Genomic DNA, 72,089 nt, shown 5'->3' on the forward strand with positions numbered 1-72,089 from the left:
ACCATTTATTGAAGAGACTGTCCTTTCCTCATTATATATTAATGCTTCCTTTGTCAAAAATTGACCATATATGTGTGGGTTTATTTCTGGGCTTACAATACTATTCTATTAATTTACATGTCTGTTTTTACATCAATACCCACACGATTTTGATTACCATAGCTTTGTAGTATAGTTTGAAATCTGGTAGTGTGATACCTCCAGCTTTGTTCTTTCCCAAGATTGTTTTGGCTATTCAGGTTCTTGTGTAGTTCCATACAAATTTTAGAATTATTTGTTCTAGTTCTGTGAAAAATGTCATTGGAATTTTGATAGGCATTGCATTGAATCTATAGATTGCTTTGGTAGTATGAACATCTTAACAAAAATAATGAATTCATGAGCACAGAGTATCTTTCCATTTATTTGTGTCTTCTTCAATTTCTTTCATCAGTATCCTATAGTTTTCAAAGGGTAGGTCTTTCACCTGCTTAGTTAAATTTACTTCTGAGTATTTTACTTATTTTTGATGCAATTGTAAATGTAATGGTTTTCTTAATTTTTTTCTAATGGTTTGTTATTAGTGTATAGAAATGCAACAGACTTTTGTACATTGTATCCTGCAACTTTAATGAATTCACTTAGTTCTAAAAGTTTTTTGGTGGAGGCTTTAGGATTTTCTACATATAGATAGCATCATGTCATCTGCAAATAGTGATATTTTCACTTCTTCCATTCCAATTTGGATGACTTCTATTTCTTTTTCTTGCCTAATTGTTCTGGCAAGGACTTCTAATACTATGTGGAATAAAAGTTGGGATGATGGAAATCCTTGTCTTATTCCTGATCTTACCAGAAAAGCTTTGAGCTTTTCACCACTGAACCATACCGTATTTGCTGTGACTTGTCATGTATGGCTTTTATTAATTTGAGGACCCCTATGTTCATTACAGCATTATTTACAATAGCTCAGATATGGAAACAACATAAACATCCATCAATAGTTGATACCCAACTCTGTTGAGACTTTTTATAAACTGTGAAATTCTTTTCCTGCATCTATTGAGATGATATGATTTTTATTTTTCATTTTGTTAATGTGGTATATCATGTTGATTGATATGTGGATTTTGACCATCCTTGCATCCCTGGAATAAATCCCACTTGATCATGGTGTATGATGATCTTTTTAATGCGTTGTTGAATTTGGTTTTCTAAGACTTCGTTCAGAATTTTTTCATCTATGTTCATATGAGATATTGCCCTGTAATTTCCTTTTTTGTGTTTGTGGTATCCTTGTGTGTTTTTGATATCAGGGTTATGCTAGCCTCATAAAATAAGTTTGGAGGCTTTCTTTCCTCTCCAATTTTTTTAAAGTGTTTGAGAAAGAGAGTTATTAAACCTTCTTTGAATGTTTGGTAGAATCCACCAGCGAAGCCATCTGATCCTAGACCTTGTTTGTTGGAAGTATTTGATTTCTATGAATTCATCCATTTCTACAACATTGTCCAGTTTGTTGGCATGTAATTATTCATAGTAGTCTTTTTCATAATTCTGTTCTATCAGTTGTAACATCTTTTTCATTTATGATTCTATTTGAGCCTTTTTCTTGGTTTGTCTAGCTAAAGGTTTATCAATTTTATCTTTTTAAAGAACTCTAAATTTCATTTTTGTTGTCTATTTCCATTGTCTATTTCAATGGTTTCTTTTCTATTGTCTTTTTAGTCTCTATTACATTTCTACTCTGATCTTTATTATTTCCTCCCTTCTACCAAATTTGGGCTTCATTTGTTCTTTCCTTAGTTCCCTGAGGTGTAAAGTTAAATTGTTTATTTGAAATTTCTCTTGTTTTTTGGGGGGTAAACCTGTATTGCTGTGAACTTTCCTCTTAGAACCACTTTTGCTGCATCCCCTAGAATTTGGTATGCTGTATTTCTGTCTTCATTTGTCTCTAGGTATTTTTTTTTTATTTCTCCTTTGATTTCTTCTATGACCCAGTAGTTTTCAGTAATATGTTTAATCTCTATGTACTTGTAGTTTTAATTTTCTTCTTGTAGTTGATTTCTAGTTTATACCATTGTGGTTGGAAAAGGTGTTTGATATGATTCCAATCTCCTTGAATTTATTGAGACTTGTTAGATCACTAGCATGTGATCTATCCTAGAGAATGTTTCACATGCACTTGAGATGAATTTGTATTCAGTTGCTTTTGAATAGAATTTTCTGTATATATCTATTAAGTCCATCTGGTCTTATGTGTCACTTAATGTCAGTGTTACTTACTGATTTCCTGTCTGATACATTCATTGATGTAAGTGGGGTGTTAAAATCCCCTACTATTATTGTACTGCTGTTAATTTCTCCTTTTCAATCTGTTGATATTTGCTTTATTTATTTTGGTACTATGTTCGGTGCACATATATTTGTATGTTATATCTTCCTTCTAGATTGAACTCTTTATCATTATGTAATTCCCCCTTTGTCTTTTATTATAGTCCTTGTTTTAAAATCTGATATGAGTATCGCTACACCAGCTTTCTTTAAATTTTAATTTGTGTGTGTCTTTACATTTCAGTCTGTGTCCTTACTCCTGAAGTGAGTCTTTTGTAAGGCAGTATATAGATGTGTCTTATTTTTTTTCTTCTTATCCATTCCATCACTCTGTCTTTTTATTGGAGAATTTTGTCTATTTATACTTAAAATAATTATTGATAGGTATGGACTTACTGCCACTTTGTTTTCTGGCTGATTTTGTAGTCCCTCTGACTCTATCTTTTTATCTCTTTATTTTCCCTTGTGTTTTGATGACTTTCTTTAGTGTTATGTTTAGATTCCTTTATCTTTTTCTTTTGTGTATTTACTATAAGTCTTTGCTTTCTGGTTACTGTGAGGTTCCAATGTATATAACAGTCTATTCTAACTTGATAGCAACTTAAATTTGAATATTTTCCAAAACTTTACATGTTTACTTTACCCCACTATGTTTATATGTCACATTTTACATATTTTTATGTATCTCTTAACTAATTATTAAAGTTTCAATTTTACTACTTTTGTCTTTTAACCTTCTTAGCAGCATTATGTGATTAATACACTACCTTTACTGAACATTTACCTTTTCCTGTGAGATTTTTACTGTCATGTTTTCTTGTTATTAACTAATAAATACCACTTATTTTCAGCTTAAAGAAATTCCTGTAATATTTCTTATAAGACCAGTTTAGTAGTGATGAACTCCTTTAACTTTTGCTTGTCTGGAAAATTCTTTATCTCTCCTTCAAATATGAATAATGAACTTGCAGGGTAGATTACTCTTGGTTAGAAGTTGTTTTTTTTTTTTTTCCCCTTCAGCTCTTTGACTATGTCCTATCACTCCCTTTTGGCTTGCAAAGTTTCTGCTGAGAAATCTGCTGGTAGCCTTGTGGGGTTTCCCTTCTATGTAACAATTTTTTTCTTGCTGCTTTTAAGACTCTATTACTTTTGACATTTTAATGTATGTGTCTTGGTGTGTTTCTATTTGTGTTCATTTTATTTGTCACTCTCTGGGTTTCCTGGGCCAGACTTATATTTCCTTCCCTACCTTAAGGAAGTTTTCAGCCATTATTTGTTCAAGTAAGTTTTCTGCCCCTTTCTCTCTTTCTTTTTCTGGGATCCCTATATTGTGAATGTTAGTCTGTTTAATATTGTCCCAGACTTCTTTTAAACTATCTTTTTTTTTTTAATTCTTTTTTCTTTCCTGTTCTGTCTGGGTGAGTTCCATTGCTTTTAACTCCCAGTTTACTGATCCATAACTCAAGTTCATCTACCCTGCTGCTGAATATTTTTAATGTATTTTTAGTTGTTTTTTTATTCTTTAGCTCTGTGACTCCACTGTTCTGTGTTCATCCATTCTTGTCCCTAGTTCAGTGAGATTTAGGACCATTATTTTGAATTCTTTACCAGGTAGGTTAGTTATTTCCATATCATTAAGGTGTTTTTCTGAGGTTTTGTCATGCTCTTTTGTCTGGAATATCTTTCTCTATTTCCTCATTTTGCTTGACTCTCTGGGTTTATTTCTATGTATTAGGTGAAACAGCTACTTCTCTCACAGTCTTCAAGCAGTGGCCCGTGGAAGTACTGAATTTAACCTTGCCCTAACTCTTGGACTTTTGTGATTGCCTAAACCACCTGACTTACTCTTGATACACACCTGTTTTTGAGGGTGTGCCAAGACCTGTCAGTAATCCAAGAGGAGGAATCTCAGCACCTAGTTTCAGGCTGACTGGAAATTAGACTGTCAAGCAGTAGCTTTTAGAGTGGAAATATATACATTTTTGTGGGGTCACAATTGTAATCCCTATTGGCTTCCAGACCAGAGGAGCTGCAGGTGTCCCCTGGATAACAGTTATAAAAATCAGGGCTCTGGATGAGTGTATAAGTTCCTTTCTGGGAAGTCTTGTCAAGCTGTAGTGAGGCCAAAGGAGTGAACATGGATGGTGTCTCCCTGCTTACATTCTCTGAGAGTGCCTCCTTAGCCTCCAGATGTGTGGGAAACCTGAAGCCTGTCCCTCAGACTGTAGCTCCAGGCTAAATAAATAGGCCTTTTCCACAAGAAGACTGGTGGTGTGTTTCAGTCCACTGTCTGTGCAGAGCCCTGGGGATGGTAGCCTGCCAAGAACTATTTTTCCAATTGTTACAGTCCTGTGCAGCTCTGGAACACCAGCCCTCTTGGCCAGTAGGACCAGGCCATCAAGGGATGTCCCCTGTGTAGATTTTGCACAACTGCTGGCTTTAGGCAGCTAGAGAGTATAGTGGGTGAAGCATGCTCTCCAGCTTCAGAAAAAACAGGAAAATATCTTAACTAGGTGTTCCTGTGGGCTTTACCAATGCAGCAAGAGAGTTTGTTTGCACATGCCGGCTTTAGGCTAGGAATGGGAGTATGCTGTGACTACACATGCTTACCAGCCCCCAGCCACTGAGCAGGTAAGTGCCATGACCACCTATGTTCACAGACTTTAGCTAGGGAAGGGAAGAACCCTGTGACCATTCGTGTTCATCCACCCCAGCCAGGGAACAGGGACTGGTGCAACCGCCCATGTCCTCTGGTCTCAGCAAGTGGCACAATTCTCATTCTTGCTTTGTCAGCAAGGCAGTGAGAGGCTGCCACATCTGAAGTCACCTGCTTGTGCTAACAGACTATGTGGAGAGTGCAACAGTGGTGTCTGCCAGCACCTCCGTTTTGAGGGAGTGTCTCAGTTGTCTCCCATCACTCCAGCCAATGCTCCCAAATCAGCAAAAGAGTCTCCCTTACATATCTCTAGATGTTTTTCAAACTCTCTTTTTCACTGAGTTTGGGGTGAGCAAGACCACATGCAAGCCCTCTAAGAGGAGAATCTCAGTTTCCTCTAGTACTTTGCCCCCCACCCCCCCGAGACATCGGCCTTGCCCACAGGCTTTCTGAGCCAGATGTTCTGGGAGCTTATCTTTCCAGTGCAGATCTGAGGGACCAGGGTGCCCAATGTGAGGCATCATTCCTCACTCTTCTCAGAGAAATGCCTGTCTGGTGAGATCCCTCCCTATTCTGTTTCCATGCTGGGGAGGGGGAGAGTGGTGCAAGACCATGTGTCTGCCTCTCCTACCCATCTCAATGTACACCCTTTATCCTTTGTTGTAAAGAGTAATTCATCTAGTTTTCACATTTAAAAAAATGATCCATATGTAGCTATAGATTTGGTGCGTCGATGCGAGGAGGTAAGCTTATGACCTTCCTATGTCACCAACTTGGACACACTCTCCCCCACCACCCTGCCCTATCATGACTGACTTTTCTTATTTGGTTTCTGGGTAGAGTTTCAAAGGAAGGAAGGAAAGAAGAAGGGTGGGAGGGAGGAAGAGAAAAATAACTTTAAAATAACTTGTGAAATTACGGGGCAGCTGGGTAGCTCAGTCGTTAGGCGTCTGCCTTCGGCTCAGGTCGTGGTCCCCAGGTCCTGGGATGGAGCCCCACATCGGGCTCCCTGCCCAGCGGGAAGCCTGCTTCTCCCTCTCCCACTCCCTCTCTTTGGCTATCTCTCTCTGTCAAATAAATAAATAAAATCTTTTTAAAGATAAATAAAATAATTTATGAAATTATTAAGTTTTTTCAAAGATATCAATTCATTTGAGCTTCAAAACATCCCTTAGAAGAATGAATATTATACACATACACACCATATATGTGTATATATATATTTGGGGGAGTGTCTCAACTGTCTCCTATCACTTAAGCCAATGCCCCCAAATCAGCATTGAATATAGATATAGAAGATATAGATATAGATAGATATAGATCTCTCTCCATATTACCAGTGAAGAAATGAAAACTTAGAAGGATACATAAAACAAATTTAGGGCAAAAAGCAGAAATAACTCTTACTCAGGGGTGGTTTCCACTGATTCAGTGTAAATATAAACCCAAAGACAAGACCTTCAGAAACCAAAAGACAAGGCCATGTTTTAACCCATGCCTAGTCTCTTCTGAATGTCAGATATCACTTGCTTTTTATCTTAATGATTATTTCCAGTTTTGACATCTCTATTAGTTTCCCCTAAGCAAATACTTTGAAGTCCCTGATCTTTTCATCTGCCCCCAACTTATCAGAACTAAACCTGGGAACTCAAAGTGTGCTTGTCCTTATTTTGGATCATAGACACATTTTGAAGAGTTCTCGCAAAGGTTCTCCTCTAACCCACAATACCAATTCATGCTGTATGGGTGACCAACTTGTGCTGCCTAACTGACCCACAAATAGAGTTCCAGTTCAAACCAGTTCACTCCAGTAGCTTATTTTGCACCATGAGCCACACCTTAGAGGTTATAGGTAGGCATGAGAAAAAGGAGTGGAAATGTTCTCTGAGATCTGTGAATTCTTAGGCACAATGCTGAATGCTACCTTCAGCTGAGAAATTAAATCCAGACTTCCAAATAGAGAGGTTAAGTCTCCTATTTGCCAAACCAATTAGAAGAAAAATGTAAATGCCAGCAGCCCAGGCTGCCAGAAGGACTAATGGAAGGTATGGGACTTATAGACTGAGGCAGTAGTGTAGCTATCTGCTAAGGATAGGGCCAAGGCCAGCTAAGAACTATGCAAGAGGAAGAGAAGGAGCAGGAAAGAGTCTCCAACAGCATGTTTGGGAACAAGTAATTATTTTCCCCAGAGCCATCTGTAAGACTTTTAACTTGTGCCTGAGAAAGAAAAGGGCAAAACAGAGAAAAGTGAATTACTGGAAAAAGCAGGTATCTCTTTGGGAGTTGCAAGGGCAGAAAAAAGACTGTCTACCAGTCTGTTAGTCTTGGCAGATGCAGATCTATGATTCTGGACACAGTCGGGGTTTCTAAGGCCCTGCTTCTGGAAAACATGGCAAGAGTTTAACCTGAAATGTGGACTATGGATGGCTCTGGTGTGATCTAAGTCAGAGGGAACTGTGAGTTCCCAACCTAGGTCCCTGAGCAAATGGGGTCAATCACATGACATCATGACGAGTTTGGCCCTTACTTACAGACTGCCTTTAGTTCATGGAAGACTCTAGGGGAACATATCTCAGATTGGACTGGAATCTCCCAGGAGGCAGGTCCATCCAAGTTTTTTATCTCTTTTGATTGTAGCCCTGAGTGATGTTCTGAAGTGTCTGCGATAGATGAGAATGTCCTCATTGACAGAAAGAGGCATTTTGCCAAGCACTCTTCCCATGCAATACAGGGCCGATTTTCTGCCTGGAGCCACAGTGCTTCTTCCTCTTAGCTACTTAGTATTCTGCAAGAAATATCATCTCCTTTCTTCACACAAGGAATAAATTCCTTGCTTTATTTAGGAATGTCTTTGGTTGCAAGTAGCAGAAAACCTGCCTTATAGCAGCTCAAACAAACAGAGATATGTACTTTTCTCACATAAAATTTTGGATCTAGGAGATAGTTAGAATCAGTTCAGGAGCTCAGTGACATCAGGACTCGTAATCACTGTAATTTTCTTACCATTTCCCTCATGCTTGTCTCTTTCATGGTTACAAAACAACCACTGATGGATGAGTGAATAGATAAAAAAAAAAATGTGCTACACACACACACACACACACAACTAGAATATTATTCAGCCTTAACAAGGAAGAAAATTCTGCAATTTGCAACAATATAGATGAACTTGGAGGACATTATGTTAAGTGAAGTAAATCAGACACGGAAAGAACACTTCCACATGACCTCATCTATTTGTGGAATCCACACAGAAGCAGAGAGTAGAATGGTGGTTACTAGGGGCTTTGGGGAGAGGATGCAAAATGGAAAGATGTTGGTCAGAGGGACAAAATTGCAGTTATGTAGGATGAACAGGCCTACAGATCTAATATCCAACATGATGACGACAGTTAATAATATTGCATTGTATACTAGAAATTTGCTATAAGAGTAGATTTCTGGTGTTCTAGCAATAAAAAGCTACAGTAACTATGTGAGGAGATAAATATATTAATTATCTTGACTGTAGTAATCACTATATATATGTATATCAAAACATCATGCTGTATACCTTAAATGTATATAATTTTATTTTTCAAAAAACAAATGGCTGCTGAATCACGGGGCATTATGTTCATGTTCAAAGCAGGAAAAAGGAAGAAGGGCAATATCCCCTGTGATAATCCCCATTTATCAGGACAGCAACTCCATCTGAATCCCAATCAAACCTCTGGTGTGTCTTCCTCATCAGGTCTCCATCACACAGCCACACCTATCATAAAAGGACCCTAGGGGCCTGGAATTTAGCTGGAGACCCTGTCAGTTTGAACAAAATCAGAGTTCTGTCAACTATGAAGAGGGAATGGTTACTAGGGAGGCAGCTAACAGTGTCTGCCACACCCTGTACATAGCACTGATTAAATTGCATTGAAATGTTCTCTTTCAGTCTCTCTCTCTCCTCCCACAAGAATTAATGGCACTTGGCAGACAGAGGCACCCAGTCATCCTTGTATTCCCAACACATGGCACATTGCCTGGCACAAAATAGACTTAATAAACATAACTCAAGCTAAAAAAATATTGGCTGAACCAAATTCCAAATAGTCAAAAAACTGCATTCAGATCCATTTTTGCATACACTCTTCTCTCTAAAGATAACAGGAGATACTAATGTAAGAGAAACATCAGTAATTCAAAAGATAGGCATTCAAAGGAATGAGAATATGATGATACTTGGGATGCACACAGTTTCTAACACAAATACAGTAGGTAAGTAATAATATTAGCCACCACTATGAAAAATTTGATGCTCTGTGTATGCTACCTCTAATCCTATTATCTTTACAAGGTAAGTGTTACTTGCCTCACCTCAGAGATTCTGGGAAAGTGGCACAAGGTCAAAGAGCAGCAAATGGGGGAACAAGAGTATGAACCCAAGTGGACCTATCTTTCTCCACTGTCTATCCTGCCTCCTGCATGATGGTGTTCAACAGCCTCATTTCACTTAAGGGAAACTCCAGTGCCAGAAGATCACATAAGAACTCCAACCAGATATCAGGCTCCCTGTCTCCAAGAGCACCCTTCTGTCTTTACTCTCTGCCTCCCTCAACATTTGACTAAGCAGAGAGAGCAGTGGTCTATGCTATTGAAGATCTTGTGGTGTTGCTGAGGATGAGAAAGGCTTAATGACAGCTGGCTTTCTTTCCAGGACCCATGATAAATCTATAGAGAGGGAGAGGAAGTCAGAACAGGGCAGGCCCCTCTGAAGTCCATCCCATAGAGAATGTCCCAAATTTAGACCTACTTGTAAGAACAGAAATTCCTCTATTGATTCTTCTTTCAATGAGTATTCTGATGACATGAGGCTGAACAGAATAGTTGAAGCATGCATATGTGGCTTTGGACCACTGGATGAAATATGAATTTCCATAAATTCAGATGAGAAATTGCAAACAAGGATGAATTGGCTGCATTTGGCTTATGGCTTCAGGTTGCCCACAATGGTCCACAAGTGACTGTAGTCCTCTGACCATCACCTCTCTCTCTAACTGATTAATCAAGCTCTGTGCTAAGAGCTTGGAGCCAAGTACGGCTCAGTGGAGAAATATGATATTTCAATTCTGACTTACCTAAAAGGCAGTATCACACAGACTACAGTCTATGGATGTGTCCAAAGGGTATCAGTTGCATTGCTTATGGCAAATACAATACAGATGAGGTTCTTCATCAAGAAATCAGAACCTAATTCAATAAAATCTACTCATGCAATTCAAAAACAGTCTTCTCTGAGGATTTCAGGATGCCCAGCGGCTGCAAGACAAGCCCATCCAAGTAGTGTTCATGATACTATGGTTTCTCTTCAGATCATATAAATCTTTTGCCTTTTACCAAATAGTGTTCATGGCATGTGCGCTCTCCTAAAACATTCACTTCTGAGAATATGTACAAAATAAGGGTGGAGTTGGATGCAGTGAAAAACCTCAGATAAGTCACAGCAAACCAAAACTGGCCTTTAAGGATCTCAAGCTCGGCAGCAAGATACACACGGAGGTCTTATAATCCCTTGGATGGACCAGGGGAATTCTCCTTTATACTGAAAACACTATTGTGAGCTATTCAAGCACAGAGACTGTACATTTTGGCAGGGAACACTGATCTGGGATTTAAAGCCAGAATTATAAGCTCAAAATGAGAGAAAAGATGAACAAGGGCTGTCAGAAATAGAATTGTTTTACTCTTCATATTTTCACCAAAATAATAATTATACATTTCAACAGTGATTTTTTTTTTGATACAAATGGATTACTCAGGAACTTTTCACTTTGGTTTGCTGAGAATAAGTATAACAATTGTTCAAATAAGAGTACAGAGTTTACAATTGAATAAACACTGGGAAAGAATCAAAGAAAAGCCTATTGCACTGGGCTGGGAGTCCCTTAAGTGCTAAGTGTCACTTGTAGTCCCAGGGCCTTCAGGCAAAGTCCACGTGGCCAGACACTCCTGGGGCTATGCCTGAGACCTCCAGAATAATGGCATCTTGTCTCAGTTCCCCAGCTTTGTCGTGGTCTGCAAATCTCTCTCAACCAACTCTAAACCAGAGGTAAATCCTGAAGTGAACCATCTGATTAAAGAAGTGCTTACCTAGAATTCACTCATCATGGCCAAGGATTCAGGGGAATGGAGGGGACAGGGAACATAAATCCAAGGCACTGCTGGCTGTTTGCATAGATAGGACTCCAGAAAAGAGTTTTGTTTTGTTTTTTTATGTTATGTTAATGACCATACATTACATCATTAGTTTTTTATTGTTATGTTAATCACCATATATTACATCATTAGTTTTTGATGTAATGTTCCATGATTCATTGTTTGCGTATAACACCCAGTGCTCCATTCAATATGTGCCCTCTTTAATACCCATCACCAGGCTAACCCATCCCCCCACCCCCTCCCCTCTAGAACCCTCAGTTTGTTTCTCAGAGTCCATAGTCTCTCATGGTTCGTCTCCCCCTCCGATTTCCCCCCCTTCATTTTTCCCTTCCTGCTATCTTCTTCTTTTTTTTTTTTAACATATAATGTATTATTTGTTTCAGAGGTACAGGTCTGTGAAGAGAGTTTCAAGTGAGGAATATTAGAAGAAAACCCAACACACAGAAGAGGGAAGCTCATAGACATAAACAGTAAAAGGAATTTCAGAGGATCTGGGCTGAGTCACAATGCAATCAACTGTAGGTTTAACTCTATGGACAATAGACTTTGAAAAACAGAATATTAAAATCCCAGGGTTCTGGTAAGATCAGCCCTAAATTAATTCTATTACTGACTAGCCATGAGACTCTGGGACTCTGGACTAGTCATTTCACATTGCTGAGGCACAAACTATTTTTGTAATGGAGGGATAAGATATAAGGTTAAAATAATAATTTACATTTATTGGTACTTTTATACTGTGCCAGGTGCTAAGGGATTCACTTGCATGATCTCACTGTGTATTGAGTGTTATTTTCCCCATTTCATAGATCACATAGTTAGTGTTTGAGCTATGGTTCAACACCAAATATGTCTGCCTCAAAGCTGTCCCACTACTGATTCTCAGAGCAAGTCCATGCCATTTATTACTCTAGAATTCTATTTAACCTCATGGTCTATGAGTTCACAACATATGAATTCACAATGCATGACTCCTGGGGGCACTGGTTACCATCTGCATTCCCGATCCAGAATTTTGCATAACTGATATACTCCATAGAGCCCTGATGAAAAAAGTTAAGATGAATCCTCTTGTGTCAATTCTTCATGATGTACTTGATTATAATGTTTAATACCAACTACTGTTGGTACCTTAGTTACAGGGATGAGCTTAAAAGAAGATGAATGAGATGTCAGGGCCTAATGACTGCAGTAAGAGCTAGCCTTTTGCTAAAAAATAAATAAATAAAAATAAAAAATTTAAAGGCCTTTCTTTCCTACTGCATGTTACTCAGAAGTTGCTGGCTGGCTAAGTAATTCTTAGTATCTTTCAAATCCATAGCTTCCCCTAAGTTAGTGTGTTACTTCTGTCCAAAAACAAAAGACTTAAGACTAACTAAATATACACCTCACCTTAAAAGTTTGTGTCATTTATGATACAGGAGAGTTGCTTTTTCACCTCAAACACCACATCTATGTTTTAAGCACTACCTATGACTTTGACTTTGATTAAGGGCCTGAAGAATAGCACAAAATTAGAGTTCTATAGAAATTCTTATCAGATAGAATTTACTTTATCAGAGTAGCTCAAAACACCTCAACATGAAGATCCACTCCCACTATGGATGGTACTTATCTCCATTATAAAGATGACAAGACATACAAATGTCCATCAGACACATGAAAAAATGCTCAACATCACTTGGCATCAGGGAAAGATAAATGAAAACCACAATGAGACACCACCTCACACCAATCAGAATGGCTAAAATTAACAAGTCAGGAAACAAATGTTGGCAAGGATGAGAAAGCGGACCCCTCCTACACTATTGGTGGGAATGCAAGCTGGTCCAGCCACTCTGGAAAAGAGTATGGAGGTCCTTCAAGAAGTTAAAAATAGAGCTACCCTACGACCAAGCAATTGCACCACTGGGTATTTAACCCAAAGATACAAATGTGGTGACTCAAAGGGGCACCCGCACCCCAATGTTTATAGCAGCAATGTCCACAATAGCCAAACTATGGAAAGAGCTGAGATGTCCATCGACACATGAATGGATAAAGATGATGTGGCATATATGTGTGTGTATATATATATATACATATATATATATATAAGAAAATAAATTCTAGATGTCTGGCACCGTTTGTTTAAAAAAAATAACAAAATCCTTCGATTTGTGTTAATGGTGTTGTAACTAATTAAGGGGGAAATCAGCTGCCAGGTTACATGAAAAGACAAGGCCTGATTTCACTGACATCTTTGCATCCACGAGAAGCAAGCTGATGGTCTGCTGCCTGTGTGGTGTTCAGCTTAGTCTCTGCCGACTGGGACTCATTAGCCAGGGTAACAAATATGTAACCGATGCTTTTTCCAGATATTCCACCACAAACCAAGTACCACAGTGTCCATCCCTTGCTTCGAAGGCCTGGGTCTGAGCCACTCAAGATGCTCCCTCCAGCTCAGCCTAAAGCATGGGATTTCCATTAGATGGAGTTCCTTGGATCCAAGCAAGCACTGCTGCAGTATAAGTGTTGCTTCTTTCTTTGTGAAAAGATGGAAAGGGAGATGAACATGCTAATAAACTGCCACTTTAACTTCTTAATTTTAATGTTTAATAAACTACTTCTTGTTCAACTTTAATTTCCTAGGGCCAAGTCTACAAATATTCCAAGTGGTTTTGAGAATTAAGTAAGTATTACAAAAGCTTGTTCTCTGGAATGGAGTTTGTCCTGTTGTGTGATTTGAGAAGCTGATTCATAAGCAACATTAACCAGAAGAGCCTCAAAACTGCTTTTGCCTTGTGGGGCCCAGGATAATGGGATGCCCATGCAGACATTAGAGGCCTGAATGAACACACAAAGCCACATACAGCCCAAGAGCATGATCTAAGTTTTACTGCTCTGGAAAAAAGCTACCAGCAGGCATAGGACTAAGTTGGGCAAGGGAGCCTCCCACCATGTGGGATGACCTCCCCTGCTTTCCCTACTTTGCGCTGTGATTGTCCTTTAAGTCAGAGACCAATAGCAGCTCTACTCTCTCTAGATGGCTACTGTTAAAATCTATCAGTGTTTCCTACCTCACATTTACTTATCAGATGAGACCACAAACCTTGAAAGAACTGAGAAAATGAGACCCTGTCTAAGGAACAGGATTATGGGGAGTCAGATGGGACCTTGACAGGATGTAGGTGACAGAATGACAGAATCTATACCCAAGGGCTACCTGCAGGACATTCACATTCCAGGAGACCTGACCAACCAGAGCTGGAGGGAAGGAGTTAAGAGAAGTATGTCAGGAAAGAATCCCAAAAGGGAGCTCAGAGGAGAAATATAGCAAGCCAATTTCACTAATTGCGAATAAGAGCACCCCGGTATGCCCTCCCAGCAAGCCTGGCCCAGGCCCCCAACATGTTCTACTGGGAGTTTTTCTAGTCAAACAAGAAGTTATCCACACTCTCAAAATAAGAAGCAAAACAAAGAAAACACTAAAAAGAATGAACCTAAATCACTTTAACAGTTCAGCACTTCCATTTACCCTGGAGCAAGAATTGATGAGATTTTTAAAGAGACAAACACAACATCATGTGTTTTCTTTTTGTTGTTGTTGTTGTTGTTTTCCTTAGCATCTAGAGGTCTACACACCAGAGCTTCAGCCAGTCCAATTCAAGGAGAAATTCATTCACCAGGGATAATGACTTAGTTGGGCCCTAAAAAAGAAAAGAAGGGTAATATAAACAAGACTACCCTGCTACATTTGGCTGAGAGGTGAAAATTAAAAGTAACAATTCAAGTTTAGGAGATGTCATTGCAAGAAATTAGTCAAAAGGGCCAGAACACTAAGGACCCGGAAACTTCCAGTAAACTCGTTGAGAGGAAGGGAAATAAACAAGTGAGCTGAGTGGCCTTGTTTTCCTCGTACTGAGACTACCTTCTCAAATATCACCTACTCATCTTCAGTGGCGAGAACTCCAAACCTTGGCAGTTCTGTAGTTTTGCCACAAACTTTATTCTTGAGAAGCCAAGAGCAGCAGAAAACCTAACTGCATGTTTTCCTTTTTTTTTTTTTTTCTGAGAGACCCTTGAATTTCCCTTCATGGAAATTTTCTAAGGATAAACAAGGTAAAGTAGGCTTAAAGATAGGTGTTAAAAAAAAATCAGACTTCCCCACATCCACGATATTCAGCTTGGAACTCCAGTTAAATTTCAATACATACATACATATATACAATATATCAAGAGTCTTTACTACTGGATTGACAGAAACCTAAAAGGAATCCAAATGCATAAGCTTAGAGAAAAACCCAAGGCTACTTAAATAAACCTCATTTTAATGAACCACAGCATAGCTGATTGCTGATGCACCCTCAGAACTACATATTTATACTCCTGTCTGCTAGAATAGGTGGCTGGGCTTTTGCTTTGTTTTATCCAAGTGGAATGCATTTCTCTAGCATCACAGTGTATCTCAGACCTGGGTCTGGATGGAACCCAAGGAATGTAAGATCAGAGAATGTCTGAAGTTACCAGAGAATGGCCAACAGGCAATGAAGCTTTTGATTCTGTAAAATAAAGAATTGGACTAGATGAACTCTAAGAGTCTTCCAGCTCGAACATTCTGTGATTCTATGATTCCATCCCACAACCATATTCATCGACAAACAAGGAAAATCTGATCTGGACTGGTGGTTTCTGAAACCTCACGATTCCATGAAGCACCAGGAAAATATGGTCATTCCAGACATATTTAATTTGTATGTATTTCATCACTGCTGAGCCCTCCCCAAACATTAAATGGGGCTAGGGTTCAAGGGCATTTGAAAAAAAAAATCACAGAGAGGTTCTGGCTACTGGGTTTGTGTTATATTAACCTATGGAAAAAAACAGTGAAGTTTCTGAGACATTCTTTTAACAGGTGATTATAATCCTAAGGCTACAATCAGCTCTCTACTGGTAAACTCTTGAGGAGAAAAAAGTTTTTGAGGAAAAAGACTAGAAAGAGAGCTCAGATGGTCAGTCAGTCTGAAAGTTTGGTCCAGCTATTATTAGTGATATTTTTGGTTGAGACTCACCATATGCTAGGAAAAATAAAATGTCTTTGTTTATTAAAAATAAAATACACTTGGATAATAAGTTACCCACACATTTTTTAAAATTCAGCTTTCATTTACATCCAGTAAAATTCATTCTTTTTAGTATATGGCTCTGTGAGTTGACAGACAGATGGTCATGTGGAACTATGATGACAAGTTACAGAACAGTTCTATCATCCAAAAGCCCTCTCCCATGCCTCTGTAATCAATCCCTCCCTCCTTGCCCAACCATTGGCAACTGTTCTCTGTCCTTACAGATTTGCCTTTGAAAGAATGAAAGTAGTCTGCCTTTTTAACCTGGCTTCGTTCACTGGCACGGGTACATCTGAGATCGATCCATGCTGTTGCATGTATCAACACTTGATTCTTCTCTACTGCTGTGTAGAATTCCATTGTATGGTTATACCACAGCTGACAGCCATTGTTCAGTTGTTGGCAATTACAAATAAAGCCACTGTAAACATCCCCATACAGATTTTTGTATGGATGTGACTTTTCATTTCTGTTGAGTAAGTACTTAGGGAGTAAGATTGCCAGATTTGTGTCCGAAGTCTATGTTTAACTTTATCAGAAACTACCACACTGCTTTCCAAACTGGCTGAACCACTTGGCATTCCCACCAGCACAGTACTGGAGTTCAAGTTTACTCTACATCCTTCCCATACCTGGTATCACCAATATTTTCTTTAAGCATCCCAAATAAATGTGCAGTGATAACACACATGGTTTTAATCTGTTTTTCCCTAATGATGAAAATGATTATCATTTCATATACTTATTTGCCATTCATATATTTCTTTGGTGAGCTGTCTTTTCAGATCTTTTGTTCACTTTTTACTAGGCTATTTTCTAACTATTGCCTTTTCAGTGTTCTTTCATATTCTGGCTAAAAGCCCATTGTCAGATATGTGATTTGAAAACACATTCTCCCAGGTTGTCTTTTTATTTTCCTGACAGTGAATTTTGACGAGCTACAGGCCTACTTTGGAAGCCCAGGGTTTAGAGTTAAGAGGTAATGAAGAGACAGAGAAAGCCCACATTTCATATTTGATCTCCCTCGTCTCTGTTGTGAATGTTCCCCAGAATGAAACTGTGCTATCAACACCAGCAGGAGGGAACTGAAACCTCCCATATTTGAATAAATTTTAATAGAATATCTTGTTCTCTAAACAAGAACACATAATTCCATTAGGAGGAATCTCTTCTCCTGTGGCTAAGAGAAATGCAAATGTGAGGTGAGCCAGTGAGGAAATCGCAAGACTAGTAGTGGAACTGGAGAACTGCAAACCCACCAAATGCTTTAGATTCAAAACAGAGGAGATAGATATAGCACACACCAAAGGAGAGAGAAATACACATCAATGCCAGCAGACTCCAGAAAAGGGAATATTGTGAGGACATGGACAGCTAATAGTTTCTATTAGGAGTTAGCATGGCTTCATTAATAGGTCAAAACTAATTAACCTACCTTTCCTGCTCTGGCAGGCCAAGAAAATGTGGTAGATACAGAACATATAATTTCTGCACTTTACAGGGAGTCTCTAAAAAACCGAGTTGGTAATACGAAAAAATGTGAGTGAAATGATCAGGTCATTGCATTTGTAATTTTTAAAGAAATACATGCAATGGGTATCTATCAGTGGGTCAGTGGCAACCTAGACAGAGGTTGCCTTGATTCTCTCATACCAAATAATTTTATCTATAACTTATATAAAATATAGGAGACAGGGATATTAAATTTGTATAAAGCTGGAAATGATTATAAATTCAGAAATGATTATGAGTGATTGAGAACCTAATAAAAACTAAAAACATCTTTCCAAGTCAAAGTGACTACAATAAGATGACTTTTTAATCTGCTATTTGAATATATTATTAAATGATCACAGGAAGTCTAGTTAACCTACATAGTCCATCACCATATATATAGTTACAGAATTTGGCAGGGGGGGGAGATGAGAACTTTTAAGATTTAGCAACTTTCAAATATGCAATACAGCATTATTAACTATAGTTACCATACTGTGCATTACATCCCAATGACTTATTTCATAACTGCAAGTTTGTATCTTTTGACTCCTTTCACATATTTTGCCCACTACTCATTTCCACCTCTGACAATCAATAATCTAGTCTCTGGATCTATGATACTGTTTTTTTAAGATTCCATATAAAAATGTAATCATATGGTATTTGTTTTCTCTGACTTATTTCACTTAGTATAATGCCCTCAAGGTCCATGCATGTTGCTGCAAATGGAAAGATTTCATTCTTTACGGCTAATATTTCACTGTGTATATATAAAAAACCATATTTTCTTTATCCATTCATTTGTTGTTGGACATGTAGTAATTGTTTCTATATCTTGGCTATTGTAAATAATGCTGCAATAAACACAGGGTGTTTATTAGGTGTATATAACTTTTCAAGTTACTGTTTTTATTTTCTTCAGATAAACACCTAGTACTGGAAAGGCTGGGACATATAGTAGTTCTATTTTCAAATTTTGAGGAACCTCTGTATTGTATTCCATACTGGCTGCACCAATTCACAACCCCACCAACTGCATGTGAGTTTTTCTTCACATCTTCAGAAGACTTATTTCTTGTCTTTTTGGTTTTAGCCATTCTGACAGGAATGAGGTAATATCTCATTGTAGGTTTGCATCTCCCTCATAATCACTGATGTTAAGCATCTTTTCATGTTCCTGTTGGCTACTGGCATATCTTTTTGAGAAAAAATGTTTATTCAGAACTTCTGCCCATTTTTTTAACAAGGTATATATATATATATTTTTTTTTGCTATTGAGTTGTATGAGTTCTCTATATATTTCGGATATTAACCACTTATCAGATATATAATTTGCAAATACTTTCTCCCATTCAGTAGGTTGTCTTTTCATTTTGTTGATGGTTTCCTTTGCTGTAAGGAAACTTTTTAATTTAATGTTGTCCTACTTGTTTATCTTTGGTTTTGTGACCTTTGCTTTTGGTGTCAATCCAAAAAAATCATCACCAAAATGGATGTCAAAGAGCTTACAGCCTATGATTTCTTCTAGAAGTTTTATGTTTTCTGGTCTTACATTCAGGTCTTTAATCCATTTGAGTTTTTTATATAGTGTAAGATAGTGGTCCAGTTTCATTTTTTTTGCATGTTTTTGCCAACACTATTTACTGAAGATATTATCCTTCCCTTCCCCTCCATTCCATAATCTGGGCTTTATTATAAATAATTGGCTATATATGAATGGGTTTATTTCTGGGCTTTCTATTCTGTTTCATTGACTTACATGTCTGTTTATATGGCAATACTAGACTATTCTGATTGCTATAGCTTTGTAATAGAGTTTGTAATTAGAAAGCATGATGCCTCCAGCTTTGTTCTTTCTCAAGATTGCTTTGGCTATTCAGAGACTTTTGTGGTTCCATACAAACATGCTTTCATCTTCTCACCAATGAATATGTTAGCTGTTGGTTTGTCATATATGGCCTTTATTATGTTGAGGTATATTCCCTTTCTACCCACTTTGTTGAGAGTTTTCACCATAAATGAATGTTGAATTTTGTGAAATGCTTTTTCTGCATCTACTGAGAATGATCATATGATTTTTATCTTTCATTTTGTTCATGTGATGTATCATGTTGACTGATTTGCAGATGTTGAACCATTCTTACATCCCTAGAATAAATTCGACTTGGTCATGTTGCGTGATCCTTTTAATATATGGAATTTGATTTGCTAATCATTTGTTGAAAATGTTTATATCTATGTGCATCAGGGAGACTGGCCTGTAATTTTATTTTCTTGTGGTATCCTTGCATAGTTTTGGTATCAGGGTACTGTTGGCATCATGAAATGACTTTGGAAATGTCCCCTCTTCTTCTTTTTTTGGAAGAATTGGAGAAGGATTGGTATTAATTCTTCTTTGAAGTTTGGTAGAATTCACCAATGAAGCTTTCTGGTCCTGACTTTCATTTATAGGATTTTTTAAAATTAAATTTGATTCAATCTTCTTACTAGTAAGCAATATATTCAGATTTTCTATTTCTTTATGATTCAGTCTTGGAAGGTTATATGTTTCTAGGAATTTGTCCATTTTTTTCTACGTTGCCCAATTTGTTGTCATGTAATTGTTCATAATATTCATAAAATACAAAGAAATGCTTTTGTATTTCTGCATTATCAGTTTGTCTACTGTCTCATTTCTGATTTTTGTTTGAGGCCTGTGTTTTTTGTCCTTGATGAGTCTAGCTAAAGATTTATCAATTTTATCTTTTCAAAGAACCAGGTCTTAGTTTCATGGAGCTTTTCTATTATTCTCTATTTTATTTATTTCTGTTTTATTCTTTGTTATTAACTTTTTCTACTAACTTCAGGCCTTGTTTGTTCATATTTTCTAGTTCTTTGAGGTGTAAGTTTGGTTGTTTATTTGAGACTTTTCTTGTTTCTTGAGGAAAGCTTTTTTTCCTCTAAACTTCCCTCTTAAGAACTGCTTTTGCTGCATCCCATATCTTTTGGTATGTTGTATATCCATTTTTGTCTCGAGATTTTTATTTCACTTCTGATTTTTCATTGACCCATTAGTTGTTCAATAGCATGTTAGTCTACACATATTTGTGAATTTTTAGTTTTCGTCTTGTAATTGATTTCTAGTTTCATGGCACTTTAGTCAGAAAACATGCTTGATATTATTTCAATCTTCTTAAATTGGTTAAGAACTATTTTGTGGCCTAACATGTGATCTATCCTGGAGAATGTTCCATGCACACTTGAGAAGGATGTGTATTCTCTTGTTTTTGGATGGAATGTTCTGTATATATCTGTTTTGTCTCTCAGATATAACATGTCATTCATTTAAAGCTGATGTTCCTTCTTTATTTCTGTCTGAACGATCTACCCATTGATGTAAGTCGGGTGTTAAAATCCCTAATTATTTTATTACTATCAATTTCTCCCTTTAGGTCTGTTTTTATTTGCACTATATTTTTAGGTGCTCCTATATTGGGTGCATAAATATATACAAATGTTCTATCTTCAATATGTAATGCCCTTGTTTCATATTACAGTCTGTTTTGAAGCAATTTGTCTAATATAAGAATAACTACCTCAGCTTTCTTTTTGTTTCTATTTGCATGGGATATGTTTTCACATCCTTTCACTTTCAGTCAGTGTATGTCCTTAAGTCTGAAGCCTCTTGTAGGTAGCCTATAGATGGTTCCTGTGGGTTTTGTTTTGTTTTGTTTTTTATCCACTCATACACTCTATGTCATTTGATTGAGGACTGTAGTACATTGACATTGAAATTAGTTATTAATAGGTATGTATTTATTGCCATTTTGTTGTTTTGTCGCTATTTTGTAGCTTCTTTGTTCTTTTCTTCATCTCTTACCCCCTTCCTTTGTGGTTTGATGACTTCTTTAGTGGTATGCTTTCTCATTATCTTTCGTATATCTACTACAGATTGTTGCTTATTGGTTACATGAGGGTTACAGATAACAATTTATATCTATAGCATTATATTTTAAGTTGATAGTAACTTAAATTTGAACATATTCTAAAGATCTATACTTTTATCTCCCCTGTGTTTATGTTTTTGATGTCACATTTTATTTCTTTTTATCTTGTTTTACAAGATTTTATTTTTAAGTAATCTCTACACCCAACATGGGGCTCAAACTTACAACCCCAATATCAAATTGCATGCTCTACAAACTGAAATAGCCAGGCACCTGTCTTTTTATGTCTTTATCTCTTAACTAATTATTGTACTCAGGTATTTTTATGACTTTTGTCTTTTAATCTTCATACTAGCTCTATAGGTAATTAAGCCACTACTTTTACTATACATTTACTTTTCCAATGAGATTCATACTTTCATATGTTTTCTTGTTACTAATTAGTGCCCTCCCTTTTCAGCTTAAAGAAATTCCTTTCTTAAGTCTTGCTGTGGGTGTCTTTGGGCTTACCTTATTTGGAACTGTCTAGGCTTCTTGGACCTAGATGTCTGTTTCTTACCTCAGATCAGGGAAATTTTCAGCCACTATTTCTTCAAATAATGTTTCTGGCCCTTTTTCTCTCTCTTCTCCTTCTGGAACCCCTATAATGTGAATGCTAGTCTGCCTGATGTTGTCTCTAAGTCTCTTAAGCTACCTTCACTTTTTTTCCTTATTTTTTCTTTTTGCTGCTCCAATTAGGTGAGTTTGTTTGTTCTGTCTTTAAGTTCATTGATTTCTTTCTTTGTTTCCATCTAGATTGCTACTGAACCTCTTGAGTATATTTTTCAGTTCAATTATTGCATCATTCAGCTCTGTAACTTCTGTTTGGCACTTCTTATATTTTCTCTTTATTGAAATTCTTGCCATATTTATCCATTCTTCTCCTGAGTTTGGTGAGCATCTTTATGACCATTACTTTCAACACCTTGAATCATGTACATTACTTTTCTCCATTTCATTAAGTTTCTCCATGCCCCCACCCCAAGGTTTTTATCTTGTTCTTGCATTTGGAATATATTCCTATGTCTCTTCATTTTGCTTGTGTGTTTGTTTCCATGCATTGCATGAAACAGCCATCTCTTCCACTCTTGAAGGGTTGTATCTGTATGTTGGCCCTTTAAAAGATGTTCCTTAGTTTGCCCCATGGGTTTATTGAGCATAAGCCAGATGTTTTGGGTGCTTATCTCTAAGGTGTTGGTTTTAAAAGTTGGGGTGCCCATGTGGAGTAGGAGCTCTTTGCTCCTCAGGAGAAGTCCAGACGTGTTTTGAGATTCCCCTCATTATGGGTCATCATGCTGAGGGTGGGATTTATGGCAAGTAGGTGACTGAGCTTTCCTTACCCACTTTGATGTGGTTTCTCTCTCATTTGTCCAATGTGAAGAGGCTTCTCTGCCAGTTTTTAGTTTTTTTAGAGGAAATTCTTAAATATACCTATATATTTTTTCCTATACATAGCTATAGATTCAGTGTGTCTGTGGAAGGAGGTGCGTTCAGACTCTTCCTATATTACCATTTTGAACCAGAACCAAGATGAGTTTTAAAGGAGATAAATTTTAAGTCCTACTCTGAAGCCCAAAATTCAGTCTGAGTTCTGGGTAGTGAGGGATAAGAGCTCAGCTCAAAGAGGTGAGAGCATGTTAAGTCAACAATAAGCCTGATCTAAGTCAAAAATAAAATATAATGTTCAAAAATCCTAATATGCAATCTTGGGATATATTTATGAGAGTTAATCATTTCAAAAATGAGGAAGGATGATGGTTCTATTTGGGCATACCTGGACTTTGTGTCCAATATGGGGCACACTCTCCAGGAAGGCTTCAAAACTGGAGCAAGATCTGAGAGCAAGAGCCAACCACATAATGTAAGCAATCATAAAAAAAAAAAAAGAAAATGGGACAGGATGGATCTGTGAGGGAAGAAAAAAAACTCTGAGACCCTATAGTTGCTGACATAAAATAGCAAAAGGTTTACAGTGATTGAAGAACCAAACTTACGCAAGATAACTCCAAAGGGGTTATAACTTCAAGAAAACTCCAGAACTAAGACCAAGGGGACAAAAGTCCTGGTAGGAGAAAATTTCTGACACAGCTGCTCAAATATGGAATATATTGCTTTTAAAGTTAGTAATTTCCTTTCTTTAAAAGAAAGCATTCAAGAATAAGCCAGATTATCTTTTAGAGAATGTATGCAAAGGAGATTTTAAAATGCAATGAGTATATGTATAAAATAACTATGAAGGTCTTATCCAATCTTAAGAGTATATATTCAAGTGATCATGTGGTACTTGTTTGAACTTCCATTTTTCTGAAACTCTAAAAAAAAAAAAAAGGAAAATTAACAAATACGCAGAAGGAAATAGGACCAGTAACTACAAAAGAATATTTGGAATCAATTTGGTAATGTTTCCAAGAAGTTGCATTTGAACACTTTGGGTTGTTTCTGAATTTTGTGTCAAACTGAAAATTAGATTTTAAGATTTTATGAGTTACAGACATATTAAATTTTTTACATTGTTTCTTATACTTGACATTTATAAGAAATCATAAGCAACTAAAATGAAAGTAATAAATATGTTAAGTAAGGTAAGAATTTTTTTTTTAGATATAGTGGGAGGCTTTTAGAGTTTTGGTGAGATGATAGAGAAAATAACATTTGGAAGGGAAATAAAATATATACTGTATATACATAGCAGACTCAGTATTGACAAATACAGTAATAATTTCCAGGATAATCAGTGGGGAATTAAGATGAATATGAATTGTCTTAAATTATGTAATAAGCTGTATACAATACAAGATTATAAGCTTAAATAACAAAGGAAAATTTATGGGGATATAACAGAAACACATAGAACTGCCTGGTAGGGAAACTAAAGACCATCAAAATCTCATCAATAACAATCACATGCCTTCTCTAAAAGACGATCAGCACTAAGTACTGTCAGGAAATCATCCCAGAATCAGTTTACTCTGGGTTCATAGAGTTCAACCAGTTCAATGGCTAAAAACAATAAATTCAGAAGCTGAAAAGTTCACATGCTCTGGGAGTGGAAAATGACAGTGCCAGACACAAAGAGAAGATAATAAAAAGTTGAATTAAAATTTTCCAGGCTTTCTCTTTGATTCTTGGCAACATAATCAACATCATTTAGTACAATAACATGCTGTGTGATATAACACACAGACATATACATATATGTATATGCCTATATGGTAAATATGTATATACATACACTTTTTTTCCTGTCATTCCCTTTTCCTTTCCCCTCATCACTCAAGTCTACACTGGGAATAAAAATGGAGAGCTTGCACTTATGTATGTACATTTGAAGTACTAGGGTTCATTTATCAGTTTTTAGAGTTCAAATAATACCACGACTAGGATTTTGTGGTCATACAGGCTACAATGCCAATGGTTTCCTACCCAGCAAGGGGACAAGGAAGAACAGGAGAACCCTAGGTATCCATCACAATGGTCAAAAGAAAGAGACAGGGCCAAGAAAGGAAGGGCACAAGGTAAAAGTTTTTAGAAAACACCTTTGGCAAACTACTTTTCTTCCTACTTTTGCTTCAACAGATCCTGGATTTCATAATGATCATTCCCAAGTCATCTAGCACAATGCAACATGGTATAGGTGATTTTACTTTAATAATGACCAAGATAAATTTAAAAAACCATTAAACAATGGCTTGAGTTCCTCATTTCAGGTTGTCTTAAGGCACATACTAAAGAAACTCCCTCTTGTTGATTAATTCTTTTGTTTTTAAGAAAACCCCCCAAATTCCCTATTCATCTAAGTACCTGCTATATTATAGAAGTGATTTCATGTGTCTTTGTATAAAAGAGTCTCACAAATAACACCTCCTCCATGAAGCCTTCTCTGATTCCCCAAATCTGCTCCCCAGTCATCACTGTTCATGTTCTTTTATGGCTCTGTACGCCCCTCTCTTAGCACTTCCTTAACTCTAATGAATCATTCAGATTCATCACCCCAGTTGGATGCAAACTTTTACATTTCCAACATCTAGCCCAATAGTTGGCACAATAATGATGTTTGATAACACTCTGATATATGAATGACCAAATACCAAAAAACTTACTACATTATATGTGCATGTTCCTTGACTATCTCCTTAGACTGTGTGCTCCTTGGCAAATACATTTAATTATAGGACAAGGCTGCCCAGCAGTGACACTTTCTTCAAAGTATCTCCTTTGGAATATATGGAATTTCCCTCATAACTTAGAAATTTTAAAATCTGTTACCTAACCCTTAACAAATACGTAGTAATCCTGCACCACCAGGAAGATAGATTAGATAACTTATTTAGCGTTTTCCTTCTTCACAAACCATTTCAGAAGCATTAACAAATAAATATTATACTAACTGGCAATTTAGAAGGCAGTTATACGTCTTCTTTGTCATCACTGCCCTCATTTCATTCTTGTAAAAATGTCAATGTGTTTGGGGAGGTCCCAGGGAAATGAACCAAACTTTTTAAATCAGAACAACTGACTCCACATCCCCTTAGCCTGCAGACCAACACAGAAACCATTTCCTTCCTGCAAAGGAGCCTACTTTTGCCAAACCAAACAGCAGGCACAAAAGCAAATGGAGCATGTTCCCTGGCTCGGTCTCCTACCTTTGATTGGCAATAAGCATTTTCTCCCTCCATCTTATGCCTTTTATAGGATGCTCAATGATCACCCCTGGAAGTTCCAAATTCTTTGGCAAGTGCCCATGGAGGCCAGTTGGATTTCTCTTGAAGGGTTTACATTTCTCCACCCTACCACCTAGTCATGAAGAAATTCAGAAGTCATGAAAGTTCTGGAATCAATGGCTTCTTTTTTATAAAAGAGAATATCTTACCATGCAACCACTGACCAAAATAACATAAATTTTAAGCACCAGTGAATGTCAATGTTTACTTGGGATGGTCCTGGATATTTTAAGTCCTCGTAGTAGGGCTGAAATGTGTATGCAACAACTCAGATATATCCTACACTTTTTGCCATTATCTATACCTTATCTTTCTATAGAACCCCTATTAAGGCAAGGGGGAAAACCTCTTCTCTTCCAAATTAAAATTATTTCCTTGGGTTAATTCAGTAAACTTTAAGTTTCTTACTTCTTTAGGGGTTCCCCCACCCCAGCTCTACCTTCCAAAGACAGCATCTGGGTACAGGAGAAGCTTCCATATCCTTCATTGCTGTTTTCTTCCCTCTCTAGTGCACAGTGATTGGTCTTGCCACTAGTCTTGCCCCTAAGAATGTTTCCTTATATCTGTTGAGATTAAATTGATCCCTGGAATGGCATGAGTTTAGCAACTTTTCCTCATTTCCTATCCTGATTCAGTGCTTAGGTGTCTCCTACCCAAAGTGTACAGAAGTATTTGGATCCCCTAAAGGCCACACCTAACCTACAGATTACCAGCACATCAGGTCTAGCCTATCTGCCCTGACACAGAACTATTTCAAAATGCTTACCTGGTTGGAACCATAATGCTTCAGCATTTGCAGAAAGAAACAAATTCTCTAAGGGAATGGCTTCAATATTGTCTGAGAAGTAAGGAGCATGCCCCCTGCACGGGGAGTTTCCCAAAATTATCTATGAATTTCTGCTTCTCACTTCTAGTTCTTGAGATTTTCTCCAAGAGAATTCAACTAGGACAATAACATTTGACTTTTTGATTCTCTTCCTCCTGCTTTCCAGTCACCATGGGAAAATAAAACAAAACCAAAAACAAAAACAAAAATAAAACCTAAGTACCCTAATGGGGACTTTCCTTACAATAGACTCAAACATTTCTATATAATGACTTATAATAAAAGTCTATGGGAGCACCTGTGTGGCTCATTTGGTTGTGTCTGACTCTTGCTTTCAGCAAAAGTCATGATCTTAGGGTTGTGAGACTGAGCCCCTCATTGGGCTCTGTGCTGGGTGAGGAGCCTGCTTAAGATTCTAGCTCTCCCTAACCCTCTGCCCCTCCCACCACGACCACCACCACCTCCCCCCTGGCTCTTGCACATGCACAACCTCTCTGTAAAACAACAACAACAACAACAGCAACAACAAAAGTGTATGAAACAAGTGTGCCAGGCTTGCTTTTTGATATTTATAGTGAGAGAGAACTGGAAATTTAATAAATTCTTTTCTTTTTCAAAAAAACTAGATTTCAAAACCAGTCTATTACTATGGACTCAAAAAGTCATCTTAGAGACTCATTCTCAGGGCAAAAAAACTTTATGGTTTTATCTTACAGGAGGGCTTCAGGAAAAGATGGTTTTAAAAAGAACAGAAAAAATAAACTCAAAATGGATTAAAGACCTAAATGTGAGACCTGAAACCATAAAAAATCCTTGAAGAAAGCACAGGCAGTAATCTCTCTGACATTGGCTGTAGCAACATTTTTCTAATACATCTTTTGAGGCAAGGGAAATAAAAGCAAAAATAAACTACTGGGACTACATCGAAATAAAAGGTTTCTCCACAGCAAAGAAAACAATCTACAAAACTAAAAGGCAACCAACCTACTGAATGGGAGAAGACATTTGTAAATGACATATCTGATAAGGGGTTAGTATCCAAAATATATAAAGAACTGATACAACTCAATACCCAAAAAACAAATAATCCAATTTAAAATGGGCAGAAGACAAGAATAGACATTTCTCCAAAGAATACATACAGATGGCCATCAGACACATGAAAAGATGTTCAACATCACTCAACATCAGGGAAATACAAATCAAAATGACAATGCAGTATCACCTCACACCTGTGAGAATGGCTAAAATTAAAAAAACAAAAACAAAAACAAGGAACAAATGTTGAGGAGAATGTGGAGAAAAAAGGAATCCTCTTTCCCTGTTATTGGGAATGCTTACTGGTGTAGCCACTGTGGAAAACAGTATGGAGTTTCCTCAAAAAATTAAAAATAGTCCCAGTAATTGCGCTCCTGGGTATTTACCCCCAAAACCCAGAAACACTAATTCAAAGGACACATGCACCCTTATGTTCATTGCAGCATTATTTGTGATAGCCAAACTATGGAAGCAGCCCAAGTGTCCATCAATAGATGAATGGATGAAGAAGATATGGTATACACACACACACACACACACAAATGGAATATTATTCAGACATAAAAAGAATGAAATATTGCCATTTGCAACAAGATGGATAGAGCTAGAGGGTACAATGCTAAGTGAAATAAGTCCACCAGGGAAATATAAGTACCATATGATCTCACTCACATGTGAAATTTAAGAAACAAAACAAACAAGCAAAAGAAAAAAAAAAAGAGAGACAAACCAAGAAACAGACTCTTAATTATAGAGAACAAACTGATGATTACTAGAGGGGAGGTGGCAGGGGAGTGGGAGAAATAGGGGATGGGGACTAGAGAGCACACTTATCATGATAAAAAAAATAAAAAGAGAAAGAATGATAAAACTGCTACATATTTTCAAAATATTTACACACTTTTAGATGTCTTCCGGGTAAAATAAGAAACAACCAAAGTTTTATATTAAGCCACACCTTCATTCTCTACAATGTGGTCTGCTCTAAAGAGTTGATAAATATAATTACCCTAAAAGCATTTGGATGTGATGTTCTAAAGTAAAACTTGCAATTTAAGAAACAAACCCAACTAATACATGTAAGGTCTGCCATATGGCAGGCACTAGAGATAAAGAAATGAATAAGGATCATAGTCATAATCATAGCCATTTTCATGTTTGTTCTCTGATATTACTATCTTATCATTTTTCAACTATCCATCTAATTATCTCATACACACACACACACAGATATCTATATCTGATACCAATTGCAAGGCAATAACAGTACCCTGCTATTTTTTTTTTTTAAAGATCTTATTCATTTATTCATGAGAGACAGAGGGAGAGAGAGAGAGAGAAGCAGAAGGAGAAGCAGGCTCCCAAGGAGCAGGGAGCCCGATGCGGGACTCGATCCCAGGACCCCGGGACCATGACCTGAGCCGAAGGCAGACGCTTAACCATCTGAGCCACCCAGGCGCCCCAGTACCCTGCTATTTTTTAATTCTTATGAAAAACATTGTGACAAGAAGAGGTAGCATTTATAACCTCATATATAAAAAATAAAATTGAGATCCAATAAGTTTAGACAATCTGCCTTAAGTCACCCAACTTATGAATAATAAATTGAGACTTATTATTAAGTAACTCTCTTCACACTTAGTTTGCTATTTCTTCCTTGCACCATTTTGCATCTCCTTGGTACAAGAATCTCTTCAAAGAATGGTCTAATTTCCCCCTAAGGGATCAGGAAACATGCAGTTCAGAACTCCAGGTATGTAAGCTGGTGCTAAGATAGGGAATTAACAAAGTTAGGTACCCTATTTTAGTATATTCTGCATACTGCTGCCTGCCAGGTTGGACACTTCTTTCCCTAGTATTCTTTTTTACACTAATAGAACCTCTGCATTTTACAGGATGCCTGCCCTCTCCACTCCCCTTTTCAGCAGCAGACATGGGGAAGTGGAGGGAAGTGGAGGAAAGCTGTCAGGGATCATGTCCCTAGGAAGGTGAAGCAACAGGATAGAAGGGTCCTGGAAGTCTCACTCTGTGGAACCAACCTACTAGTCTGGATTGCTTTAAGCGTAGACTGTTAATAGACTAAGAAATAAATTTTAATCTTCTTTAAGGCATTTTTAATTGTTGGTTCTCTTCAACCAGCTAAACCTGTACTTTCACTAATATGGGCTTATTTTCCAAAATCACTCTTTAGCATATGTTCATATTTAACCATTAACAGTTCTCCATTGCTTACAGAATGAAATCTGAACCTGGCATTCAAGGGCTTTCACAATTTGGCCCCCACCTACCTCCCCCACATTATTTCCACTATTTCTTTTCATTCCAGCCAGACTGTTGGACTGTTTCTTGAACATTCCTCCACTATCCCTCCTCCCCAAAGACTCTTCAATGAACTCTAGTTTCTAAACCTCATTGTATTCTTTCAGGGCACTGTTTATAGCCTACCTTTGAATCCACAGTATCTTATGCCTAGAAAATCCTTAATAAAGACTCTTTTGTTGAAAAAAGGAAGGCAAAGAAGGAGATTTGAGGAAGGAGGAAGAAAACGTGAAGGGGGAGAAGAAGGACATAATGAGGAGAAAAAAAAAGTTGGAAATGGGTGACTCTTGTGTTTTGTTAATGTTGATAATGATGGGGGTAACTGGTTCACAAAAGAACCTCTAAAAACTATGCAAGCATGGAAGGAAACCCTGTGGCCATAAGAATGTCTTGTACCTTTTATGAACTTTTTATTTGATTGTTTTTTATTTATTCTTGGGAAAACAATTAAGCGAATGAGGAACATTAATAAATTGGTTTCCATTCATTTACTGAGGTATTTTCTCTTCATGCAGAGTAATGTGAATAAACCACAAATTAATTTTCTATCGATGGTGCCAAAATGTTTCAGAGCATTTTAGGATATTCAGAGTGGCTATTTGAAACTGTATTTATTTTTCAGGGCTGTCTTATTGAAAGTAAAAGTCCCAGCATATTGGTATATTTGAAAGGCATGCCATTCTGTTTTCACTTAGGACTTTGTGTGTTGTTTTCCCTGACATAAAATAACAGCTGTATCTAGGCAGCATCCTAAATAATCCCTGTGTTATGTTTTTTTTAATTTAATTTTATTATGTTATGTTAGTCATCATACATCATGAGTTTTTGATCCCTATTTTGAAGGAAAGTTTATATGAAATATTGAAAAGGAGAATATTGGTAAGGAGAATTAGTAAAAGATTCTCATGAGAAAGAGTAAGTTCAATTAAAGGAAGACTATATGAAGTGATGGTTAACAAAATGCTATGAACTTCAACCACAGTGTAAATAAGACTGACCCTTTGCAATTTTTTTCTGACTTCAAGTTTCCAAGCCCTTATCCCCAAATTGTATTTCTAAGTATTTCTAATGTTCTTGAAGAGTGTGAGAGGGTACCCTCATGGTGATTACTATATGGAAAGAAGTTTCCTCCAGTATCCCCCAATAGGTAACGAGGATCTCCCATGATAGCTGAGAGAAGTAAGTACTATCTGTCTCTGTACACAAAGAATGTTTTTCTTGTCAAGCACTGGACTGAAAGCAACTGCATGTGCAGTCTCCTTGGTACCAGATTTAGCCCGAGGATAAATTTAGCCAGAAGATATTGTGAGCCAACTTGGGGCAGAGCCAGGGTGATCCTCTTGCTCTCAGTGACCAGGAAATGGGCAAGCCCGCTAAAGACCAGGACTCAAACTATGCATCTTGTTGTGTAAATAATAAAATGTGTCACGATACCTTTAAGCTAGGTTATTTGCATTCCACTCAAGTGTAGTATCATCAAAAGCAGACTCAAGTCTGCTCTAGATTTGTTTTCCAGGCCCACTACATTCTACCATGATTTACTGAGATATAAATCAGAGATACAAATACCTGACACTCCCTACCTTACAAGACTAAAATTATAATTCATGATTTTAATACCAACAACTCTTGCTATTTACACAGGATTCTTTTAGAATAACATCTTAAATTTGTATCACATTTTATAGTTTTACATTCATTATTTCAAAATACAGCGTGTTGTTCTTTTGTGATTGCCTTGTTAAATTTTTGGAAAATGTGTCATTTCATGTTGCCAATATTTTTATTTAATACACATTTAATTCAGCAAGCACTAATTGAGCACCTACTATCTTCCAAGCCCATGTCACACTCTAAACACTTTTACTGAACTTAACCAAAATGTTTTTCCATTACAACCTTAGATAAGTGGATCCACTATATCATAAATCTCAGGTCTACCACATTAATAAACTATACTTCCCTATATGACATTTCCAGTCAAAGAAAGGAGGTTAAAAATGTGTCTAGATCAATTAAGCTTTGGATGTCTAAGATCTTTTTTTGATACGATTCTATAAACTGGGGTAAGCTTATAGGCTTTTTCTGTTTGAAGCAGCTGCCCATTTCCAATTACCAAATACATCATAGAAGAGCTCTGATGTCGTGTTCAATGTAGATTAGCAAAATCTGTATGGCAACAAGGCATAAGCAACATGGCTTTCCTTTACACAAGGAAGTATTCTCCTTCTGGTACTTGGGGTTTGCATAAATCTCTGGATGGTTCCCACAGCCGGAAGCTATCCTTATGTGCCCTTCGCTTTTGTAACTACTTGCTGCCCACTGTTCTTATTCCACAGTCACGCCTTAAGGTCTTTTAGCCAACTTTTGTCTCCCAGTTGACCCCTTCCCTGGAATACACCCTAGTCTCATCTTTTGCTCCCAGATAATCTGCTCTTCTCCATAGACAGTATGTCCAAACAACTCCAATTTGTATTCCATGACCTTTCCAACAACCCACACACCCTCTTAAATGAATGTTTTACTCATACAATCATGATACTTTTGTTTCCCTAGGATTTTCTATATTAGATAGTTTAGAGAGCAGTGCCCTGGTTTTTAAATCATAGGCTTAAGGGCTAAGATTTATCGGACGCTTACATTGTGCCAGGTGCCATGAGAGAAATCTCATTTAAGCTCCATTACAATTTTGGAGGTCCATATTAACCCCACAGTATGAATGAGAAAACATCCTCAGAGACTTGTCCAAGCGGGTTGCTCATGGTGGGTCCAAAAGTAGATTTCAACATACATCTCTCACATTCAGCATCATTCATGGTGCAGCCAGGTAGCCAATTCCTGTACCCGGTAATTTAATAGAGGGAGTTTTCTAAGGGATATTTGTCACAAAGTCTTTAGAAGAGCCCAAACAGAAAACACTGGAGGGGAGGCAACCAGGAATTTCTAATTACAAGAGGCTGCAGTTATCCCCAGAGTTGGATGGGTAAACGGAAGAGGTGATGTCGCCAGAACTCAGGAGCTGAAGACATGCAGAAGCTGGAACCCAGAAGGCTCAGACAATGGGAGTTGGGGCCATGAAAGAAGCAGCTGTCTGGCAGGAACTGAAGCTTCAGAAGAAAGAGTCACTACTAAAGACATCCCTGAAGGAGAGAGAGGTGAAGATAAGTACCCTGAATTATCCCTTGCTCTATCCCTCCTATTTCTTGCCAGGGCCTCCAAGTTCCACTCCTAGGGAGGAGCTGAATGGCAAAGTTTTAGAAGTAACAAGGATAGCTTCTCTGCAATACAGAGGGGGGAAGCAGGAGAAGGACAGGAAGTGGATTTGAGAATAAACAGGCAACTGATTCCAAAGTCCATACTAACTTCACTAAGACACAACTGCTGCCCTCTATCATTTGCATCCAGTACTGATAATGGAGTGTAGCCTGCAGCTGTGACAATCATCCATTTGTCAATCGATTAATGCCTGTTGCGCCTCTTAAGCACTGCCAAGCAACTCACACAGCCGCTGGATCATAGTGGGCACTCAGTGATGAATAGTCTGCTTTCTTCTCTCTCTCAAATGTTGTCTAAGCCAATCGAATTATCTACAGCTATCATAGTGTAAACATAAGACATGGATCTCCAGTACCTAAAAAGAGGTACTCATGATTCAAGGAAGATATGAGAACAGTATAATTTTTTTTTCAGTTTTGGCCTTAAGTGACATTATTTTATTAACTTACTGCTAAATCAGTTCCATGGTTCAGGTGACTAGGAGTTCACCATGCAATCCGAAAAGCTGTCTAGGTAGCCTGAGAGGCCTTCAAAAAGCTGACTGTCACTTACTACCTAACCCTAACTTCTCTCCTCTGAAGAGAAGAAAACACCAATACCACTTTAATGCTGTCAAAAGCCACTTGCTCAGCTTCTTTGTTACACCAGTTGATATTATTGTTGGAATTCATTACTTCTCAAGTGTCCCCTATTTAATCTATTTCACATTCATGAGGAGTATGTAATCCAAAACCAGCACAATTATACTCATTACTTGATCTTAAATATAATTCCCTAACATATGGAAGAAGGAATATTTTGGGAAAGTGTCAATGGGTCTGGAGCATCAAAGTGACAAAGTTCCCAACGTTGGATACTCACCCAAACATATTTAATCCCCTTCATTATAAAAATTACAAGAGAAATTTCATAAGAACCATCTCACTAGCAGAATTCTAGGTATTTCCTGTTCCCAAGGGCAGAGAAATATTGCAAAATCGACATTTTTTTTAATGACATTTCAGTGCTGTCTCTCTTGGCTGAAAACAGAAAAAGCAAGAGACACATAAAAATGAAAAAGGGAAAAAAGGTTAATTAAAAAATTTCAGCCCTTAAATAGCTGATTTTTGTGTTAAACCTTTAGGCCAATTCGTATTTCATCCAAACAAGCTGCCTAGCTGTGGTGACAACATCATGAATAAATGAAAATAAACATATACACCTCCTCTAAGTCTAATTCTTCCATGATAACTGTAGTAAGAAATGAATATTACTATTTCAGTGTAAAGACCGAGTACCACTTGAGTGAATTATTTGGCTATTTTTATATATTAGAACAAAATTCTATCTGTTACTACTTATTTGGAATACAGCCTCAGATTAGCTCATTTGAAGTGGAGGCAAAATCTAATGTTTTATTAAAGTCTGTGAAATGAATTCATGTTGAATATGATCCTTTGGTCTGAAAACTGAGTATCAAGCCAGCATAAACTTCAACTCTTCTGGCAGGAAAGTTAAGAATTTCTCTCAATTTCAGACTTTCTGCCGCCCCCTCCCCCTATCCCTACCCTACAAAACACACACACACACACACACACACACACAGACACACACACACACACACACACACAGACACACACACACACACCTTTCCTCCATCATATTACCCAGAAGGCTACTGTAAGAAGAGTGTGCTGAACCTTGGTCTGTTTGTCTCAAATCTATTCCTCTCCTTTCCCCCACACAGCTTCTATAACAAGGAGGTGCTGCCCCCTGCAGGTTACATTCCCTGAGCTCTCAGCTGGCTCTGGCTTCAGCTAAGGAGAGTCAACTTGTGGGAACATTGGAGAGCAGGAGAAAAGGAAAAACCTGGGCATTTCTACCTTTTTTTCTGCCCTCAGGCTGAATCTCCCACATGGCTTCATGGCAAGAAGAGTCAGTTGCAGTTCTAAATTCCACTACATGACCCCAACCCCCAAGATCCAACAAAAATCATATTGCAATACATAAATTATCAAATCAATCCTTTATACATTACACTCACACAATGTTATATGTCATTTATATCTCATTAAAAAAACTCTCCCTTTTTCTCTCTTGTAGCTTTTTTTTTGCTGCTAATCTCTGGCTTGCCACTCTAACTCCTGTTTGGTTTCTCAGATCTTCCATCTTATCTTTAACCAATTCACTGTATTAAATTCCCACTATTTTAAATACTTTTAGTAGTTTGTATTTTTCTGTTTGAATACTGACTGATGGCAACAGTTTAAATGAAAGCTGACAGGGTTATAACCCACTGTTTTCTATTATCCCTCACATAGGCTTCATAGAACCAAACCCTGAGAGGAAGAAGAGAGGAGAGAACAGGGCAGGAAAGGAAAAGAAAGCGAACGAGAGAAAAGGGAAGAGAAGAGAAAGGAAGGGAAAACTGAGGAGAAGAGAAAGGATGGAAGGGGATGAAAAGAGAGAACTCTCTTCCCATGTGCTTCCATAGAGTCCAGTGTTGCTCTCTGGAGAGATTACTATCTGGGTCTTTTTGTTTCTTCATCACTTACTCCAAAATGGAAACAAGTCTGCCTGATGCTGGCTGGCCATAACATCCCCTACCTTCACTGCAGATTTTCTTTGTTCTTTCTGTAATCAGAAAAGTCCAGCCTCTAACACAGTCCCCACAAAATTTCACTTCTCACAGCAAAGAAAGGGGCATGGCTGGCTGGTCTATCTGAGGTTTTGTGTTGGAAGCCATCCTGCTTTGCCTCTTCTCATGAAGAAGAACCTAAAGTGGCCAAGAATCTTCCAGGAATTTCAAGGGAAAGTTCAACTGCATAAAGCTACAGCATGATATCCTGGGAAGTATATCCCCAGGCCAAAGAAACCCCACTTCTGGCACTGCTAACTCTAAGAACTCCAATATGCCTGCCAAGAGAGCTGCCTCCTGCTTCTGTCTGCAGGTACAAGACCATTCCTCCCTAACTCTGCATCTCACTTTCTACCTGGGTTCTAAGGAATTTCTGCCGGCCAGAATCTTCAAAACTCTCTTGAATAGCCAGTTCTTTGGTACTCCTCTAGTAGGAATTGGAAACAGTCCCCTGAACCAAATGGAAGTAGATGAAACTCATCTCTGCTCCCCACACTCCCCCAAGATGAAAATGACAGGAGATATCAAGAAATGCAAAAGTTCCTTAGTAGCAAAAAGTAACTGAGGGGAAGGATTCCATGAGGTTATTTAAGATCCAGCCTCTGACCTCCATGTATTGCTGCATACTGAGAGAGATGAACAAAAAAAAAATGTAAGTGGTAAATGCCAACAGAGCTCTATGTACAGAATGCCTTGGGTCAACATGGAAGAAGCCAGGTCAGCTATGGGGACAGGGAAGGTGGGCCTCTGTTCTTGCCCTTTTGCCAGCTGACTTGTAGTAAACACTGGGGATTCAGAGAATATGAGAATGTCTGGAGGCAGGGGGTTCAAGTATATAAAGACAGAACAAACTTACAGCTACATATAGAATAATATTCCTCTGAAAAGGACCTAAGAACCAGATAAGCAGCCCCTCCACAACAAAAGAGATGCAAAGACATAGTCTCCCCAGGCCCTCACCCCAGGGGTGGTGACCTCACAATCAGAAATGATCCCCCAAATATGGAACTCTTCCTTGAGAAGTGAAGGAATTGTGCCACATATCAGATACTCTGACCCTGGGAGCCAGCATTGGAAAGAGAATCCCCCCAGAAATGTTTGTTTTCACAAATCAATAGGGATTAAGACCAGGAGAATCCTAGAACTATAGGAAACAGACATCCCACTCTTAAAGGTCTTGAGAAAAACCCACTGAACCTGAGCTCAAGGAAAAATGCAAGATTGAAAAGCATCTAGACCATAAGCAAGGAAGACCCACTTATTATTTTCATACCAACTGCTCGAGACGTAGGGACCTATAGGGCCTTTATCCACTGAAAAAGCAATCTTAGAGTCCATTTTTACAATCTCATCCAAACTTGCTGGTGACCAAGTCCATGGGTACCATGTTTGGTGCCCTCTCTCTAGCCTGCTAGCACCAGAGGGCATGATCTCCCAACCCCACACCATAATCAGGATGGGCAAGTGTCCCATGGCTTATGCATCCCACCCATCCCACAATAGGGCCTGGCAAACTCAAAGCCCCAACCAGCCCACCCAAAGACTGAACTGCAACTGGGACAGGCAAGAATCCTAAGCCCCAACCATCCCAGGCAGCAGCAAAGCCAAAACTGGGTAAGTAGCCCACAACCAGGACAGGTGAGCACCCCAGCCCAGCCCTCTCCATACAGCAGTCAACTCAAAACTAGACTGGGTCCACACCTTGAGCACCACCCAACCTATACAGAAAATGAGCTCCATCTAACCTGCACAGACACTGAACTGCAACCAGGATGGGCGAGTAGCTTGAACCCCGTTCTACCCACAATGACCAAACCACAACCAGGCCTGGTGAGTGCTTTGCCCAAACCTCCCCATACAGCAGACATGGCCCTATTATAGCTGGAAGGCATAAGCAGCCACATAAGGGGTGAACACAGAGTGGTGGCCAGGGGAGACTGTACTTCTGGGCCACAGACTACAACTCCTACACAAGACCACTCCTTCAAGAGAGGAAGGTGACCATTTAATCTAATACATATAGACAAACACAGAAAGAAAAGCAAAGTGAGGAGACAGAGGAATATGTTCAAAACCAAAGAACAAGGCAAATCCCCAGAAAAAACCTTAATGAAATGAGATAAGCAACCTACCAGATAAAGACTTCAAAGTAATAGTCATAAAGAAGCTCACCAATCTTGGGAGAAGACTGGGTGAACACAGTGAGAACTTCAACAGAGAGAAAATATAAAAAAGTACCAAACAAAAGTTATAACAAAACTGAAAAATAAACTAAAAGGGGTTCAATGGCAGAATGTATTAAATAGAATCAGCGAGCTGGAAGACAAGGCGATGGAAAATATCCAGACAGAGCAGCAAAATAAAAAAATAAAATAATTTAAAGAGGTGAGAATATCTTAAGGGACTTCTGGGACTACATTAAGTCAAATAACATTTGCATTATAGGGATCCCAGAAAGAGAAAAGAGAGATAAAGAATGAGAAAAATTACTTGAAGTAATAGTGGTTGAAAACTTTCCTAATCTGGGAAAGGAAACAGACATCTAAGACCAGGAAGCTCAGAGAGTTCCAAATAAGATGAACTCAAAGACAAACACGCTGAGATACATTATAATTAAAATGGTAAAAGCCAAGGATAAAGCAAATCTTAAAAACAACAAGAGAAAAGCTACTTTTTCTGTATAAGAGAAATCCCATAAAGCTAGCAGATTTCTCAGCAGGAACTTGGCAGAACAGAAGGGAGTTGCATGACCTATTCAAAGTCTGAAAGGAAAAATCTTCCAACCAAGAATTCTCTACCCAGCAAGGTGATCATTCAGAATTAATAGAGTTTGAGTTTTCCAGATAAGCAAAAGCTACAGGAAATCAACACCACTAAATCAGCCATACAAGAAATGTTAACGGGACTTTTCTAAGCTAAAATGAGAAGATACTAATAATAAGAAAACATTTGAAAATAAAAGTCTCACCAGGAAATGTAAATGAATAATAAAGGTAGTGGATCAGTCACTGATAAAGCAAGTATGAAGAGTAAAGGACAAAAATAGTAAAATTAATTAAAAATACAATCATCAATTAAGGGAATTTTTTTAAATTTTATTATGTTATGTTAATCACCATACATTACATCATTAGTTTTTGATATAGTGTTCCAGATTCATTATTTGCATATAACACCCAGTGCTCCATTCAGTACATGCCCTCTTTAATACCCATCACCAGGCTTGGTGGGAATCTTGAGGATTTTCTCCATATAGCATCATGTCATCTGCAAATAGTGACAGTTGTACTTCTTCCTTTCCAATTTGGATGCCTTTTATTTCTTTTTCTTTCCTAATTGCTCTGGCTGGGATTTTCAATACTATGCTGAATAAAAAAGGTAAAGGTGGGCATCTTGGTGTTGTTCCTGATCTTAGAAGAAAAGCTTTCATTTTTTTCACCAATGAATATAATGTTAGGTATTGACTTTTCGTATATGGCCTCTATTATGCTTAGGTAACTTTCATCTATACCTACTTTGTTGAGACCTTTTTTTATTATAAATGAATTATTATTTATTAAAGTATACCACCACTTACATCAGTGGATAGATTATTTAGACAGAAAATCAATAAGGAAGCATCAGTCCTAAATGACACATTAGACCACATGGACTTAATAGATCACATTAACAAAATGAAGGATAAAAATCATACAGTCATCTCAACAGATGAAGAACAAGCATTTGACAAAGTTCAACCTTCATTTATAATAAACAAAAAAGTCTTAACCAAGTAGGTATAGATGAACGTTACCTAAGCATAACAGAGACCATATATGAAAAGTCAATACCTAACATTATATTCATTGGTGAAAAAAATGAAAGCTTTTCTTCTAAGATCAGGAACAACACCAAGATGCCCACCTTTACCTTTTTTATTCAGCATAGTATTGAAAATCCCAGCCAGAGCAATTAGGAAAGAAAAAGAAATAAAAGGCATCCAAATTGGAAAGGAAGAAGTACAACTGTCACTATTTGCAGATGACATGATGCTATATGGAGAAAATCCTCAAGATTCCCACCGAAAAACTGTTAGAACTAATATGTGAATTCAGTAAAGTTACAGGATACAAATTTAATATACACATCAGTTGCATTTCTATACACTAATAACAAACTACCAGAAAGAGAAATTAAGAAAATGATGCTATTTACAATTGCATCAAAAAATAATAAAATACTTAGGAATAAATTTAACCAAGGAGATGGAAGACCTATACATTGAAAACTATAAGACATTGATGAAAGAAATTGAAGATGACACAAATAAATGAAAGACATACTGTGCCATAAATTGGAAGAATTAATATTATTAAAATGTCCATACTACCCAAAGCAGTGTGCAGAGTCAATGCAACCCCTATCCAGATATTAATGACATTTTTCACAGAACTAGAACAAGAATCCTAAAATTTGCATGCAACCAGAGAAGACCCTGAATAGCCAAAGCAATCTTGAGAAAGAACAAAGTTGGAGGTATCACAATCCAGAATTAAAGATATACTACAAAGCTATAGCAGTCAAACAGTATGGCACAAGCACAAAAAAGAGATACGTAGATCAATGGAAAAGAATAGAGGGCCCAGAAATATATGCATTCTTGTAAGGTCAATTAATCTATGACAAACAAGGCAAGAATATTCAATGGGGAAAAGACAGTCTCTTCAATAAATGGTGCTGGGAAACCTGGGTATGTGCAAAAGAATGAAACTGGACCCTTTCTTACTCTGTACACAAAAATTTTAAAGTTTAAATAAATTAAAGACTTAAAATATTAAGACCTGCCATTAAACTGTTAGAAGAAAACATATGCTCTTTGACATTGGTCTTATCAATATATTTTTGGGTCTACCTTCCAGGGAAGAGCAACAAAAGCAAAACTAAACAAATGAGATCACATCAAACTAAAAAGCTTTTGCACAGCAAAGGAAACCATCAACAAAATGAAAGGCGACTTACTGAATAGAAGATACTTGCCAACAATATATTTTATAAGGGATTAACATCCAAAAAATATAAAGAATTCATACAACTCAACAACAACAGAAAAAAACAACCCAATAAAACATATGTGGAGTGCCTGAATAGACATTACTCCAAAGATGACATACAGATGGCCAACAGGCACATGAAAAGATATTCAATATCATCAGGGAAATGCAAATCAAAGTCACAGTGAGATATCACTTCACATTTGGTTTGATGTGTGAATGGTTATTATCAAAAAGGCAAGAAATAACAAGTGTCAGCAAGGATGTGGAGAAACGGGAACCCTCATATACTAATGGTGGGAATGTACTGATGTAGCCACCATGGAAAATAGTATGGAGATTCCTCAAAAAATTAAGAGAAAACTACCATACAATCCAGCAATTTTACTTCTGGTTATTTGTCGGAAGAAAATAAAAATACTAATTCAAAAAGATATATGTACCCCTTGGTTCACTGCAGCATTATTTACAATAGCCAAGATATGAACGTTCTCAGTGTCTATTGAAAGATGAATAAAGATGTGATACACACACACACACAGACACATGCATGTGTGCACGTGCACACACACACACAGGAACATTACTCGGCCATAAAAAAGAATAAAATCTTGTCATTTGTGACATCATGGACAAACACACAGTATATTATGCTAAGTGAAATAAGCCAAACAAAGAAACACAAATACTTTATTATTTTACTTGTATTTGGAATCTAAAACCAAAAACATATTCATAGATAGAACAAACTGGTGGCTAACAGAGGGGAGGTGGGGGGCGGTGGGCAAAATAGGTAAAGGGGATTAAGAGGTACAAACTTCCAGTTAGAAAATAAATAAGTCATGGGGATGAACTGTACAGCATAGGGAATATAGACAATAATATTGTAATAATTTTAAATGGTGACAAATGGTAACTAGACCTTTTGAAGTTATCATTTCATAATGTATAAAAATATCGAATCAGTATGTTGTATACCTGAAACTAACATACTATTGTATGCCAATTATAATTAAATTAAAAATTGTTTTAGCTATTTAAAAAAGCATGTCTGATGTTATTTAAAAATCTCATTTACTTTAGCCATAGGGATTAAAAGAATTCAATTACTCTTTTATGTTTCTCAGTTCCCTTTTGGGCTTTCATTGCCATTATTTGTGTTGATTTTTCATAAAATCTGAGCTCTATGGAAAAATTCTAAGATATTTATTGCACACAGATGTTCTTATTGCCAAAATTTCTTGCTGTGAGAAGTACTACAAAGTAGAAGGATCTGGTAAAAGACAAACTAATTCTGGGTTCATGGGCCTAATTATATATTTATATTTTGAAAGGCTTTAATGAAATGCTCTGATTTCTTTTCTTCTGGTGGGTTTTCCACTATTTTTAATAATAAAGGAATCAAAATTTATAATTTACTCCTGGCTGCATTAATTGAATATAATAGCATGGACATTCCAGTCTTGAATATTCAGTTGGTCCTAGTTTTTGACTAGTCAGTTAATTATGAGATTTAGCACTCACAAACGATTACCTGTTCTCATCCAGTGAATTCTTATTATTGTTCTCACTGATGCTGTAAAATTCCAATGAAGGCATAATCTTTAACAAACACATAGCTAGAATGCTTTATTCCTTAGATGCATGAACATTTAGCTTATGAAAAAGAATGATACTCATAGTAATGTAAGGAACTTCCGGAGGGGTCTCTATGAGTCTAGATTTCCATATTAGTCCTTTTTGGGGGGGGATAAACAAGTCTAGGTTGCATACTTGAAATGTTTTCAATAGGCAGCTTCACATGCCAAGTTAAATTCTCTTTCTACTTCCCTGGTCAAATCTCTGAGATTTGTAAGGACAGTAGACTTTTTCAACTCAGCCCCTTTATGGAGTCAGATGTTCTTATCCTAAACTCTAAGTCAGTTTGCTTGTACAAAATTGGCCACTTAAACTGTGGACAGCTTTCTGTCTGGTAGGTTTATGTGGGCTCAATCTCTATCATATAAACTTGGATTGGGGTGTTTGAAAAATCATACCAGGGCCTTCTCAGGAACTCTGAGTAAGTCCATTTTTTCATATTAAGACCTGTACTACTAAAATTGTTATGAAAGTTAAAGATAAAAACTAAGTAAAACAGTTGCTATTATTATTAGTAGCAGTATTGCATTTTGAATGGAAAAAATAAACAAATTTCTATTAAATAATAGCACAACTGAGAAAACAAAATATGCAGGTGGGAACATAGAGCAGACAGATCTCTAAGCCCAGGTTTCACCTTGGTACCAGCAGAAATTCTGTGCCCATGTTCTGGAAAGTCTATATAGCCTTCCCTGGAAATGCAAAGAACACACTGTTGAAATGCTACACTAAGAATGATCCGCAGTTGAAGATGGTATGAATATCATGCAACTGTACACTTTCAGCCTCAATTTGATTGAGTGCAACAGCAGCTTTTCACTGAATAAGAGAGAAAAGAGTCTTTCCCATTTTAGTAATGGACAGTGTGATGGCTGGCCAGGGTTGGAAAAAGTCCATGGCAGGAAACACAGCAGCACTCACGTTCCAGACTACCTCAAAACCCATGAGTCAGGTCTCACAAGAACATATTTTAGAAGAACAGTTGTCATCTTGTTATTTAAACAATATTTTGTTTTTATTTGTTTTGGCTAATTTTTAAAAAAGCAACCTTCCTACTTTACTCATAATTTTTTCTTATTGATCTTAATGATTATTTCTATAAATAACTTACAATTATGTGCATAGTCATGGGATGTGTCTATTAGACAAGGATTCTAAGTAAAGGAAACAAATGTGAAAGTGCTACGACATCCTTGCTCCTTTGGCTCTTCTGACAACTGTGCTTATCTTCAAATAGCTTTCCAAGGCACATGGCTATGAACTCAGTTTACACTCAATAAAAGCTTCTGGAATCTCTGCTGAAATTAAGGACCCACTCTGCCTTTTTCTAAATGACAACATTACAATTTTTTGGAAAGAGGATTATGTTTCTTTCCAATCATTAAAGTTTCCCATTATTACAGGCCAGCATTTCTGGTATAGACTAATAAATGCTAGAATTATCCTTCAGTTCCCAGTGTAGGTTCACATTTGAACACCATATGCATAGCAGCTTACAATTTGTAGGCAGCAGAAATGACATCATTGAGAAAGATAACCAAAGACCACAAATAAAACAGTAAATTAATTCCCCAGAAGTTACTTCTGAGTTTTCAAGTTTTAAGTGAGTCATTCACCCAAGGTTGTAAGGTTTATTACAACTGCAGAGGTTTCATTATTAATATGTAATCAAAAAAATTATCTCTATCAAACCTATAGTTTCTTCCAGATGATCCTGAATCATAGAGTTTCAAATGTGTTTGGGCTTTTTGCCACATGAACTATGGTATTTACTGGGCCAATCTCTGTCCTATATCAGGGAAGGGGGGGGTTGAAATAGAGATGAAAAAGCCATCAAAATGTCAAACTGAAAATATAATGGTCAGAGTGAAAAGCACTCAGGTAGAATATTTTTATCTACATGGTAAAGATCTGTTCAATATGTCAGATATCTACCGAGTAGTTCAGGGCTAAAAACTATGGATAGAAATTCAGGGCCAAGAAGTATCTGTTTATGTATAATGTGAGCACTTAGGACCATACCTTAATTACACTTAGAAAACTTGAGGCCAACTGGAAAATGAGTTAGCCTAATCTTGAGTAAAATTGAATGGATATTTTAGGGGAAAAATGAACAAAACTGTCCCCACTGAATCACTAGCTGTAAACATTTTCACTGAATATTCAGAAGTCTTTACACAGCAATATCACCAAACATATATCTATTTCCATTTTTACATAAAGAATTTAGCAAAATTCCAACTGACATGACATTCATGACTTGGGACCCAAATCTGTCTCCTCTTAGGTAAGCCCAGAGATGACTCCGCTGTTAAATAAGTAGTTCAGACCTGCAGCTCTGGAAGTGTGATCTATGGTCTTACAGAATCAGCATCACCTGGGAACTAGAAATGCAAACTCTAGGGCCCCACACCGGACCCACTGAAACAGGAGCTCTGGGGGGTGATTCAGCAATCTGTGTTACAAGGAGTTTAGCAACCACTGGTTTGCAGACATACAGTTAAGATTGCAAAGTAAGGGTACTTCTACCTCTGTTCTCTTCTCTGAAACTAGCCAAAAAGAACAATAAAGGAACAAAAAGAAGGAAATTCCATCTTAAATGATAATAGCTACTATAATACCAAACCAAAAACTATGAGGAATACAGTAAGATTTGAATTCAATTGAGTGTAATAGATGCATACCTTAACAGACCACAGGGAGGGCATGGAATTCTACAAAGGAAGGAGACACAGCCCTGAGGCACCTGACCAGTGATTTCTTATTTGAAACAGCAAGTGGTGGAGAGTGACAGGCAATGTGGAACCAAATGAAGAATGAAGTGGACACACCATCTTTGCAACTAGTAGGCTGGCAATACAGCAAAGAGATGGGGACTGACAATCAGTTGCTATTTTATAGTGGCTATTCAAAACTGGCAAAGTAAAATTAATAAATATTAAATGAATTCAAATTAAAATAAAATTTACACAAAATCCCAACACATTGCTTCACTGCAAGATAAACAAACTGAATGGTCACATCCCTGACAGAAGTGCACAAAACTCTGTCCTCTAGCAGAAATTTTAGAAAGAGAACTGAGACAGCATCAGCATAATAAAACTATCTTCTGCCCAGCTTACTCTCCTAGCCCTTTCTCAAACTGCTGTTCAGCAAATAGCTAGCCCTAAAGGAATGGTCCCATTTATAAAGATGAGAAAAATATCAGAGAGAAACTATCATAAAACCAACATATATGGATATATGAAGAAAAAATGAAAAAAATTAACACACAAAAATCACACATAGCAATTATAGAAAAAAGAGATGACTTCCCCAAAATACATTTCAGTGATATTTAAAAAAAATAAAGAAAACAGTCTTTTTGAAAAAAAAGTATTTAGAACAAGAAAGAATGTCTCCAGAAAGAAAAGATAAGCCAATAGAAGGATATTAAAAGTGAGCTGGCAGAATTCAGCAAGGAAATAGAAGAAATAAATATGACTTTCAGGCATAAAATTCATTTTAGAAGAGAAATTTTTATAATGGATACCACTAAAAATACAGACTGGTCAGACTTGAGAAAACTAAGTAAAATAAACAGTACAAGAATAAAGAATTATAAAGTATTAGAGAAAATTAAAGAGCCATTAAAAGGGATATATGGAAGACAAATAAGTTCCCAAATGTACATAAATGATATTTTCCATGAAGAAAAGAAAACAAATTGCGAAAAAGTTTAAAGTTATATTAGAGGAAAACTTCCCAGGTTATATTACTAAAGAATAAAGTTTGAATTCAGGGCAAAAACATGAAATTAGTCTAAGAGAAGGATTTCATAATGAAGTATATAGTCTATAATGAAGATCTAACTATACTGAATTTCTTTTTTTTTAAGATTTTATTTATTTATTTGAGAGAGAGAATGAGATAGAGAGAGAGCATGAGAAGGGAGAGGGTCAGCTGGAGAAGCAGACTCCCTGCTGAGCAGGGAGTCCGATGTGGGACTCGATCCCGGGACTCCAGGATCATGACCTGAGCCGAAGGCAGTCTACCAACTGAGCCACCCAGGTGCCCCAAACTATCCTGAATTTCTAAGCACTAAATAATATATTAAAAAATACATAAAGCAAAAACTTTTAAAAATTCAAGGAATATATATAAATGAATAGTAATAGAAAACATATACACAGTCCCTGACAGATGGTATAGATTAAAAATTAGTACCAATACAGAAAAAACTAAAAACCATAATAATGTGAATGTTATACACACACACACACACACACACACACACACACACACACACATAAAATCTTAAAAAGCAATATTTAAGGTTCATGGAAAATAAAGTTGTCAATTTAATAGTCCCTAAATAAAATCTCAAGTTCTCCAAAGTGAAATACATAGGCAATATTTTCTAACCAAAATGCCACAACATTAGAAATGTATAATAAAAATTAATCAATATGTTGTATACCTACACCTTATGCAATGATATATGTAAATTATATTTCAATATAACAATAATAAATTAAGGCTAACAGATCCATAAATGAAGCATTCTCCAACAACTCTTGAATCAAATAGGAAATTAAACTGAAATAGCCAGAGAAGGAGACTAAGACCTGGAGGATTCTTGGCTCTATTTCCCAGGGAAGGCCACCAGGTAAAAGCCTTTAGAAATAGTTTCAAAAAGAAAATAAGGAAACAAATAAGGTTAGAAATAATAACATTCATATATAAAAATTAATTGCTGTCCCATAATAGTAACAGACTTGAAAATATAAGAAAACTTCATTTTCAATAACAATTTTGTCAGGGCATAACTAGCAAAATAGAGTCCTGACGTAATTAAATACAGAGAATAGAAGAACTAGTTGGGAAGATATTAGAATAGCCAAAAGAGCAACAGGGAAAGGTGTTGCCAAAACATCAGTAATAGCACAAAGCTGCTAAGGTACCTAGGCTGGAAGGCCAAGGGGAGGGGATGGTATTCCTGGAGTCCAGGACCTGTGCCCACAAGGAAACTGGAACTTTGACATGACTGCCTATTGGAAGTTGTGTCTATGGAAGGAGCTAGAGTCACATAGGACACTCAACCAGAGAAACTATCAGGAGCAGATGGCTGGGGAGAGCTACCCTAGCTTTTTCCCTGCTTCTTCTTCCATTGTCTTTCCTGTGCCTTCCACTAGTCAAGCTGAAATGGAAGCCAACTGTTAAGGGAACATGGGAATGTAGTTTACATGGTGTCCTACCCCATAAATGCAAATTCAGGAGAAGGGAGAGAAATGGATCTAAAAGCAATAGATAAAAAACCAAGCACAGCAACCAAAATAAAAAGACAATAAAATTAAGAGAGAAAGTGGAAATTAGCTCTATTTCCCATACTTCACTTAAAGGCCCTCAATAGGATATATGTTATAGGCAGTGCACATGTTTATTTAGCTATTTTTAAATATGGAAAAGGCACATTATATAAAAATGATATATAATAAGAAAATGAGATTCTCTGTCACCCCATACCTGCAGTATCTCTCCACAGAGGTGGCCATTGCTAATTATTTTGTGCATACTTGTGGAAAATTTCTATACATACACATGAATATTTTTAAATGTCCTTAAGCACAATATATATATTATTTTTCCTCTGGTTTCTTTTTCACTTAACAATATACACTGGAAACCTTGTCATAATTCATTTTTCAAAGTCTCCATTTGACAAATACATAGGCTGTTTCTAGGTTTTTGCTGTTATGAACAATATATTATAAGAGTGAGGGAATGCTGATAAAACTGCTCAGCTTTTGTCTTTACATGTCTGGTACCTGAACTGATTCAGTTAGCATGTGTTGGGCCAGGGGCAATACAGCAAAAAGTAGAACTTAAGTGGAATATGGGATTTAAAATTAAGTCACTGGAACATGGAGCTCATTTCATATATACCTCACAATCAGTGTTACTTATGATTCATACCCATATGTATATGAGTATTCAGAAAGACATGCAGATGTAACCAATATGTTCATCTTTATCCCCAAAGATAATTACACATACCAGTGCTCTTATGCTCCCAAAACTAAATAAAACCTGACCCCCTCTGTTTTGGCCAGGTCAATGCACTTGCCTCTGAAAATTTTCAGGTTTTTGAGGTAGTTTGGCTGTATGACCAAGGACAAGGCCTTAACTTTTGTGGTCCTGTCTCTTCATGATTAAAACAAGGGTGTCTATCCCACTCCTAAAATTTCAACAATTCTGCTTTTCTCAGCTCTCACTGTTAACACTTTTAAGAGTACAGAAGAAATGAAATGTCCTCTTCTTTCTTTCCCTTTTTTGGAGGAGTTAAGTTTTATTTTTATTTTTTTTATTAAAGATTTTATTTATTTGATAGAGAGAGAGAGCACAAGCAGGGGGAATGGCAGGCAGAGGCAGAGGGAGAAGCAGGCTCCCCACAGAGCAGGGGGAGCCTGATGTGGGACTCGATCCCAGGACCCTGGGATCATGACCTGAGCCAAAGGCACTCGCTTAGCCAACTGTGCCACCCAGGTGCCCATGGAGTTAAGTTTTAGAGTTGAGGAGAAGAAATCTTGGTAACCGATTCCCTAATATTTTAATATTTTTACACTGGCCTTTATCTGTAATCCCTGTATTCTCCCCTTGATCCTTTTGGAGCATTAGAGGTTCTTTAAGTCTCCTCCCAGGAAGGAAATTAAAAGAATAAAATGTTGGAGAGAGAGCATGACGGTGAAACTTGACCATTACCATAATTTTTGATTGCTGTTGCTTTTATGGTCTTCAAAAAGAATAAATTATAATGCAGCCTTAAATAAAAGCTCTATCTGCAGTCAACTGCAGTCACATGACAGGCCATGAATTAAGGCAACAGAAATTGCCAAATTTCAGAAAATATCATAGAAGTTTCAAAGTTAAGGGTTTAAGGGAATATATAAATCCCAACATATTATCAGGCAAATTCTAAACAACTGGCCATTTAAAGCTTTCAAGAAGCTGTTTAATTTCCAGTGACATGTAATTCAATTAAGAAAAAAACAAAAATTTGAGTTTAACCAAACAGGAAATTAAGATATAATTCTGGTAGCCTTTAACACATTTCAAAATCATTTAAATCAATTCTAAAGGTATAGTTGCCTAAATTACCATCATGGATTATGAAAAACAATGTCATGACTTTAAGCACCAAAAATCCCATAGAATTTTTAGGAATATGGGAAAAGCATAGAATAAACTTCAGGATGCTAAAGAAAAGTGGTATGTAGTTTGCTTTTAATAGTAAAATATTAGTTGTATGTGCATTAACTATAGTGTTTAGTATATTACATTAAATAAACATTTATGTTGAGAAGATATGATAATTAGCTGAGATATGTTCCTGTGGCATATTACTGAGCTAGTAAACCTAGAGAAATATAGTAAGGACATAGAGTTGGCAATCTCAAAGGAGTGATGCATTAATTCAGCCCAGGAGAGTCAAGAAAGTTTCAATATAATATGCCAAATTTTAAATACATTTTGAAGGATGATATGTAGATTCCTAGTCATAGAAGAGGGGAAGGGCATTTCAGGAAGAGAAAATGGCAGGTACATAGGCATTGAGAAATGTTTGGAGAAAAAGGGAAAAGTTTAGTATAATTTCTAGAACTTAGTGTATGTGTACAGCAGGAAGAGACAAGGCAGGAATGTATGGTGGGACCATAATGTATGGTGGAGTTTGAGGTATGTCTGAGGTATGCCCAGACACCCTGGCTTCTTTACTAACAAGCAACCATGTTAAACCATAGAGCCATGTGTTTTATCACAGCACATTAACGACCACATGTTAGAAAGGAAACTGGAAAATAACCATCGGTTATGACTCAAACATTCTCTGTTTCAGTCTTCAGAGCGCCAGCATGCAAAATGACATTTGGGAGAATACTCTCTCTCTCTCTTTTCTTTTTAATTTAAATTTTTATTAGTTAACATACAGTGCAATATTGGTTTTTGAAGTAGAATTCAGTCATTCATCACCTACATACAACATCCAGTGCTCATCACAACAAGTGCCCTCCTTAATCCCCATCAACCATCTGGCCCATCCCCCACCCACCTTCCTCCATCAACCCTTAGTTTGTTCTCTATCATTAAAAGTCCCTTATGGCTTGTTTCCCTCTCTCCCTCTTTACCTTTCCCCCTTCCCATATGTTCACCTGTTTTCTTATTTAAATTCCACATATGAGTGAGATCATATGGTATTTGTCTTCCTCTGATTGACTTATTTCAATTAGCATAATACATTCTAGCTCCATCCATGTCATTGCAAATGGAAAGATTTCACTCTTTTTGATGGCTGAGTAATATTCCTGTATGTGTGTAAGTGTGAGATCTTCTTTATCCATTCATCAGTTGATGGACACTTGAGCCTTCTCCATAGTTTTGCTATTATTGATAATACTGCTATAAACACCAGGATGCATGTACCCCTTCAAATCTGTATTTTTGTAGCATTTGGGTAAATACCTAGTAGTGCAATTGCTGGATCATAGGGTAGTTCTATTTTTAACTTTTTGAGGAACCTCCAAACTGTTCTCCAGAGTGGCTGCACCAGTTTGCATTCCCACCAACAATGCAAGAGGGTTCCCCTTTCTCCACACTCTCGCCAACACCTGTTGTTTCTTGTATTGTTAATTTTAGCCATTCTCATAGGTGTGAGGTGGTATCTCATTGTGGTTTTGATTTGTATTTCTCTGATGGTGAGTGATGTTGAACATTTTCATGTGTCTGTTAGCCATCTGGATGTCTTCCTTGAAAAAGTGTCTATTCATGTCTTCTGCCCATTTCTTAACTGGATTATTTGTTTTTTTGGGTATTGAGCTTAATAAGCTCTTTATGATTTTGGATACTAGCCCTTTATCAGATACATCATTTGTAAATATCTTCTGGGAGTATACTTTTTTTTACATCATATTAAAATAAGCAAAAGCCCAGCTATTCTAACAAAAGTTAGATTGTAGATTCCTACATCTTTACAATGGCTAATGAACTGCATTCATGAGATATGTAGATAACACAGTACTAAAGAACCCCAGAACTCTCAAGGTCTCAGGGCTTCTGAGCTTCTGAAACCAGAAAGTAGCTTTAACTTTTTTTTAAGACTCTGCATATTTTCTCTAGCTATATTCCCCCTTTCCTTAACCTACTGGTATATTTACTCTTACCCATACATATCCTGGGTTTTACCAAATTCTGGGGTGCTCATACCATTCTCAATATCCTCTTTACCTAATCAGTCTGTTCAAATTCTACCCATTCTTCTGCCCTTAGCATTACTGAGCATGTATGAGAAGCAAGAAATGTATTTGATGGTATGTGGTGGTGGTAAAACAAAAGGAATGGAGCAAATATATACTGAACACCTAGAACACACCAATCACTGGAAAGAGTTTCAGATCATTGGTCTTATGTAATCCTGTGCTAACAACTATCAGTGCTCTAGAGTCTAGATCCAAATGCCTACCACTTTCCCCTTCAATGATTTCAGTCTTATGCAGCCCTATCCTCTTCATGCCCTATCCCTTCTATGATGCTTTCACTGGATTTATTAATATTCTTATGTTCCCCTACTTCCTCGATAGCAATTTTTTCTTCAAACACTCCTTCTCCCTTAATGAGCTCAAACTTTTTCCTGGTAATCTCAAAACCCTAAAAATTTATATCTAAAATTAAGATTTTTTTTGAAAAAGCATTACTGCTACCATTATAAAAGGCTCCTATGATACATTTTTGTCACCTAACAAAAGAAGAAATTTTCAGGATCATTTCACTAGTATTTCTCAGATATTTGGCAGCAAATAAGAATTTTTGCCAAGACAAAGAAAAAAAAAGCATCCAAATCAGAAAGGAATAAAGTTGTCACTATTTGCAGATTATATGACTTTGTATATATAAAATCCCAAAGACTCAACCAAAAACAGTTGGAACTTATCAACAATTTCAGTAAAGTTGCAGGATACAAAATCAACATACAGAAATCAGCTCTGTATCTATTACTAACAATGAAACTTCTGAAAAAGAAATAAAACAAGCCCGTTCACAATAGCATCAAAAATAATAAAAGACCCAGGAATAAATGTAACCAAGTGAAAAATCTGTACAATGAAAACTATGAGATTTTCCTGAAAAAAACCAAAGGTACAAGCAAATGGAAAGACATCTCATATTCATGAATCAGAATTAATATGGTTAAAATGTCCAAACTACCCAAAGCTATCTATAGATTCAATGCAATCCCATCAAAATACTAATGGCATTTGAAATAGAAAAACTATCCTAAAATTTGTATGGAAACACAAAAACCCCCAAATAGTCAATGCAATCCTGAGGACAAAGAACAAAGCTAGAGGTATCACATTTCCTGATTTCAAACTATGCTACAAAGCAATAGAAATTAAAAAAAAGTATGGTATTGGCATAAAAATAGACATAGACTAATGGAACAGTATAGAAAGCCCAGAATTAAATCCCAGCACATATGATCAACTATTATCTGACAAAAGAGCCAAGAATACCCAAAGGGGAAAGGATAGTCTCGTCAACAAATGGTGCTGCAGAACTGGAGAAAGACATGTACAGCAATAAAACTGGATCTCTATCTCATACCACTCACAAAAATTAACTTGAAATGGATTAAAGACTTAAACATAAAAGCTGATACTGTAACACTCTTAGAAGAGAATGTAGGGAAGAAACTCTTCAATATTGGCCTTGGCAATGATTTTTTGGATATGACATCAAAAACACAAACAACAAAAGCAAAAATCCACAAATGGAACTACATCAAACTTTAAAGCTTCTGCACAGTAAAACAAACAAACAAACAAACAAACAAAAAACGATAAAATGAAAGGCAACCTACAAAATGGGAGAAAACTTTTACAAATAATAGACCAGATAAGAAGTTAATATCCAAAATATATAAAGAATTCATTCAGCCCAGTAACAACAAAAAAAATCTGATTAAAAAATAGGCAGAGGAACTAAATAGACATTTTTCCAAAGAAGATATCCAAATGGCCAACAGATATATGAAAAGATACTCAACATCATTAATCATGAGCGAAATGCAAATCAAAACCACAATGAGACATCACCTCACACCTGTTAGAATGTCTACCATAAAAAAGACAATAGATAATAAGTGCTGGTGAGGATGGGGAGAGAAGGGAACCCTTGTGCACTATTCGTGAGAAGGTAAATTGGTTCAGAAACTATGGAAAACAACATAGAGGTTCCTCAAAAAATTAAAAATAGATCTACCATATGATCCAACAACTCCACCTCTGGGTATATACCCAAAAGAAATAAGACAGGATATTGAAGAGATATATGCACTCCCATGTTTACTGCAATTTTCACAGTAGCCAAGATATGGAAATAATCTAAGTGCTCACCAATGGATGAATGGAAAAAGAAGATTCAGTATATATCTATACAATGTAATATTATTCATCCCTGAGAAAGGAAGACATCCTGCCATTTGTGACAATATGAATAGACCTAGAGAACATTATGCTGAATGAAATATCAAATGCAGGAAGACAAAAACTATATGATATCACTTACATGTGGAATCTAAAAGAACCAATTGTAAAAGCATACAGTAAAATGGTGGTGACCAGGAGACGGGGTTGCAGGAGATAGCAAAGATATTTAAGAGTACAAACTTGCAATGTGTAGTGCATAAGCCCTAGAGATCTAATGCATAGTGTGGTGAATATAAGCAACAGTATTATGTTATAATCATCCAACTTGCTAAGAGACTAGATCTAGTCATTCCAAACACTAAAAAGAAAGGTTAATTATGTGACATGATCGAGGTGCTAATTATCACTACAATGGCAATCATTAATATATATAAATGTACCATATTCACATGTTGTACACCTTAAATTTGCAAGCTATATGTCAAGTATATTTCAATTAAAAAAATTAAAAGAGTTCCCCTAAAGTTCAGTGTAATCAACATATCATGGTTCTGATTTCCTAGGAATGATGACTCAGTCACTTCTTAATGAATTCTGGAAAAGAACACTAGGTATCTAAAGGGTGAAGACACTCAAATCATGATATTATACTCCCAAGGCCAAGACAATCATTAGTTCAAGTGTTTCAGACTCCAAGTGTTTTCCCTGCTGGGTAAGTCGACAAGCCACAGGGATTCATTCAAATGATGAGTGGGACCCAAAAATATTAAAACTGACATCAAAGATCAGATGGTTAGGGTCAAGGGCTTACTGAGTATGAACTTCTGTATTTTGATGATGAAATTGGGCCATTTTGAACTTCAAAAATCTGGCGAGTTAGGTCTTTAGAACACTAGTGTTTGTCAGACAAAATTGGTTTTAAGGACTTGATTACAAAATCTTGCCAGAAACCAGAATCTGGTCTCTAGAGAAATATTAAACTCTGTTTATTCTAAAGTCACATGAAAGCATATTCCAGTGGGGGAAAAATTAGTGTTAGTAAAATCAGGTAACAAATAGTTCTTTAGAGACTCTGGTGTGAATCATGTGAGTCTGCAGTATTTCTGCAACATATTAGTTGGTTGAGACATCTTGCTTCATTTTGGTCATTGTCATCAATGCCCCCTCCATTTTTCTATCTTCTTAGAGACTAAATGGTAACTATGAGAATTTTTCCATGAGAAAACCCCCAAACCAGGGAACTATGGAAGTTTGACTTGAATTTTATGTCAAGTTTGAGGGTTGTTGAGCAACACAAAGATAAAGCTGACAAAAGCATGCACTGGAATAGAAGCAAAAATGAAAAGCAAAGTCATTTCTACACTCTCCACAGACTCAAGAAATGAAAGCAGCTGAAATGAGAACAATTCTCCTTGCTTACCCTTCAGAGACAAAGCGGCAGGAAATTGTGAGATTCCTCCCAGAGCCCCACTTGCGAGGAAGCCCATTTAGCAAATGGTATGAGTTGTGGGATCTGTTGTTACTGGTTTTCTTCCCTGGGAACACAGCACACTGGGGATTCAGCTGTACCACAAAACGGTCTTCTAAACCCTCAGACTTGTCAAGTGCAGACTGAGAACTACTCCTTATGGGTTTGCAAAGAGCCATAACTCTCCTTTTTGGCTCACTCATTCTTGGCACTCTCAAATTGCTAGAAGAAAGCTTTTGAACCCAGCTTGGTGTTTTGGGCCACCATTAGCTCAGCCTCCTAACATCTGTGTTTTTGTTGCATAGGGAGACTGAAGCCTTCAGAACAAAAGTGACAAGCCAGGAACTAAGCCATGGAGAGTCTTCAGGGAGAGAAGCACCCAAAATATAGCTTCCATCTTACTACTTACCAAAATTAAGTCACGGTTTTCATACTTGACTAAAGTTCTTCTAAACACCAAAAGGAAAACAGGGGTGCCTAGGTGGCTCAGTCAGTTAAGTGTCTGCTTTTGGCTCAGGTCATAATCCCAGGGTCCTGGGATTGAGCCCTGCATCAGGCTCCCTGATCAGCCAGGAGCCTTTTTCTCTCTCTCTCTCCACCCCTCTCCCCAACTTGTGCTCGCTCTAGCTCTCTCTCTCTCTCTCTTCCCTCAAGTAAGTAAATAAAAATCTGGAAAAAAAAACACCAAAAGGAAAAAAGAAACTCCAAAATAATTTACTGTAACAGAAATATAAATAAAAACAATTCCCAAATGTATAAATTTCTGGGGGGAGTGTATTTCATTATGTATAATATCTAACATTTATTGTTAGTGCCTGCTATATGCCAAGCACTACTGTATTTTATGGGTATGAACCATGTAATTCCCACAATAAGCCACAATAAATTAGTTCGGTAGATATCAGTATCGTCTCTGTTTTACTGGTGAGAGAACTGACATATGTCTCATGTCTGAGGTCCCAGAACTAAAAGTAGCAGAGCTGTGACTTGAACCTATGTACGCTGGTTCCAGCATCCAGATTCTTAGCCATTTGATCATATTGCCTTTCCTGCTTACAAAAGCATAAAAGTCAAAGAAATAAAAATCAAGTTCAGAGGTTTAAAAACCTCCTAATTTTTGCATACTGGTAATTACTCCCACAGGAATCTGTGAATATCCAATTTCTTTTCAGGACTCCATAGAGGTACACAAGCCAACTAAAAGGTACAGAAGGAATCTTTAGGTTCCTCCTCTTTCACAGACTGGGCATTGCTGGACCACAGCAGGCAACGGCAATTCTCGCTGTGCTTCCCAGGCTTGTGTGAGAGCGAGAAGGAAGGGTTTAATATACAGCTGGAGCAATCATTTTCCTGTTGATAATAAGCCATGTCAGTTAGGAACTGTGTCTCTGTGGTTCACTCTTTGTATGTCAGGGTTCTTCAGAGAAACAGAACCAGTAAGATATATATATATATATATATATATATATATCTCCTAGTAAAATATGGATAGATAGATTATGAGGAAATGGCTCATGAAATTGTTGAGGCTACTCAGCCCCACCAGTCTGCCTTCTTCATGTTGGAGATCTACGAAAATCAGTGGTATAATTCCAATCTAAGTCCAAAGGCCAAAGAACCAGGGGAGCTGGTGGTGCAAATCTCAGTCCAAGGGCAGGGGAAGATGGGTATCCCAGTCCAAGCAAATAAGCAAGAAGCAAAAGGGTTAAATGTCTCTTTCCTCCACTGTTTTGTCCTGTTCAGTCCTCAACAGATTAGATGATGCCCACCCACACTAGGGAGGTCAAGCTGCTTACCAAATCCACCAATCCAAATGCTAAGCTCTTCAAAAACATCCTCACAGGCACACCAGAAATAATGTTTAATCTATGCACACTGTGGCACAGTCCAAGTGACACGTAAAATTAGCCACAACTGCTGTATCTCCAGTGTCCAATAGAGTGCTTGACATATAGTAGTCATTCAGTCACTATTTGTTAAGTGAGTGAATTCAATCATGCATGTATACATATATCACATGGATGTAACATATGATTATCCCTGGGACTGTATCATGCACCTATGTCTTTATTTTATTACGGAGAGAGTTTTAGATGATTGTGAGTTCACAGAAAACATGAACATTACACTTGGTGAAATGCCCAAATAGAAGCAGACAAGACTGTGAACACAAAATTTTTAAAGGAGAAGGAATATCTGCTTAAACCTAACTGAAATGAGGCTGACATAGATTGATAGGAAATGTTAAATATAGATATCTCTTTAAATCATTTTTCATAAATTAGGGATGCAAAATAAAGTCTCTCATTATAATTTGCATTTGCCAAATTATTTATTGGAAAGATTTAACTTGGTAGATATTATTTTTATACCATCTTTACTGCCAATAGTTTTGAAAAATATAGTTGATTAAAGAAGATAATGATTCCTATTGAAGACTGCACCAAAAAAAGTAAAAAAATATATCAGTTGTATGTCATCCAGAACAAAAAGAGATTAAATTTACCTCATCCCTGGATGTGGTATTTGGCCCCAATTGCATTTTTGCAGCAGGGTGGAGTGTGAGATCAAAAACACAAGAAATATTATGCATTTAATGAAAGCCAATCTTCTGGCAACTAGGCTAAGCACTGTTTTGTCCTATTTCTGTGGAATTTTGGTCACATCCCAGATATCAAAGAATATTCTTTATTCCTACAGAACCATAACCTGAAGAAAGATAGACACCATATCTGCAGTAATGCTTAATTTAAGGGCCAATTGCATTTCTTCATTTGTGAAATAAAAGTACATACGAATAAACCAACAGAAAACATTATACATTTAGCCCCTTCACTTTAAAAATGAACATAGATGTCTTGCACGAAAAAAAATAAAAGAAAGAGGGTCATTATTGCCTGTCAAAACTAGAAAACCATTAACATTTTTAGAGCTCAAAGGGGACGTTGGAAATAATCTAGTCCGATCTCCTGGTTTCACAAGCAAAGAAACTGGAGTACTAAAAAGTGAAATGATTGATCCATAATCTCAGACCTACTGGACAAAGCTGAGACCAAGACCCAGGTCTTCTATGTATAGTCCAGACATTTTCTATTGTCCTATGCTATGTCGCTGTGATGCTGCACTGTCCCACCCTCACAAGATATTGCTAAGTGGCTTGGTATACCCAGCCTCTGGTGAGAGTTCTGGGATTGCTTTTCACTTCAAGATACAAGGCAATGCCCTGGAAACCTGGCATCAAATATTCTGTTTATAGTTGTTGCCTGCACCATCACCTGGACATTGATCAGTATGTAAAAGTTTGGTTTCCTTATACTTATCATTCACTCGTGACACCCTGGGTCAGATCTACAACATGACCAGGTTTAATTTGTACTATGATATCATAGAAAGAGTTCTTTAAGACATCAACCTAAAGGGCACCTTTCAATTAAAAAAATTTCAACTTTTTGTGTTTTTTTTCCTAAATAGCCAAATTTACTATGTTTGCCCACTGTCTGAAAAGTAACCTCTTAAAAAGCTCCCCTCCATATAGTTCTTTCACATCTTTTTTTCTTTCTTAATATCTCATCTAGTTCTCATGGAGCTCATCAAATCTATGATAGAGCAGCACATATCAGACCCAGAAAAACAAAACTCTAGTGTAACAAAGGAGCTGTAAAGGCTTGAGTTGATTTCTATGGTGCTCCTCATCATAGGATCTAAATTGAACCGTCAATCCCCAAGTCAGGCAGGTTGAGCCTCATGGTGTCAGGCTGCTAATATTGGCTTTGTCTCCACTGATGTTCCTGTCACTCTAGCCCACAGATGCCCAGTGTTATGCAGTGATGGCTGGATGGTAGGCATGCTTATGTCCTGTGTATCATCCTATTGACATTCCCACTAGAAAATAAATTCCTTCTAGAATAATTAACTGGATCTCTTTTATTCTACAATAACTGGAGATTAATAGAAATGGAACAATTCAAAACAACATATGTGATTATAATGAGGAAAGACCCCCTAGAGTTAAAAGTGACTCCCAACACTGTTTTATGATAGTTCATTTTCCTAGAACTGATGGAGGTACCATTTAGAGATGCAAGAAGCTGGGCAGCTGAAGTAATCATCAACCTAACTGCCTCAACCCTTGGTTTTGTTTTAGTCCAGGGCTCCAATTCTGAAAACTGAATTAGGTTATGATACCAACCTGGTTTCTTCTGTGCTTGCCCACCACAAGCCCCCTCATGGTCACATGCATTTGATATCCACCAAGAGAACATAACATTTGCTTTCTCTCAAAAATCCATGTAAATTTTCAGGGTGGGAGGAGTAGGAGACCTAAATTTCGTCTGGTCCCAGGAATTCACCTAGATAGGGATCAAACGTTCTGAACACCTACGAACTCAACAGATCGAAGAAAAGAATAGCAGCAACTCTGAACAGAAAAGTGATCACTTTCTGGAAGGTAGGACCTGCGGAGAAGTGAAGCCGAGGCGATATTCGGGAAGATAGACGGAGGGGCCGGGGGCCTCGTCAGCCGCTTCTGGCAAGTGATAGAGCAGCGGAGCACAAAATTGGAACTTTTAGAAGCCTGCTCCGCTGAGGGACATCACTCCAGTGGCTAAGCGGGGGTGGAACCCTCACTGGGACAGTGTGGTCTCAGGACTCTCAGGGTCACAGAAGGACCGGGGATGCCTGAGTGCCACAGAGCTCCTGGGTATCGGAGCGGGGAAGCTGGCTGAAGAGACAGAGCCGAGGAGTGTGCTCTCAGCTCAGGGTGGCCATAAACCGTGATCCGCGGCACAGGCGGGCCACTGCTCTTCCCACAGGGACCCAACAAGTGGCAGATCCAGGGAGACTCCCCTTCCTCCCCCAGGAGGAGCAGCACAGGAGCGCACCGCAGGGATCTGCTGGGTTTGGAGACACCAAACAGGGTTGTGTGCCAGAGATGGAAATGCTGGGTCACAGGCCGGGTGATTACGGAGTGGGGCCGGAGACCAGAGAGGTGAGAGTGATTGACTGCTTTTCTCTGGGGGCTCACTGAGGAGCGGGGCCCTCAGTTCTTGGCTCCTCTGGGCAGAGACTGAGATGCTGCCATTTTCACTCTCGTCCTCCAAAGCTGTATGGAAAGCTTGCAGGGAACAAAAGCTCCTGAGAGCAAACCCAAGCAAATTACTTAGCCCGGCCACCAGCAAGGGCAGGGCAATTCCGCCTCCGGTAAAGACATTTGAGAACCACGGCAACATGCCCCTCCCCCAGAAGATCAGCAAGAACAGCGAGCCAGGACCAAGTTTACCGATCAATGAGAACGGCAGAACTCCAGCACTAGGGGAATACTGCACATAGAATTCATGGCTTTTTTCCCATGATTCCTTAGTCTTTCAAAGTTAATTTTTTTAATTTTCTTTTTGCCTTTTCCTTTTTTTTTTTATTTTTTCCCTTTTTCAACCAACATCTTATCAATCCCTGTTTTAAAAATCTTTTTTATTTTTCATTTTTAGAGTCATAGTCTAGCCATTCATAGTAGTTAACCTTATTTTTGATATATAGGTATAAGTTGTTCTCTTTTTAAAATTTTAGGATACAGTTTCTTCTAACAGACCAAAATATACCCTAAATCTCTAGTATATGGCTTTGTTCTAGTCTCCTGCCTGATCACATTCTCTCCCATTTTTTTTCTTAAATCCTCTTCTTTCTTTTTTCAACCAACTTCTTATCTTATCAATTCCTTTTATAAAATCTTTTATAATTTTCATCTTTACAGTCATATTCCATACCTTCATCATATTAACCCTTATTTTTGTACATACATAAGTTTTTCTTTCCTTAAAATTTTGGGAGACACTTTCTTCTAACGGACCAAAATACACCACTGATCTATGCACCAGCCGGATCATATTTGATAATATTCTGTTTTTTTATTTTGTTTTTGTTTATTTTTATCTTTTTCTTTTTTCTTTTTTCTTTCTTTCCCTTTCTTTTCCCCCAGTTTCAGGTCTCTTCAGATTTGTTTAGTGTATATTTTCTGGGGACATTGTTACCCTGTTAGCATTTTGTTCTCTCATTCATCTATTCTCCTCTGGACAAAATGACAAGATGGAAAAAATCACCTCAAAAAAAAGAACAAGAGGCAATACGGACTGCCAGGAACCTAACCAATATGGACATTAGTAAGATGTCAGACCTAGAGTTCAGAATGATGATTTTAAAGATACTAGCTGGGCTGGAAAAAAAGCATGGAAGATATTAGAGAAACCCTTTCTGGAGAAATAAAGAACTAAAATCTAATGAAGTCGAAATCAAAAAGACTATTAATGAGGTGCAATAAAAAATGGAGGCTCTAACTGCTAGGGTAAATGAGGCAGAAGAGAGAATTAGTGATATAGAAGACCAAATGATGAAACATAAAGAAGCCGAGAAAAAGACGGATAAACAACTACTGGATCACGAGGGCAGAATTCAAGAGATAAGTGATACCATAAGATGAAACAAACAAGTGGGATCCCAGAAGAAGAAGAAGAAAGAGAGAGAGGGGCAGAATGTATATTAGAGCAAATTATAGCAGAAAACTTCCCTAATTGGGGGAAGGAAACAGGCATCAAAATCCAGAGAACCCCCTTCAAAATCAATAAAAATAGGTCAACACCCCAACATCTAATAGTAAAACTTACGAGTCTCAGAGACAAAGAAAAAATCCTGAAAGCAGCTCGGGACAAGAGATCTGTAACCTACAATGGTAGAAACATTAGATTGGCAACAGACCTATCCATACAGAACTGGCAAGCTAGAAAGGACTGGCATGATATATTCAGAGCACTAAATGAGAAAAATATGCAGCCAGAATACTATATCCAGCTAGGCTGTCATTGAAAATAGAAGGAGAGATAAAAAGCTTCCAGGACAAACAAAAACTAAAGGAATTTGCAAGCACGAAGCCAGCCCTACAAGAAATATTGAAAGGGGTCCTCTAAGCAAAGAGAGAACCTAAAAGTAACATAGACCAGAAAGGAACAAAGACAATATACGGTAATACTCACCTTACAGGCAATACAATGGCACTAAATTCGTATCTTTCAATAGTTATCCTGAATGTAAGTGGACTAAATGCCCCAATCAAAAGACACAGGGTATCAGATTGGATTAAAAAAAAAAAAACAACAAGACCCATTGATATGCTGTCTGCAAGAGACGCATTTTAGACCCAAAGACACCCCCAGATTGAAAGTGAGGGGGTGGAAAACCATTTACCATGCTAATGGACACCAAAAGAAAGCTGGGGTGGCAATCCTTATATCAGACAAACTAGATTTTAAACCACAGACTGTAATAAGAGATGAGGAAGGACACTATATCCTACTTAAAGGGTCTATCCAACGGGAAGATCTAACAATTGTAAATATCTATGCCCCTAACATGGCAGAAGCCAATTATATAAGCCAATTAATAACAAAAGCAAAGAAACACATCGACAATAATACAGTAATAGTAGGAGACTTTAACACCCCTCTCACCGAAATGGACACATCATCTAAGCAAAAGATCAACGAGGAAATAAAGACTTTAAATGACACATTGGACCAAATGGACTTCACAGATATATTCAGAACACTCCATCCCAAAGCAACAGAAAACACATTGTTCTCTAGTGCCCATGGAACATTCTCCAGAATAGATCATATCCTAGGTCACAAATCAGGTCTCAACTGGTACCAAAAGATTGGAATCATTCCCTGCGTATTTCCGGACCACAATGCTTTGAAACTAGAACTCAATCACAAGAGGAAAGTCGGAAAGAACTCACATACATGGAGGCTAAAGAGCATCCTACTAAAGAATGAATGGGTCAACCAGGAAATTAAAGAAGAATTAAAAAAAATTCATGGAAACCAATGAAAATGAAAACACAACTGTTCAAAATCTTTGGGATGCAACAAAGGCAGTCCTAAGAGGATAAAGTATATAGCAATACAAGACTTTCTCAAGAAACAAGAAAGGTCTCAAATACACGACATAACCTGACACCTAAAGGAGCTGGAGAAAGAACAGCAAATAAAGCCTAAACCCAGCAGCAGGAGAAGAGAAATAATAAAGATCAGAGCAGAAATCAATGAAATAGAAACCAAAGGAACAGTAGAATAGATCAATGAATCTAGGAGCTGGTTCTTTGAAAGAATTAACAAGATTGATAAAGCCCTGGCCAGACTTATCAAAAAGAAAAAGGAAATGACCCAAATAAATAAAATCATGAATGAGAGGAACGATCACAACCAACACCAAAGAAATACAAACAATCATGAGAACATATTATGAGCAACTATATGCCAGCAAATGAGATAACCTGGAAGAAATGGGTGCATTCCTAGAGATGTATCAACTACCAAAACTGAACCAGGAAGAAATAGAAAACCTGAACTGACCTATAACCACTAAGGAAATTGAAGTGGTAATCAAAAATCTCCAACAAACAAAAGCCCAGGGCCAGATGGCTTCCCAGGGGAATTCTACCAAACATTTAAAGAATTAATACCTATTCTTCTGAAACTGTTCGAAAAAATATAAATGGAAGGAAAACTTCCAAACTCGTTTTATGATGCCACCATTACCTTGATCCCAAAACCAGACAAAGACCCCATCAAAAAGGAGAATTACAAACCAATATCCTTAATGAACATGGATGCAAAAATTCTCACCAAAATACTAACCAATAGGATCCAGCAGTACATTAAAAGGATTATTCACCACAACCAAGTGGGATTTATCCCTGGGCTGCAAGGTTGGTTCAACATCCGCAAATCAATCAATGTGATGCAATACATGAATAAAAGAAAGAACAAGAACCATATGATCAGCCCAATAGACGCAGAAAAAGCATTTGAGAAAGTACAGCATCCTTACTTGATCAAAACTCTTCAGAGTGTAGGGATGGAGGGTACACACTTCAATATCATAAAAATCATCTATGAAAAATGCACAGCAAATATCATTCTCAATGGGGAAAAACTGAGAGCTTCCCCCTAAGGTCAGGAACAGGGCAGGGATGTCCACTATCACCACTGCTATTCAACATAGTACTAGAAGTCCTAGCCACAGCAATCAGACCACAAAAAGAAAGAAAAGGCATCCAAATCAGCAAAGAAGTCAAACTCTCACTCTTTGCAGATGATATGACACTTTATGTGGAAAACCCAAAAGACTCCACCCCAAAACTGCTAGACAGCAATTCAGTAAAGTGTCAGGATAGAAAATCAATGCACAGAAATCAGTGGCATTCCTATACACCAACAACAAGACAGTAGAAAGAGAAATTAAGGAGTTGATCCCATTTACAATTGCACCCAAAACCATAAGATACCTAGGAATAAATCTAACCAAAGAGGCAAAGAATCTGTACTCAGAAAACTATAAAATACTCATGAAAGAAATTGAGGAAGACACAAAGAAATGGAAAAACGTTCCATGCTCATGGATTGGAAGAATAAATATTGTGAAAATGTCAATGCTACCTAGAGCAATCTACACATTCAATGCAATCCCTATCAAAATACCATCTACTTTTTTCAAAGAAATGGAACAAATAACCCTAAAATGTGTATGGAACCAGATAAGAGCCCGAATAGCCAGAGGAATGTTCAAAAAGAAAAGCAAAGCTGGTGGCATCACAATTCCGGACTTCAAGCTCTATTACACAGCTGTAATCATCAAGACAGTATGGTACTGGCATAAAAACAGACACATAGATCAATGGAACAGAATAGAGAGCCCAGAAATGGACCCTCTACTCTGCGGTCAACTAATCTTCGAGAAAGCAGGAAAGAATGTCCAATGGAAAAAAGACAGTCTCTTCAACTAATGGTGTTGGGAATATTGGACAGCCACATGCAAAAGAATGAAACTGGACCATTTCCTTACACCACACACAAAAATAGACTCCAAATGGTTGAAAGACCTCAATGTGAGACAGGAGTGCATCAAAATCCTAAAGGAGAACACAGGCAGCAACCTCTTCGACCTCAGCCATAGCAACTTCTCCCTAGAAACATCGCCAAAGGCAAGGGAAGCAAGGGCAAAAATGAACTATTGGGACTTCATCAAGATAAAAAGCTTTTGCACAGCAAAAGAAACAGTCCACAAAACCAAAAGACAACTGACAGAATGGGTGAAGATATTTGCAAATGACATCAGATAAAGAGCTAGTATCCAAAATCCATAAAGAATTTATTAAACTCAACACCCAAAGAACAAATGATCCAATCAAAAAATGGGCAGAAGACATGAACAGACATTTTTCCAAAGAAGACATCCAAATGGCCAACAGACATATGAAAAATTTCTCAACATCGCTCGGCATCAGGGAAATCCAAATCAAAACCTCAATGAGATACCACTTCACACCAGTCAGAATGGCTACAATTAACAAGTCAGGAAACGACAGATGTTGGTGGGGGTGTGGAGAAAGGGGAACCCTCCTACATTGTTGGTGGGACTGCAAGCTGGTGCAGTCACTCTGGAAAACAGTATGGAGGTTGCTCAAGGAGTTGAAAATAGAGCTACCCTAAGACCCAGCAATTGCACTACTGGGTATTTACCCCAAAGATACAAATGTAGGGATCCGAAGGGGTACGTGCACCCAGATGTTTATAGCAGCAATGTCCACAATAGCCAAACTATGGAAATAGCCAAGATGTCCATCAACAGATGAATGGATAAAGAAGATATATATACCAATCTTGGTATATACCATATACCAATATGGAATATTATGCAGCCATCAAAAGGAATGAAATCTTGCCATTTGCAATGACGTGGATGGAACTGGAAGGTATTATTTTGAGCAAAATAAGTCAATCAGAGAAAGACATGTATCATATGACCTCACTGATACGAGGAATTCTTAATCTCAGGAAACAAACTGAGTGTTGCTGGAGTGGTGGGGGGTGGGAGGGATGGGGTGGCTGGGTGATGGACATTGGGGAGGGTATGTGCTATGGTGAGCTCTGTGAATTGTTTAAGACTGTTGAATCACAGACCTGTACCTCTGAAACAAATAATACATTATATGTTAAAAAATAAAGAAGAAGATAGTAGGAAGGGAAAAATGAAGGGGGGGAAATCAGAGGGGGAGATGAAGCATGAGAGACTATGGACTCTGAGAAACAAACTGAGGGTTCTAGAGGGGAGGGGGTGGGGGGATGGGTCAGCCTGGTGATGGGTATTAAAGAGGGCACGCACTGACTGGAGCACTGGGTGTTACACGCAAATAATGAATCCTGGAACACTACATCAAAAACTAATGTAATGTATAGTGATTAATATAACATAATAATAAAAAAAATCCATGTAAATTTTGAAGATCAATGGGAAAAAATTCCCTGAAGCATGGATATATCAGGATTATTATTATAAATTCCCAGTTCTGCCTATTGCATTTTAATAGAAATTCCAGTTTCATAAAATAAAGTTATTGGTAAGGGAGACTACAGTGACATTTACAAGTCCTTTATGTAACACTTTATAGTTTTGTACATTACAACTCAGTAACAAGAAGAAAAAGAAGAAACACTGCATATTTTCTATCATAACTATTCAGAATCCTTAACAAAATTCTCATGAGAAATCACCAATTTCTACTTTTATGAAATAACCTTAGCCATAACACATTCTGTAAAGGTATTATTTAATTATGTATCATTTTCAGATTACTGTAATTATTGACAATAGTGACAAATAATTCTCCAGAATATTCTAGCATAAAACTATGGAACTTCATTCTCTTTTTCACATATTCAGATCTACATTCACTTTAGTTTTGCTCTTACAATTTACAACCCAGAATAGTTATTGTGATTCATTTAATTCTGCGCTTTGCTTCAATCTAGGTTGACACAAAAGCAATCCCCAAGTCCAGTCAAAGAGAGAGGGCCCAGTCTATCCTTTGATAAAACTTAATTACCAGGAACTGACTGCCACATAAGACACTGAAAACTTAAACAGTCAGTTTCAAATAGGCAAGTTCAAAAGGTGGTCCAATGACCCTGAACATGAGAAAAGATGTTGAATCTCTACTAATCAGGAAAATGCAAACTGAAACAGCAATGTACTACCTGTTTTTTCATCCATTACTTTTGGATGCAAGAGTTAAAAATGTTAACAATATCTGGTTTAGGTGAAGATGCTAGTAAATGGGCTTTTCTTCCATGTGCTATTAATTGTGACTAACACTAAGTAAGACTTTTTTTAGAGGAAATTCAACACTTGCCATTTAGAAAGACATTTGACATTTTGGATGGAAAGAAAAAAATGAAGTGGTTATGAAGGATAATATTTTTTAATGTTTACCCATTTTCCCTGTATGTTCTTTTACATTTTTACTCTCTGTATTTCTGGTTATCTTAATCTTTTACAGTAAGAATATAGTCATATTATCCTTGTGTAATTTAAGACATTTAGACTAAAGAATAGATCATGAGGGTTCCATCAGCTAAATTGTACCTACTTCTCATTTACCATATTTTTTAATCCCTGTTTCCTGTTATTCTTGGGATATCTGGAGAGATGCCAGCTTCCCCTTGTCCTGCCAATTAGAAGTGCTGTTATCACTGTTCCCTCACTCTGCTAACACACAGACTCCCATGGCTAGCCCCTCCATCTGCATTCTAAATGGAAAGAAGATACTGAAATTGATCCTGAGTTGATTTTCTGCTGAAACAGACGTACAGGAGGAGCCCCTAGCAATACCCACTTCTCTGCCATTGTTGCAAGACAGGGTGGGATTTCAGGCTTTGTATCTACATGGTATCTGTTCAAGGCCCATGATGACCAACACACTCCTGGGAAAGAGCCCTACACCCCTATCAGCAAACTCTTATGCTGTGATTCTTCCTCTAAGGTTGCTTCTTTTCCACCTGCAACACTCTAGGTTTTACATGGTCCATTCTTTCCTTATCACATTTCCTTAAACCTCCTTCCTGTCAAGTGTCTGCTTGACCCTTCCTGCCTTTGGCACTCAATACCCCTACCTACCTTACCTACGGTACCTGCCAGACCCTCCTTCTCACACAAATTTTCCTCACTACTGCTGTCCTTGAGGCCCTGCACATCCTAGTATTCCAGATTTTGGGACTTCAAGGACCTGTAAATTCAACACAGAAATAATGTGGAGAATTGGCAGGAGGCTGCCAAAGTACCAATTTTGCCAAATGGGCAATCAAAACAAGTAATACCAACTATTATCACCATCATTTTATGGAAGAAAAGCATACTAAAATGGGAAAAGGTCATAATCTGAGTAAAATAAAAATCTGTCTTAAAGAACGGGGATTAAGCAATTTGGGGAAAGACCTGAGTTGGGGAAGGGACACACAACAAGAAGAAGCTGGCATACAGAAAAATGGAGGGGGGATACCTCCCTCACATCTCAAGGTCATGTGAGTGAGTTCCCCATGCTAAGCTAAGGAGTCACAGTAGCTGCTCTTCTGTCTCAGAAAACTCCATCCATCATCAGCTGCCTGCAGGCCACACCGGAAATGTCCAGCAAAGAGAAGCTCACTTATGCCCAGAGTTTGCTGCCCCCTTCCCCAATTCAAAGGCACTTCACAGACTTTTCTTTGTGTTCTATACCTGGGATACTTTATGCTCCCCTTGAAGAGAGTCCTGTACAGTTCTTGTCCTACAAAGAGGCTGTAGAGGTATGGAGGAAAAGCCCCAGCAGAAGTATTGGCTGAAACTAGACAGCGGCACCCCCGCAGTGCTCATTCTTGTTATGGACATGTACCTGTCCGTGCAAAGGTTTTTAGGGCAATCACTGATACATGCTCCATTGTGAGACTCTAAAATCCAAACTGTACTTACTGTGGATGTTTTGTTTTTAGGTGAACACAGTTCTTGAAATGCAGTTCTTTTACATTTAATAAAATCCATTTTAATATTCACCCTGATGACTCATCATATATTTGTTCTAAAGTCAAAGGCTAAGTGGCTAAATGGCTTTTCTTTTTCTTCTAAAAGCCTGGGTTCCAACTACTTTGACCTAGATTGCCAGCAATAGAAATATCCTAACCCTCTTAGGCCTCAGGAAACCAAATCCCATAGTTTTTATCAGGAATCTGTGAAAGGGAAGAGAAGGAATGGGGTTAGGCCCAGAGCCAAAAAGGAGTTTTAGTTATGAGATAAAATTGGCCAATTTCAGAGCAAAGGCATCCAGAAAGGACAGACTGCATAGATGCCCCCACTTCCTCATGTAGCAAGAGATATTGATGGTCAATTTTTACAGTGGTATGGCTTATTTGCTTCAGTAACATTTGGTAGCAGAGGCACTGCCTTCCACTCAGGGTTATTGCTAAATAATACAGAAGCTAGAAGGAAATGCACCAAGAAAGTTGCGAATGTGAAACATGTGCTGAGGTCAGAACACACACTCCCACATGCCCACACAACACATGACTTTGCACTTTCCTCTATCACTGTGAACACGAATGCCATTTCTATCACCATCATTAATTAGAATAAAAATTCTTAAAACTTGCTGCACCATTCTTCTCCAGAGCTAAGTAGGATTATTCCAGGCTTTCAGCCCAAGTTTTCAAAAAGCCTCGCTGATTAGAAGGCATTAACATTTATATTTTGCCAACACTGATTACACTGATTGCTGGCACGTGTTTATGTGATAACCAAGACCTAACAAGAGAGATGCAGAAAAGGACAGTGAGCAGAATACTCATATGTAAGGGGCACCCATCAGTAACTGAGCTGACTCCTCCCTCCTTGGCAAAGGAAGGAGTTTAACTCACGGACTTTGAGGCACTTTCTAGAGCTAAAATTTTATGGCTCTGGTTAGCAGACAACATTTCAGAAGGCATCTACTACTGAGTAACAGGAGGTTCAAAATCCCTCAAAGGCTGATTATCAATTCTTAGTACTTCATATTCTTTTCTTTTTCTTCCTGCCTTTTATCATGTACTCATTTCTCCTTGATACTGCTAATTAAAGAGGAAAGAAAGAGTTCTGATAAGTCAAACTGAATGGAACAGAAAATTGAAGTTCTGAGATTACCGAAGAGTTCTCCAAATACTTAAGTTCTCTGAAATATCTCTTTCTTCTGTGGCATCCAGCAGAAAGAATTAGCTGGGGTTAGAACTCTACCAAAGCCTAGAGATTTGTTGCAAAAGTACCTCTGAAGGAAAATTCTGGTAGAGAATGCAATCTACTTCTGTGAGAGACCCCCACTACAGCTGGCAATGGGGAAATCCGTGCTGTTTGTGATAAGAATGAAAGCAACCAATAGTCTTTCCTCTAAAAAGCAAAGCAAAACAAAACCAGAAGCAATGACTTGAAAGTTTATAGCAAACTTATCTCCTTCAGTTCAGGACTATTTGTTTGCCAACTAAGTGTTACTTTTCACAAATATAAAGTTAAATCAACAATTCTCCTGGCATTCATGACACAGTAGGTAAAAGAGCCTGTGAAATGTAGAATTAACTTTTCAGGTTCTGAAACGGATACATCACTTTTAGAAAAATAAACCATTTGGTGAGTGTTTTGCAGGCTCATTCACACTCCATTCCCAATCATAACTGTTGATTCCCCAAGCAAGGAAACAGAAAGAAACGTGTGTTCTGTTCAGAACAGAACTGAGTGCTACTTGGAATAGGGGTTAAACACACGTACATTTATTTTTACCATTATTTCCTACTACCACTGTTACTATTAACGTTGTACATTAAATAGTTTACCAAGTGTTTTCACATATTTTTTCCCATTTGTGCATGACCCTCCTAATCCTGTGATGTAGATAAAATACTTATCTATGTCAAGGAATTTAGCATTTGTCACCATCCCCACGCCACCATCATCTAGTGAGCCCTTACTGTGTGCCGAGCTGTACACTCAATGTTTTATGTGGATCATCTCACTTAATCCTCACAATGACCCTAAGCAACTGCAACTATTATCTCTATTTTAAAGATAAAAAAAAAAAACATGGTTGATTCGGG

Source organism: Callorhinus ursinus, unplaced genomic scaffold, assembly GCF_003265705.2.
Source record: "Callorhinus ursinus isolate GAN/ISIS: 27379988/994484 unplaced genomic scaffold, GSC_fseal_2.0 scaffold1, whole genome shotgun sequence".
NCBI lineage: Eukaryota > Metazoa > Chordata > Mammalia > Carnivora > Otariidae > Callorhinus > Callorhinus ursinus.